The following is a 72,089-nucleotide window of genomic DNA, read 5'->3' on the forward strand; positions in this document are numbered from 1 at the left end:
TGTCACACACTGAGAACCAGCACAGAGGCAGTGATTTGAAAGCCCAGGACAGACTCACTTGCTGATTTTGGAGAGACTCCATGAGAAGTAGCAGGGAACAGGGACTTCCCTTGAAGACCTCGATGCTGGCAGCAGCCATCTGGGGGACACTGGTGCTGCCAAAGGCCATTCTGGAGTCTTCTCTCTAGCTTATTAGCACTGGGGACCTCCTCATTCCTGAGCCAGTTGGTGCCAGTGTCAGGATTCCCCAGGACAAGCAACCAGCTGTGTGGGGACACAGCCCTGCCCACCGGTGGGGTGACACCAGCCCTGGGACTCTCTCAGGCTTGGCAGCCAATCAAACAAGGGTCCAGCCCCACCTACCTGCATGCATACACTAGTTGGCCCTGCCACAACAAAAGGGCCCACGCAGCCCCCGTGGGTGGCACCCCCGGAGGATACAGCTCTGGTGACCAGCGGGGAGTGTGCTGCCGGGCCCCATGCCTAGGGCCACTTCTCCAAGATCTGGAAATGTAACCAACCCAATACACAGAAACAAAAACAGAATTAGACAGAAAGTGGTGACAGACCAGTATGTTCCAAATGAAGGGATAAGATAAAACTCTGGAAGAAAAACTAACAAAGTGGAGACAAGCATTATCTACCTGATAACGAGTTCAGGGCAGTCAACATAAAGATGCTCAGTGAACTCACGAGAAGAATGGGTGAACACTGGGCGAAGTTTAATGATTAGAAAAAGGGGAACCAAACAACTGAAGAATACAATAACTGAAATAAAAAATACACTATAAGGAATCAACAGAACAGATGACATAGAGGAATGGATCAGGAGTAGTGGGAATCATACAAGCTAAGGAGAAGAAAAAATTTTAAAAACTGAGGTCAGTTTAGGAGACCTCTGGGACAACATGGAGTGTACTAACATTCACATTACAGGGATCCCACAAGAACAGTAAGAGAAAGGGGTAGAGAACTTATCTGAGGACACAATCACTGAAAACCTCCCTAACCTGAGAAAGGAAACATATCCTGGTCCAGGAAGCACAGAGAGTCCCCAAAAAGATCAAGCCAAAGCAACACCAAAGACAAAATTAAAATGTCAAAAATATAGGAATATTACTCAGCCTTAAAAAAGAATGAAATCTTGCCTTTTGTAACAACATGGATAGACCTAGAGGGTATTTTACTGTGTGAAGTAAGTCAGAGAGACAAATACTATGATTTGACTTATATGTAAGACTTAAAAAAATACGAACAAACATAATAAAATACAGATTCCTAGCTACAGGAAACAGGTCATTCCCACAGTGTGTGGGTGGTGGACGAGTGAAATAAATGAGGAAGGTTAAGTGGTACAAACTTCCAGTTACAAAATAAGCTGAGTCAAGGGGATGGAATGGACGTATGGGGAATATAACCAGTAATACTGTAGCATCTGTGTATGGTGACAGATAGTAACTAGACTTACTGTGCTTATCATTTTGTAATACACAGAAATACCCAACCACTGTGTTGCACACCTAGAAAAAAAAACATTTTGGTATTCCACTTTATTGCCTCTATTGACTTTATAGCTACGCTTCAGAAATTCTTTTAGTTGTGAGGATATACATTTACTGCAGTCTACTTTAAATAACATTCCACTTCCCATGTAATGTATACATCTTATAAGTGTGTACTTCCACTCAGCCCACTGTCTGTAGTTACCATACATTTTACTTCTGTCTGCCTGAAACCTTAGTTTCAATTTCTGCTTTTAAATTTTTCTGGTTAAACAATTTTCTTTCCAACAGTCAACTAGGGGAAAAAAAGATCAGTTGGATTTTAAGTAATTTAAGGAATTAGAAAATAATTTTAAAATTGCCCTTCTTTCCTTCATCAGATACATGTTTCACTAGGTATCAAGTACCTACAATGTGAAGAACTTTAACATTTCTTACAGTGCGTATCTCCTGGGGTCAAATTTCCTCAGCTTTCATTATAGGATGTTTTCACTGGATATAGAATTTTAGCTTGACAGGTTTGTTTTTTTATTTCGCACTTTAAAGACATCATTCCACTGTCTTCATTACATTTGTTTCTAAGTTTTTCATTCTTATCATTATTCACTGTGTCTGTCAAACTGACTACTTTTTAACATTTCTCACCTTTTTTTCAGCAATTGGATTATGATATGCCTACGTGTGGTTTCCTTTGTATTTATGCTGTTTGCAGTTTGAGTTTCTTGGATCTGTGGGTTGCTTTTTATTTTTTAAATCCAACTTGTAAATTTTTCAACTTTTATTTCTCCACGTTTATCTTCTCCAGTTTCTCTTCAGGGTGCCGGCTGTACCTGTTAGCCCTTTTGTTATTTACCCTATGTCCGTCTTTTAAATTCTTTTGCCTGTGCTTTAGTTTGAATAGTTCCAGTAAACCTGTCCTCTACTTCACTGCGGTTTCTCCTGCAGTGTCTTGTACATTCTTATGCCCATCTGGTGAGTTTTTCATTTCAGAATGTATTTTTTTTTATTTTTCTTCTGAGAGCCATCACCTATTCACTCATTGTAAGTCTTTTCCTTTCATATTTTGAACATATTTATAGAGTAACTTTTAAAGGGCCCTCCTATTTGTAATGTGTCAACTGTATCTTTTTTGAAAACTTTTCTCTCCTAGGTCACATTTTCTTGTCTTCACACTTAGTGATTTTTTTATTGCACGTGGCATATCGTGGCTGCTGTGATGTTGCTGAAGTCTGGATTTTGTTGTCTTCCTTAAGTGCAAAGTTCTGTGGTGGCAGGCAGTTAAGTTACCAGCAAATCAGCAGGACCCTGTTAAGGGCTGGTTTTATGGTAATGTGCATTTATAGTAACTGTACTCCCAAGGCTTGGCCTATTTCAGGTCTCAGTTGAATGCCTGGCTTTTTTTTTTACTTTAAAAAAAAAAGTGAAGTTGAACAAAGTTCACATATTCAGACTGCCTAAAACACAGAGCTGTGATTAAGTCTTGTTTGTATTACTTCCAAAAACCCCCAAGATTCTGGTTTTTCATCATTTTCAAGAGCTAGACTTTTGAGGGATGAAGGAGACCACGTCATGGTATGACTAGTCAAAATATTTAGTGCTTTCCTCCCTCCCCAAATACGTAGTTGATACTGATGAATAATGAGGGATTTGGAATTATGGGACATAAGCTGATGAACTTAAGAGTACAAGAGTGTATTACAAAAGGCTTTAATGTTGCATGCAACACAGGGCAGCTTAGGTTTGAGGGAGAATTGAGAAATGGGAGGTTTTACTAGAAATGAAATTATTCACCAGCTTTACGTAGGGCCCTAGTGAAGCTTTATTTCCCATGAAGTCTTTTTTTCCTTTCTTCTTTTTCTTTTCTTTTTTTGGCAAATGCTTTCATCACAAAAATGCTATTGGTTGGGTAAAAACAAGCCTTTGAGAAACAAGAGTATGTCTACATTTCTTATCCTTCCATAGAAACCATTGTTATAAGTATCATTTTCAATTTAGAAGTGATATTAAGAAATACATCCACTCCAACTCATTCAGAGCTCAAAAGAACAGGCAAACAAGGAAGTGCTCAATGCAGTCACAGGATATTACACTATTTCAGTAGGTGTGAAATTAATTTGAAAAGTTATCATCATAAAAACAGCATGTCATTTCTCCAATCAAGGTAATCAGAACATGACAAGAGTTATCAAGAGTAGAAGAATTCATCTGCAACAGCTAGTTGTACAAGTCTATTCCAAATAATTATATTTTAAAGTGAATTACGATTCAGTGTAAGCATTAACACTGCAAACATGGACAGAAAAATACTGACGTTTTTTAGTCCATTCTTTTTAATACTAAGAAAAAATATAGAGACTTTCACTAAACACATTCCAGATGAAGTAAATTTTGCCGAGAGAAAAAGACTAAGAAATTCAATCTGCCATGGAGAACTTCAGAAGCAGCTTTTTCTTTTTTTTTTTTTTTTTCCTGTCTAACAGTAAATTTCTGGGGTTTTGTATGAAAAATACAGACATTGAGCATACGTCAATAAAAACCACAATAGAGCATATACTTCAATAAATAACCATAGGATTAAATGCTATGTCATCTCAAATGAACAAATTTCAAAGTAATCATCTTGGGAATGGAAAAGACAGGTTTAAACCTTTTCACAATTTTAAGCTTTAATAATTCTGGTAGTACTCAAATAGTATTCCAATATTGTAAGTACTTTTACCCAAATAGCTTAAGTTTCAGTGACAGACATTAACTCAGTGTTCACACAGAAATAAGTAGTTCGATTCAAAATTTATTGAACTGCAAATTAGTTGAAGTGTTATGCTAGTTAAATAGAGAATGCATCTCCAAGAAGTATCGTGGCAGGTTCCTGGATATCTAAGGATATGCCAACATTATTGGACTGTTTAAATTAGAAGCTGAGAATATGTTGAGGCTTCAACAATAAAAAAATCTTCAAAGGCCATCATATTTGCTAATAAATTAGATTTATATAATTGATAATTTCAAAATAAATAAAACCTGAGTTGTATACGCCTCCTGTTCCCACCCCACTCTCAGCATACATACCTTCACATCCCATTTGCTTCAGACCAGTGTGTCTCAAACTTTAATAAGCATACATATTCCTTGAGGATGTTAGTAAGATGCAGTTTCTGATTCAGTACATCTGTTGTGGGGCCTGAGGGTCTACCTTTCTAACAGCTATAAATGGGCCATCTTCTGAGCAGCAAGGTGGCCCAGCATATAATGGGGACAATTTCTGGCCTGATGACTGTGGTTTTATAGATTCAATGCTGTAATATTTTGGAATCAAGCATAAATAACCAAAAAATGATTACAAAAAATAAGTTAGAAGAAAACAATGTTTTAGTTAAGTGAGACATTAAGGTACACCAAATTGGCAGTGTTTCTGTTTGTCTGACAGCGACACCTTTGATACATTACAAATGTAAATCAGGACACCAAGTTCTGGTAACTTTAAAAAATAGTCACTATACCTTGAGGCTCTCTCCCAGTTAATTCAAGTTCGGAAAATTCAAGCCAGTGCACTGTAAAACCACTATTAAAAATTTTTAATGGTAAAGTGTCCATATAAATCATTTGTAAACTTGCTTTAAGCTATCCCATCTCCTCCTCCTCTTTCAACAAACAAATGCTGCTTTTTCTTCTGTCTTGTAGCTAAACAGCGTGTAACACCCAATGCTCCTCCCTTTAAAAATCGAACAAAATTGTCTCCAACCAAAGGACCCAATGCAAAAAGGTTGGCTTCTTTAACGCACTCGTAGGTATATGCATCTATTTCCACAGGATTACCCTTACATGTGATTGGCTGGCTTGAGTTGTGGCCCAGGTAACACCCTTGCTCCTTCAGAAAAGAAAGATTGGGATGAGAACCTATCAACACTACTGCTGCAGAGAGCTTAAATATTTTCTTCAATCCAGAGATGCTTTGAAGAATGCATTTCAGGTCCGACTTAAAGGAAAGCACATGGTGCTCAGGAAAACTGGTATAATCAGGTAACAGACGTGAGTGTAAGGAATACGACTGAGTACACATCATATGATAGACTTTATGGTACTCTGGATAAAGCTTTTTGGGAAGCTGTTTGAAAATTAAGCTTGGATCAGTTACTCTTCTACGAAATACATGAATCACAGGGACATTATTATTGTAAGCACAGAGCACTGCATCAGCTGCAGTCAGCCCAGAACCCACAATCAGCACTGGGTCCACTTTCCCACGCAACTTTCCTTTGCTTATAGCAGCTCCAAATTCAGGCATTGAATGAAACACAAAAGGAAAATCTTCCCCTTCAATTTCCAGACGGCCAGGAGAATCCAACGATCCAGTTGCCAGCGCTACGTTTTCAGCAAAGAGACAGAAGGGAACAGGGGAACCATCGGCTGCTCGCTGATAACCCCTGATTTCCCAGTTTCTCTTGATAAATTTTGACTTCTCTATCTGTAAAGGCTGTGTTGAAATATCTCTGTCTTGACCATCATTATCAATCTGATCTCTGTAGAGTCTTGATACAGATGTAATGTAAGTATTCTCTCTGAAATTCTTCTGAAGACCCATGACTTTACGTAGTGTTTATAGTAGTGAGCGATTTCCTCTGGCATAACTCGATCCCCTTTTATGTTCCTATAAAAGGAAAAGGAAAAATGTTCTGAGGATAATTATTTATTTTACTGACATCTAGTTGGTTTACAGTGTTGTGTTAATTTCTGGTGTACAGCGTAATGATTCAGTTATACATACAGATACTCCTTTTCATATTCTTTTTCTTATAGGCCATTACAAGGTACTGAATGTAGTTTCCTGTGCTATATGGTAGGACCTTGTTGTTTATCTATTTAGCAGTTAGTATCTACAAATCCAGAACTTCCACTTTATCTCTCTATCCCCTCCCCGACTTTTTCCTCCTGGTAACCTTAAGTTTGTTTTCTATGTCTGTGAGTCTGTTTCTGTTTTGTAAATAAGTTCATTTTTTTTTTTTTTTAGATTCCACATATAAGTGGTATCATATGGTATCTTTCTCTTTCTGGATTACTTCACTTAGTATGACAATCTCTAGGTCCTTCCATTCTTTAATCATTACAGATATAACAGATATTACAGATATAACTGTAACATGTAATTCTTAAAGACAACATCTAGGCACTAGTTTTAGTAAGTTGCTTTGTATTTTCCTAATGACTAAAAATAACTCAGATCAGTCTTCTGAACAAAATCCTCTTACACTTAAGTAACATTCCTCTCTCTCTTTTCCTACTCATAGAGATCTGTAAATGTATTCTTTATGAAAAAAGTACATTAATACAACTTTTGTTTTCCACTTGAACTTTAAAGCAATGGGCATTAGTATGCTTAAGCACTGCCCCAATTAGAGGTAAGTTGCAGTAAAAACCCCAAATCATTTCACATAATTCACTGTAATTTGTAACTAAAAAAAGTTCATAAAAATTTTCCTTTTAAGGCTTAATGACTATAATAATGAAGATATAGAATGCACTCTCAATTTTTACAGAAACCCTACATAAATAGTTACTATTAATTATTTCCATTTTGTAAACTAGGAAATCATTAGTTTAAGTTATTTGACCATGGTCACAGCATTAGAAGTTAGAGTCAGGATTCAAACCCTGCCAATCTTGGATCTGTTTCCTAAAGCAAAGGAAATAAAAGCAAAAATAAACAAATGGGACCTAATTAACCTTAAAAGCTTCTGCAAAGCAAAGGAAACCATCAACAAACAGAAAGACAACCTAATGAACAGAAGAAAATATCTGCAAATGATATAACTGACGAGGGGTTAACATCCTAAATATATAAACAGAGCATACAACTCAACATTAAAGTAAAAAAAAGCCTGATTAAAAAGTGGGCAGGAAAATCTGAATAGACATTTTTCCAAAGAGGACATGCAATAGGCCAAAAAGGCACATAAAAAGATGCTCAACGTTGATAATCAGGGAAACACAAATCAAAACCATAATGAGATACCGCCTCACACCTGTAGTAATGGCCATCATCAAGAAGAACACAAATAACAAATGTTGGCAAGGATGTGGAGAAAAGAGAACTTGTGTACACTGTTGGTGGGAATGTAAACTGGTGCAGCCACTGCTGAAAACAATGGAGGTTTCTCAAAAAACTGAAAGTAGGACTACCATATGACCCAGCAATTCCACTCTTGGGTATATATCCCCAAAAACCAAAAACACTAATTCAAAAAGATACATGGACCCCAATGTTCACAGCAGCATTATTTACAATTGCCAAAAAGATATGGAAGCAGTCCAAGTGTCCATCAACAGATGAATGTATAAAGATATGTATAAATATTTTTATATATCTATATAATGGAATACTACTCAGCCATAAAGAATGAAAAATTTGCCTTTTTCAACAACATAGATTGACTTGGAGAATACCATACTAAATGAAATAATTCAAACAGAAAAAGACAACTAATGCATGCTATCACTTACATGTGGAATCTAAAAAACACAACAAATTAGTAAATATAATGACAACAAAAAAAGTAGATTCACAGATACAGAGAATAAACTAGTGGTTCCCAGTGGGGAGAGGGGTGGGAGAGGAACAATACAGAGGAAGGAGATTAAGAGATAGAAACTGTTATGTGTAAAATAAGCTACAAGGATATATGGTAAAACAGGAAACACAGCCAATATTTCAGAATAAGTATAAATGGAATATAACCTTTGAAAATTGTGAGTCACTATATTCTACGGTATATCAACACTTCAATTAAAAAAAAATTAAAAACAAACCAAAAAAACCCTGCTAATGTATAGAGTTTTCTCTTAACACTATACAAAGACAGGAACTAAAGCTAATACTTATCATAAGATTCATTTTCACATATTATGTAAATACATAATGTGCTCAGCTTAGTAGGATGCACACTTGTGTGTAAACACAAAGCTTTCCCTCACCCACATCACAGACGGAAGTATGTTGAGCAATTTCACTTTCTCACAAAAATCAAGAACTTACACAAATTCCCTGATTTTGCAACTTTACATTTCAAACCCCCAGAAAATTCCTTTTTAAAAAAAAACCCCAAAAGTAATATTTGAAAGGTTTAATCTCAGTTACCCATGCTGGCCTAAATTTGCTTTCCTTAAATCTTTCAAGTTAAGGATAATTACTGTAGATTAACTTGGTTTCTATCTAGCAGGAACTGAAGCACCCAAATGTTACAGCCCTGATCTAACAAAGGCTGAGTCACTTCCTGCTTTAATGTATTGTTTCTGTGAGTAAATTACAGCAGACTCTCTGTTAGTAATTCCTATCTAATTTAATATTTACTAGTCTTGAAAAATGATAGCTTTTCATATTTCTTTTTTAATTTTTCTTTCTCCCAGATAAATAAAAATGAAAAATAAACTTACTCTTTAAAGTTGAGATTTTCATAGTATCTAGTCTCATATTTTCATATTCCTATTAAATATTTACCTCTACAGTCAAGTAGCCAGTCACATCAGATTCTATTTCATTCTATCATTCCAAATTATTCATCATATACACTTTTCTGCTCTGAAAAGCCAAATATTTTTAAGTATGTATACATGAGATATGCATGCATGAAGTTATATATCCATAAAAATCAGTAAATAATTGTGAAAGGATATGTGGGTGTATAAGAAAGTAATTAAACAAAGAGTGGTTTAACAGGGAATGAGGTAAAACTATGATTAACAATCTGCAGACAAGCCCTTACCTCTGTGTGCTTTAGCTTTATAACATCTCTTAATAGAAACTAGCTCATAATCAGTATAGCAGAGAGGTTTTATTTGAAAGACACATACATCGATATTCATCTAAAAATATTTTGAGATTTGTCAACAGACTCTTTCCCACTGAATACCAAAATTTTTAATAGTTTGATCTTTACCTTCGTTTGCTAGACACCCAATCTTTAAATTTAAGTCCAGGGAGCTCCATCCAGTTTCCAAAGCTGATTGTCAACATGGAGCCTTCCATATTCTATTTGAATAAAAAAAATGTACAATCAAAAAACACAATTAATCAGTAACATGGATTTTTTTTTTAACCAAACCCATCTCATTTCCTATAATTAAGTCTGGATAAGGAGAGCTTAAAGAAGTCCTAAATGGTTGTGTGAATTACCTCTGGAACTTTATTCCAATGAACGTTCAAATATTTCAATAACGTAGTACCTGTATTCCTTCTTTCATATAATTATACATTTATAAATCAGATTTACAATGTTACCTGACGCCTAAACAATGTTGATAGCTTTGGCCTGTAATCAGCATAATCGGATGCAGAATATTATGTCAGAGGAACCAATCAGTATTTTCACATTATAAACAAAAGGGGAAAAATTCATTAATTTCTAACACCTTAAATGTCTTTCCACTTTAACATTAACAGAAGTTTTTTAATGGGCAGCAAAATAGCTTTCCCCCACCTCCATCAATTATAACTGTGAGCTTGGCTGAATACAGCAGGCGTCTCTTTTTAAAGCTAGAGAAATGAGCACTGGTTGCTTAAGAACATACTCACTCACTGCTGAGGCTAAAGCTGCCTTTAAGAAAGTGACTCCTTCAAGCCTGTCCTGCTTCTGCTTTGCTCAGCAAGAAAAATGAGGGAAGCTCATGGGCTAAATGCACCTTTCCCACTGACCTCAGTTGTTCCTTTCAACCAACTCATTAAGGCTATGTTTTTTTTTTTTAATAGACTTTTTTTAAGAGCAGGTTTCAGGTTCACAGCAGAATTGAGCAAAAAATACAGAGTTCGCACATAGCCCTCCCCACCCACACATATATACTCCCCTACCCTCAGCATCCCTCATCAGTGGGGCGTATTTGGTACAAATGATGAACCAACATGGGCACATTATTATCAACCAAAGTCCAAAGTTTACATTAGGGTTCACTCTTGATGTTGTGCCTTTTATGGGCTTTGACAAATGCATAATGACATGTAGCCACCAGTACAGTATCATACAGAATAATTTCATTGCCCTAAAATTCCCTTGTGCTCCATCTATTCATCTCTCTCCTCCCACCCTCTTCCCAACCCCCTGGAAACCACGATCTTTTTATTGTTTCTGTTGCTAGGCTACAGCTTTTTAAAATCTGAACTCTTCCTGTCCTGTTTTTATACAACCCAGTATTGGGGATGGTATTATTATTATAATTATTATTATTATCATCATCTAACAGAGCACTTACTATGTGCTACAGCTTATAACATCTATTAGTAATTTGTGACAGCAGAGGATCACCACAGGAAGAAAACGCAGCAAGCTGCCACCCGAGGCAGGCTGGGCCTGGTACTGGGCTCAGAGCCAGGTTTTAGGTATATTTCAGCTTTACCTGAAGGCTGGGGAATCTAAGATCAAATATAATTTTATAGTTATATATTTTATAATTTTGTATTTGATCTTGGATTCAAATATATTTTAATACATTCAAAATACATATTCAAATATATTATGAACATATTTGATTCAAATATATTGTTAGTAATCAAGGCTTATTCATACTTTAACTTTACTATATATAAGTGAAAGAAATAAAGTAATGCAGAGAGCAATCATTGCCTGCACAGTTTTCTAAGCAGAAAATATATTAAGTACCTCAGGAATTTAGAAGACGTAATCTAAAACCTTAAAACATATATTACGGCTTTTTCAAGAAACGCAGTTTTATTAAGAATGCTACTCATAAATAGAGCAAATACAAACACTAGGCTAAAAGGCAAGATAATCTGGTAGCTGCTACCCAGTACCACAAAAGTAATTAAGATTAACGAAAGAGTCAATGATGTATTTAATCTTTGAAGTCCCCAAATACTCTGAAAGTCATCTGATAAATTAAATGTAAACAATTTTTAGCCATATAACATTGCTCTAATATAGGACTATATAAATGAAGCTGACACTAAAGATTTGATATTTAATGTTAAAATTCCCAGGAAGTCTGTACTTTGTAACAGAGCAAAAATTATTTAACATTTATTTTACAACAAATGAGCACCCACTACACACTAGACACTGTACTAACAGCTAAGAATAATTATTAGCCACTGTCCCCTAATGAAATACACTGAATCTTGATGCTATCAGTTCTATGGTTCAACCTCTGCTGTGGACTAGATTTTGTCACCTCCAAAATCCGTGTGCTGAAGCCTAACCTGACTGCGATGTATCTGGAGATGGGCCTGTGGAATGCAATTAGGGCTGGACGAGGACATCAGGGTGGTGCCCTCACAGCAGGACCAGTGGCTTTATAAGAAGAGAGTTCACACTCCCTCTGCCACATGAGGACATGCCAGAAAGCAGCTACCTACAAACCAGAAAAAGCTGTCACCACACAATGAACTGGCTGGCACCCTGACCTCGGATTCCACGGCCTTCAAACAATGAATCTCCTGTGTAAGCCACTCGGTCTATGGTATTTTGTTACAGCAGCCCAAGCAGACTAATACAGTTTATTTCTTTCACAATACATTTTTCATTTAAGATTTGAAAATGGAGGGAAATGATGGATATTGATATGAAATACTGTGTGAAATTTTGTAAGCTCTAAAATCAAATGGATTAAAACATTTCTACTATGCAAAACATTCTCGAAATATTTTCTATATAATTCCTAGAGAAACACTTCTTCTAAGACTGTATCAGTAATAAAATGTGGCTGGCTTAATTTCTACTAGTAATTAACCCATATTTAACTGAACATATTAAGTTATCAGATAAAAATGTGGTAATCATCATATACAATATTATATCTTAATATTTAAGAACCAAAATGGTCTTATCAAGATGACATATAATTCACATCCACTAAAATGATAAGAAAAATGTACTCACGTGCCACGCTCCACCAGGTGGGCCTTTACCGAGGACTAAGTGGGGGATATAATGATGTTGTTCTAATTTCCAATGCAAAACGGATGGATAATCATATCCAAAGTCAGCATCTGGATGAAGAAGTGTGTCAAAAAGCACAGCAACGGGATTGGAGGATCGACCCTCAAGGCCCTCAGACAAATATTCCAAGTCCTGAATGAATTAAAAACAAAAAACAGGATTTGGAAAAAACAAACAAAAAAACCCAGCTAACACAGTAACAGTGAAGGCTATTAGTCTAATCCAGTATTTCCCAGATAGTGTGCTATGCAACACTGAAGTTCCTTTAGGTCTTAACAGATTCTTGGGTCAAATAAACAGGAAGAAGATTGGATTTCAACAAAGCTAATCAAATCATTTTACTACAAAATTTGATGCCTTTCATATGCTAATATACCATGACACTTTAATGATAAAAAGCATCACTTTCCAAATTTATTTGAGCATACAGCACCTATTAAACTACACAAGGAAATAATTTAGGAAATTTTGCTCTGATTAATTCAGAAAAAGAAGTAACTCAGCAGAATATATTTATAAATCTAAAATTAAAATGTTATAAAGTGTTATTTAGAAGAAAGGATTTTCAGCTAAGAAACACAATGCTTATATAGTAAACTAGTCTTGTCTCAGGATTAAAAAAAAAAAAAATGGACTAGCACGTAAAAAATAATACCTGATCAACAATGGAAAGATGTCTTGCTTCTTCTAATTTACCATGTAAGATTGCATTTGGATGTATTGCTTCTGATGATAAATATGGTCTGTAACCCGAAAGCATGTAAGAAAGGCAGATTCCTGAGGGTCCATTTCCTATTTAAAAAAGGGGGGAGAGAGGTGTATTGCTGTGTCTTAATGCTCGTTTTTCTGTTTCACAGATGGCTTTTCTACATAAACTGTTCCTTCTCTAAACTCTTAAAACCAAGTATTCATAAGAGAAAATTTTTGTCTGCTCTCCTGTTTTCTTTTGAAGCTTCAAGTCTCTATGTGACTAACCCTCAAAATTAGATTTCTAGGCTGACCTCTTACCCCAAAAATATATCCCACATTTTCAGATGCTGCTTCTTCACTCTACCTGACTGACCCACTAATAACGGAATCACAATGTGTTCACAGCAACTTTACAAACTCCTCTGTTTTGGTGCCCTCTCCTTTAAACCTCACTCCTCACAGTACAATACATACTAGCAAAATCCTAAGTTTGTTAGTTTTTGGTTCTAACCCTGTTTTGGTCACCTACATCCATTCAGTGGTCTCTGCTATTCTCACTCATATTTTCTGATTCAGAGGATAAAAATCTCTTCCTGTTCCTCTTCAAGTTTCACCTACTCAAAGATCATTTCACATTCTACGTTCAAATGAGTTTTGGTAACAAAGTCCTCCCACTCTATTTCAAAGCCCTTAATTGCTGTTTCTGACTATCCAGTGTTCTCCATGTTTGGTCTCAACCATATTTCAAGTCCCATCTTCTAGTAACTATCTTCCTATATTTCTGTATGTTCTACCTAAAGCCAGACTGGATTTTATTTTTTATTGAACCTTCTTGAACTACTTTTGATTTCCATAGCTCCTTTAGTCTGGACTGCCACTTCTCTATTGCCATGTACCAAAAATTTAATCCACCTGGGACAATTCCTAGCCATCAGGAAAAAAAACCCTGTTGCTTGCCTAATATTTTGCCCCAAATAAAATAAGCTTAAAGATGTAAATATGAGTTAAAATCATAAGAATATTAGGAAAGAGGGTAATATTTCTACTTATAACGCTGGAGTAGGAAGCCTTAAAATATAACACAAAACTCAAAAGGCAGAATGGAAAAGAAACCATTTAACATAATATTTTTTTTTAAATGGCAAACAGTGGGAGTTAAGATCTGAGACAAAGAGCTAATTTCCTTGAATAAAAAAGCAAGAGACAAACTAAAGAAAAATTGTAATACCAACAGACACAGAAAAAGCATTTGACAAAATCTAACACCTATTCATGTAAAATTCTCAGCAAACAACAAGCAGAGGGGAACTTTCTCAACTTGATAAAGAGTATCTACAAAAACCTTACAGCTAACATCACACTTAGTGAGAAAATAGGTTTCTTCCCTACATGATCAAGAACCAGATAAGGATGTCTCATCTCACCATTCCTACTCAACACACACCATGATAAAAGTCCTAACTAATGCAGGAAGACCAGAAAAGGAAACAAAATGTATACAACTTGGGAAAGAAGAAATAAAACTGTCTTTGTAAATGCCATGCCTATCTACATAGAAAATCCCAAAGAAGTGACCAAAAAGCTCCTAGAATTAACAAGCAAGTATAGTAGCAAGGTTGAAGGATGCAACACTAATATATACAAGTCAATTACTTTCCGATATACCAGCAGTGAAATTTGAAATTACACAACACTGATTATATTTGTGAAACAAAAGAAATACCTGGGTATAAATTTAGCAAAATACATATAAGATATACACAAGGAAAACCAGAAAACTCTGATGAAAGAAATCAAAGAATATCTAATTGATGGAAAGATATTCCATATTCATGGACAAAATGACTCAATATTGTTAAGATGTCGGTTTTTCCCAACTTGACCTACAGATGTGATGCACTCAAAATCCCAGCAAGTTATTTTGTGGATAATATACTGACAAACTGATTCCAAAGTTTCAATGGAAAGGTGAACGATCCAGAACTGTCAACATAATATTGAAGAACAAAGTCAGAACTGCTATCACCCAACTTCACTGCTTACTATAAAACTACAGTCAACAAGACAGGGTGGAAACGAAGAAAGAATAGACTAGTCAGTGGAACAGAACAGAGGGCCAAGAGACAGATCCTCAACACACACAGTCAATTTACTTTTGACATGAGGGCAAAGGCAATGCAATGGAGAAAGGATAATCTTCTCAACAAATTGTACCAGAACAACTGGACATCCACGTGCAAAAAACATGAATCAAGACATGGGCCTAATTATCTTTACAAACATTAACTAAAAACAGGTCACAGACCTAAATATAAGACGGTAAATTATAAAACTTCTAGAAGATAACACAGGAGAAAATCTAGGTGATACTGGGTTTGATAAGGAGTTTTTAGATAAAACACCAAAAGCAGGATACATTAAAGAAAAAACTAACGTGCAGGACTTTATTAAAATTTAAATTTCTGCTCTGCAAAAGACACTGTTAAGAAAATGAAAAGAGAAGTCACAGACTGGGAGGAAATATTTGCAAAAATAAGTAGTTGATAAAGTACTTGTCTCTAACATATACACAGAACTCTTAAAATCTCAACCATAAGAAAACCACCAACACCATCAATTAAAAAGTAGGCAAAAGATCTGTACCTCAAGGTACAGAGATGGGAGGTAAGCATATAAATTCTCAACACTGTGTATCATTACAGAACTGCAAATTAAAACAATGAGATACCATTACACACCTAGCAGAATGGCTACAATTCAAAAGACAATACCAAGTGCTTCCAAGGATGTGGAGCAACAGGAACTTTCATTCATGGCTGCCGGGAATGCAAAATGATACAGCTACTGTGGAAGGCAATTTGACAGTTTCTTACAAAGCTGAACATAGTCTTGCCACAGGATCCAGCAATCACACTCCTAGGTTATTTACCCAAATGGGCTGAAAACTTAACAGCCAGCCATGCAAAAATCTGCAAGTGAATGTTTACAGCAACTTTACTCACAATTATCAAAGCAACCAAGATGTGCTTCTGTAAGCAGATGGATAAACTGTGAAACATTCATACAATGCAATAGGGTTCAGTGATTAAAAAATAAAATGAGCTATCAAGCCATGAAATATCTTAAATGCAGATTGCTAAGCCAAAGAAGCCAGTCTGAAAAGGCTACATACTGGGATTCCACATATATGACATTCTAGAAAAGGTGAAACTAGAGAGACAGTAAAAAAAAAAAAGATCAGTGGTTACGAAGAGTTGATGGTTGAGGGAAAGGATGAACAGGTGGAACACAGGAGGTTTTTAAGCAGTGAAATTACTCTACATGATGTTGTAATACGTGACATTACACAGACAGCAAAGCCCACAGAACTGTGCAACCTAAAGAGTGAAGCCTCAACTACAGATTTTAGTTAGCAGTAATGTAAAAGCAGTGGTTCACCAATTGTAAAAAATGTACCATATTAATGCAAGTGTTCATAAAAGGGGTAAATGGGAGATGGGAGGGAGAAGAAAGGGAATATATGAGAACTCTTTGCACTTTCCACTTAATTTTCCTATAGACTTAAACTGCCTAAAAAAAAATAAAGACTATTAAAATAAATATGAAATATAAGAAAAACAGTGGGAGTTAAGAACTGAGACAAAGGATCAAAAAGAAATAGCACTCAATAGACAATTGTGGAATAAAAACAAGCAGTTCATACAGAAATACATACAAAGACAGAATGCTCCCCAGCTCCCAAAGATTTCCCCATCCTAAGCCCAAGGACCTGAAGGTGTTACCTTACACAGAAAAAGGACTCAGCAGATGTGATGGAGGACCCTGAGATGGGCAGAGTGCCCCGGATTACCTACGTGGGCCCAATCTAATCTGTTAAGACCTTAAAAACAGAGAACCTTTCCCACCTGTGCTGAGGAGGAAACTTAACTATGGAAGAAGGTTAAAAGAGAAACAATACTGCTAGCTTTGCAGCCACAGATGGGGTCCAGGAGCCCAGGAGTGATAGTGGCCTCTAGGAACCGGAAAAGCAAGGGAGTATCCTACCCTGGAGCCTCCAAAAGGAATGCAGCCCTGCTGGTACCTTGACTTTAGCCCTGCAGGACCGTGTTGCACTTCTGTCCCATAGAACAGAAATAGATAATAAATTTATGTTGTTAAAGCCACCGGTTTGTGGTGATTTGTTAAGGAAAAACACACACGTTAAGGAAGTCAGCCCTTTATGTAAGCTCAAGCCAGCAGGCATGGCCCTAGATGCCTGAGGTCAAGCTACTCACTGGCGAGCTGAGGCAAAACAGAAAAAGATTGCTTTGGGGGAAGTGAGGTGGGGAGGCTCCGATGAAGGTAGCTTTTCCTTTTCTGATCCTCTCAAAGCTCAACTAGAACAATCAGACAGGCTTCCTTTACTTACTGCACGACACCCAGGGTGGAAACCCAGGGTTGGACATAGTGGGACACGGAACACGAGGTGCGGTCTCAGATGTCCTGGGTGAGAACTACCACAAAAGCCACCAGCTCCCCTCGAGGGGAGTCTGGCATAGAAGTACCCTGCTTCCCTTCTTTCCCTTCTTGACTGGGTCTCCCACATGTCAAGACAGAGCACAGGACCTTCCTCTCCTTCCTGGTAACGCTGAAACAGGCTGTCAGAGAACCAAAGGCAGCTGTATGCCATCGCGGGACATTATGTCCCGTAATTCCTTCCCTGGGTTTTGGTTTCACACGTAGCACTTGTCCAACTTTATGAGTTTGAATATTACAGGGGAGATATTCATGACAGGTAATTAAGCACATGCGATAGAACAAAATCATAACAAATATATAATTCTGAAGTAATTAGGTTTTTAATAACTTAATTTTTAATATCTTCCATGCCTATCTATTGAGGTGGTATGAAGATATATAATAGTACTATGATGGCTAAATTATTATAAACACAACTACAGGTTACTATAATCATTACAATGGAGCACTGACTATCAACTTGCACAAGCCACTCCACTTCTGAGCGTCCCTGTCTGCCCGTATCCTACACCACCAGGGCTGTAAGGCATAATTCAATAATGTACACAGAATGCTCTGTACAGGTCTCTATAATATTAGTCATGTCATTATCATGACAGTTTCATACAATTAACACAACAGATACACCATATTTTAAAATAATACAGTAATATCAGTCTTCCAATGAAAACCTGTTGCATTCTAACACAGAATCTAGTATCAGATAAACCAATTACTCCCTCCAAAAATTTGGTTATTAGTTATTTTAACATATCAAGCAACCTAAGAATATTTTTCAACACAATCCTAAGAATGTGTGCTATGTAACTGTACAATCATAAAAGTAGTGAGAATCATAAAAGGAATTTTAAGAGACAAAATGCAGTAACTTACCTATTACTACCACAGGCAAAGTCACTGATGAATCTCCAAGTAAAGAAGTTTCTTCAACCAATGGCATAGCTGTAACTTTTCGCCCCAAATTATCACCCAAATATTGCACCAAGGAATTAAAAATCTCTCCTTCAGTTTCAGTGTCACTATAGTTTCTTAAAAAAAAAAAAAAAAAGGAACAAAAACAACACAAGAGATATACAGTCAAAATAAAATCTTTATAAAACTCTGTCTTAGGACACCACAAATTTTCTAGAAAGAGAACATAAGCAAAACATTCCCTGACGTAAATCGTAGCAATGTTTTCTTAGGTCAGTCTCCCAAGGCAACAGAAATAAAAGCAAAAATAAACAAATGGAAGGTAATTAAACTTATAAGCTCTCGCACAGCAAAGGAAATCATAAACAAAACGAAAAGACAACCTACAGAATGGGAGAAAATATTTGCAAATGATGCGACTGACAAGGGCTTACCTTTCAGAATATATAAAGTTCATACAACTCAGTTAACACACAAAAAAAACAACAACCCAATCAAAAATTGGGCAGAAGACCTAAACAGGCATTTCTCCAATGAAGACACACCAATGGCCAACAGGCACGTGAAAAGACGCCCACGGCTGCTAAGTATCAGAGAAACGCACACTGAAACTGCAGTGAGGTATCACCTCACACTGGTCGGAATGGTCATCACTAAAAAGTCCACAAATGATAAATGCTGGAGAGGCTATGGACAAAAGGGAACCCTCCTACAGTACTGGTGGGAATGTAGTTTGGTGCACCCACTATGGAAAACAAAATAGAGATTAAAAAACTAAAACCAGACTTACCATATGATCTAGCAATCCCACTCCTAGGCACATATCTGGGGAAAATTAATTCGAATAGATCTATGCACCCCAATGTTCACAGCAGTACTATTTACAATATAGCCAAGACATGGAAGCAACCTAAATGTCCAGTGACAGATGACTGGGTGAAGAAGTTAGGGTGTATGTAAGCATATACAATGGAATACTACTCAGCTATAAAAAAAACAATGAAATAATGCCACTGTAGCAGCATGGATGGACCCAGAGATTATCATATTAAGTGAAGTAAGTCAGGCAGAGAAAGACAAATATATGATATCACTTATATGTGGAACCTAAAAAACGGATACAAACGAACTTAGATTTACAAAACAGAAATAGATTCACAGACATAGAAAACAAACTTACAGTTACCAAAGGGGAAAGGGGGACAATAAATTAGGAGTCTGGGGTTAGCAGATGCAAACTACTATATATAAAATACAAACAATAAGATCCTACTGTATAGCACAGGGAACTATATTCAATAGCTTATAATAACCCATAATGAAAAAGAATGTGAAAAAGAATATATACATATAAAACTGAATCACTATGCTGTACACCAGAAACTAACATTGTAAATCAACTATATGTCAATAATAAATAAATAAATAAAACAAACAAACAAAAATCCCCATATAACTCAATAAGCTGATCCTAAAAAAAAAAAAAAAAAAAGTCTTTAATCAGATTTTATTTAGGTCATAAAATATTCAATAATTCCATAAAAGGAGAAAAGGAAATCTTTCTGTTTAATGCTTTCAAATAAGCAGCTTAGCTACATGTCAACGTACACCACTTTGTTGGAAATCCTAAATACAGCTGTCCCTCGGTATCCAAGGGGGATTTGTTCCAGGACCTCACTCCCCCTCCCCAAATACTAAAATGCACACTCAAGTCCCTTATATAAAACGGCTTATTATTTGCATATAACATACCTACATCCTCCCATATACTTTAAGTCATCTGTAGGTTACTTGTAATGCCTAATACAATGTAAATACTATGTAAATAGTTGTGAACACAATGTAAATACTATGTGTGTAGTTACCAGCATGCAGCAAATTCAAGTTTTGATTTTTGGAACTTTCTGGAATTTCTTCCTTCCTGAATATATCTGATCCACAGTTGGCTGAGTCCATGGATGCAGAACCCATGGATATGGAGAGCCGACTGCAGCTGCTAATGTCTCTTTAGTATATTGAAGGCAAGTCTTAAATAAGAAGTTATTTTTAATACACAGCATTATATTAGGGACATTTGTGATTCTCTGAGATCTAGGAATACCAAGTTTCTCTTTCACTTTTTTTCTCATTAATAAAAAAGTATATTAGAGGAAGCATATTTGGAACAAAATAGTCACATATATTTTAAGGAAAATTTACTGTACTTATAAATTAGAAAATCTTGCACTTGGGTAAAAGAAATAAGGTTTATACACCTTTTCTCAAAGAGATACTGAAAAATGGAAAAAATCTTAATACTGATTTCCAATCTACCATTTTTTCTAGCTGCCTCCCCAGAAGCTGGTTTCGGCATTCTGAAGTGCTCGTGCTCGTGCAGGATAGGGAGTCCCCTCCCAACAGCTGATGAGCTGCATTACACTAGGGGTTACTTCAGAATAGAACTCCTGAGTTAGTCTTCATTCTCATCAAGTCAGAAACAGGCCAGTGTCTGAAAATATTAAACTGAGTACTGACTACTGGGTGACTGCTTATCACTGTTTCCGAAATGATAATTCGGGGTATGGATCTGTTATTTCATAGGACTCACTGATCCTGGAAGAGGATTAGAAATGGAATTAGGCACAGACCAAGACTTCTGCTTCCCTATACCCTTCAAAGTTCCCAAACTACCCTAGGATGGGGCAGCATTCCCCAGAATACACTTGACAGCTTTCCTACCCCCAATATTTGGACTCCCCTAATGATACATGGAGCCTTTTGGCCAGAAGAGCTAACCTTTGGATATGGCCACTAAGGAAAGCCCCTCCTCACACTGCAAGCCCGACCCTGGAAGTGTCTTATGCTCAATCTACCGCTCTCAGGTCATTCCACCTACTGCCTCTGATCAAATCCAGGTGGACTAGCTATCTTGCCTTCTCCTGCTTCTTGGCAACTGAACTCAGCATGACTGTATTATACCTGGGCCTGCCCCTGACACTGCCCCTAAGTGTGTGCCAAGGACGGTTTCCCCAGCCTCATTTGGATGCTTCTGATGAAAGTCCTTTTGGACACCAAGGACTCAATACTGTGGTTGCTGTAAAGGCCACAGTTCTTTCTCAGTAGAGGGAGACCTCACGGTCAGTTCCCTAGTGACACCCCTACTTCAGACACCGCTGCTTCCATATATACAACCTCGGGTGTAGTTAATAAAAATGATCATCACTCTTACAAAGTTTCTGGTGATTAAAAAGATGTCTCCTCAAAGCTTAACAAATGTTTCATATTATTAAAATGGGGGATATTATAGGGGTTAGGGTCAACTTGAGATGACACAAATATTAAGCTAGACTACGTGAATACTATCTGATGTCCCCTACATGCTAAGAACTAATAACCCTTTGAATGACTGAAGGAAGGCATTTTAGCAGTTTCCACCATATTTGATTTTATAAGCAAAACTCAATGATCTAAAATGCCTTGGCTGGTTTAAGTTTACAAATAAATGCTGTGAAATGAATACTTAATATTTAAACTCCTTAAGAACAAACCAACCATGGAGAGAAGAGAAGTTCTGGCTAAACTCCAAATCATTTTTTGCTTAAAGGTACAGGAGAATTCAATTTTTCTATAACTTATCAAGAGCCATTTAATACTCTAAGTCAAGGAGTCTCAAGCAACCATCTCCCCCCCTTTTTTTTCTGGCAGGCCTCAGAATTTTAATACAGCTATCAATGCTATAAACAGACTATCCATTTTACAAGGACCTTTCATTACACTGGACTTAACCTCTCAAATAATAGATATTAAGAAAACATTTAAGAGGTTAAGACAAATAAAATGCCTCCTCTGTTGGACTTCCATTAATCAAGAAAGACAAAGTTTTCAACAGCTCAAAAACATCAGAAAAACAACAGATCATTTGATCAGGGAGATTGGAAAATGCTTTTAAAAAAACAAACAAAAAAGACCTTCAGTGAGATATAATATGCATACCATAAAACTGACCCTTCTCAAGTGTACAATTCAGGGCTTTTAGTACAGTCACAAGGTTTTGCAATCACCACCACTAATTCCAGAAAAATTCTACCACCCCAGAAGTATACTTTGCACCCATTAGCATTCATTCCCCATTTTCCCCTTCCCCCAGCTCCTGGCAGCCACTAATCTATTGTCTTACTAGATGTGCCTACTCTGGAAATTTCAAATAAATGGAATCCCTCGTACATTATGTGGCCTTTTGTGTCTGGCTTCTTCCACTTAGCATGTTTTCAAGGTTCACCCATGTTGTAAAATGTATTGGTACTTCATTCTTTTTTATGCCAGAATACCATCCCACTGTACACCTGTTAATACTTTTGTTTACCTACTCATGAGTTAACGAGCCAAATGGTTTCCACTTTCTGGCTATTACAAACAATGCTGCTATGAACATTCGTGTAAACATTTTTGTGTGGCCAAATGATTTCATTTCCCTGAGGTATGTTCTCAGAAGTGCACGCAATGGCCGGGCCATAAGCGCTACATGTGACAGCTCGAGGAATTAGTGAACTAGTTTCCCACGTTTGCACCATCCTGCATTCACACCAGGGATATGATGTTCCAATGTTTCCACATCCTCACCAACACTTGTTATTGTCTTTTTTTAGCCACTCTAGCAGGTATAAAATAGTATCTCACTGCAGCTGTGACAAGCATTTCCCTAATGACTAATAAATAAGGGTAAGCAGCTCTTCACGTGCTTATTGAGCATCTGCAATCTTCTTTGGAGAAATATTCAAATTACATACCCAATTTCCAACTAAGCTGTGTTTTGCATTGTTAAGTTTTCAAAACTCTTTATATGTCCTGGATACAAGTCCCTTTTCGGATATATGATTTGCAAATACTTTCTCCCGTCTTGCGGGCTGTCTTTTCACTTTCTTTATATTATCTTTAGAATCACAAAAGTTTTAATTTTTGATCAGGTGCAATTTATGTTTTTTTCTTTTATTGCTGTACTTTTGGTGCCATATCTAAAAAAAAAGCACTGCCTAATCTAAGATCACAAACCTGTTTTCTTCTATCGGTTTTACAGTTCTGGTTCTTACATGCAGGTCTTTCGTCCATGCTGAGTTAATGTTTGCATATGGTGTGAGGGAGCGGTCCAACTCGATTCTTTTGCTTGTGGATATCCACTTCTCCTGGCACCATTTGCTGAAGAGACTGTTATTTCCCTGGGATCCCACGGAAAGGAACCGACCATAAACAGAGGGACTCATCTGTGGACTCTCACTACTGTCCCACTGATCTACATTTATCTTTATTCCAGTAAGTTCTGGAATATTGTAGGAAGTTCTGAAATCAGGAAGTGTGAATCCTCCAACTCTGTTCTTTTTTCAAGATTGCCTTTGCTATTCGGGGTTCCTTGCAATTCCATGTGAATTTTAGGATCTGCTCATCAGTTTCTAGAGAAAAAAGGCAGCCGGGATTTTGATAGGAGTGTATTTTTATAGATCGATTCAAGGAATACTGCCATCTTAAGAATACTAAGCCTTTCAATCCAAGAACATGAGGTTCCTTTTCAATTATTTTGGCCTTCTTTCATTCTTCTCAGCAATGTTCTCTCATTTGCCATGTACAATTCTCACCTTCCTTTTGTTAAATTATTCCTAAATATTTCCTTCTTTTTGGTGCTAGTATAAATGGAATTGTTTTGTTAATTCCCTTGCCAGATTGTTCACTGTTAGTGTACAGAAATATAATGAATTTTTGTATGTTGATCTTGTATTGTGCAGTATCACTGAATTGATTTACTAGGTCTAGTAGGTTTTTGTGTGTCTGTGGGCATCAAGCAATTTGACTCAAGTCTCTCCCAAGACTCAAGTAAAGTACAGACAAAGTTTTAGCTTATCTTAATTCTCTACACAGTATAAGTAGTATCTGTTGATTTTCTACTAACTGGTATAATCTTTGGGTATATAATCCATATTAATGGTATAAATTATTTGTAATAAACTTGTATGGTATTTGATAAATACTGGTTTAAGAGAGGCATGAAAAACTGAATTAAGAGAAGCAAAAAATGAAAATAAGGTCCACTGGATTTACATAAAGCATCAATGAAACAAAGGCCTGCTAGTAAGTATTCTTTCTAAAAATTTCAGAGCCTAAATTTTAAATTTAATATTGCTGTATATATTCTACAGTATCTGCATACTATTTCACAGGTCAGTGAGCAGTGTAAATACCCACTTAGGAATCCAATTTGCTGAATGTTCAGTTCTACTTATAAGAAGTATTATACTGAGTAATTTAAAAAAATCTACTTTTATTTGGGGAACTAATTAAATTGGAAAACACATATAATTAAATTTTAGGAAAACAGTAAAGAACAAAACTACACATATGCAAAAAGTTACCCTATGGTTAGGCATCAAGTTAAGAAAGATTATTTTTCAGATGATTTTAGACACCTTCCAGGTTTGTTTCTGAAACATGGTCCAAAGATTCAAAACAAATTTAAAAGGAGCACAGATATAATATGTGAGTAACAGAGACTTCTCTCGCATCCAGCAATACTTCTTTAAATGACCATTCAAACTAAAACAAAATGCTTTACTCCCTGGGTTCTTAGTCATTGGAAGCATGACCCTGGACTGTTACCCAAGTGAGACTACCATAGGAAAAGAAGGTTCTAAAGTCACATGCTTCATCTTCCACAACAGAAAGTATGGGAGTTTCCTCCCTTGAAAAGTTAAGTAGACAGTGCTCTCACAATACTTAGCCTTTCAGATATTAGACAAGATCTGAAATGTAACTGCTGTCACAACTGGTTTTAAAATGTGTTTTCCTAATGAAATTGCTCAGAAAAACAGTTTTAGTAAATTATAAATCTCTTTATAAGGAACTGTTTTAAATAATAAGTAAATGTTGTCTTTTCAAAATTTTAAATAAGATAGAGCTATTCTTACAATGGAAATACAGTCTATCAATTACAATTTTTATCCATTGGCCAGCAGACTTGTTTTCCTTTATCCTTCAAGATCAAAACACGGCAAATATCTTGTTTTCATCCCCTCCTCCAAATTTCTGTACAAAGAGGTAAGCATATGGTATTCAATATCTAGGGTCAGTTGAATGGATATGAATACCAATGTGTCCTCAGAATTCAACTGTACCTAAAGGTGTCAAAAAGCTTTTGAACAGTATTTTTTTTGAAAGGCGTGTTATTTTCTCTGGGGCTTCAGTTTAGCAAGTTTTCACTAGGGGAACTTGTTTTCTAAAGCTCGCCAACGTGGATCTGCTACTCTCAAATCACTGTCTGCCAAGTAGGTAACAAACAAATTTGCTTGGAACTTAAAACCCCACTGTTTATTACATAAAACAATTTTTAATATTCAGAATTTAGAGACTCCAACAAAACTCACTGAGAAGGTGGGCAGCCAAGAGTGCTGCTCTGTTACATCAGGAATACTGAGTCTTCTCTGTGCCTTACACCTCTTTTGAGATTTGCTGAAGCCTCTGGACCTCTTCTTTGAATATCATTAAACACAATAGGATTTACAAGGAAACTAGTAACAGTTATAAAAAGTAAACTTGTGACACGTTTTTATGTACTTCTCTACTGTACTTAGTAACAAGTTCAGTGATGTATAATAATTACTGTAATCTTGAAGAAATAAGCAAAAACTATTTCTAGGTATCTGCAACAACTAATGTGATGTGAAAATAATTGTGATTTCTACAATGACAAAGTCACAAACACTACTGTGATTTACTACTTATATTCATAACTGAAGAAGACAGATTTTGGTTCAAGTTGAGTGAAAATTCCTGGTACCTTTCTTTACATCCAAGTTCACGGGTCACCTAAAGCCTATACATGCAGCCCAATTTTAGAACCCTTGGTCAGAATTTCATATTTTACAAAAGACGTTTTGCATACCATTATTTTAGCACATTCATGTATGTAAAGCAAGGCGCTTTCTAAAGTCTTCACTAAGCTTAACATTTCTTCAGCCCAGCATGAAAACCAGTTTCAAGTTGTTTTTGGTCTTTCCATAACTGAAGTGGCCAACTGCGCTAAATATAATACATTCACTTCTATTTTAAAACGTTTTATCCGTATCACCCCTAAAAACTTTCTCAAAATGTTAGTCCTGAATCGCCACACTTTTCAAATTTCATACAATATATATGACTTACAGTGACTTAACACCTTACTAGGTCAGAACCTATTTGGAACTAGATGCACACTTAAAACATAATTCCCTATTTCCCTTCAACCTAGTAACTTCGGTTATCAGATATTTTTAAAGAAAAAAAAAAAGGTTCAAGGTGTGCGTGGATGGCTGGGAGGCCATTCACAAGCCTTCACTCAAACTTTGCACTACTGAGAAGTCTCAGTTCGCAGTAACCGACTCTATCCCGGCCTAGCCGGTCCCGCAGTCCCGTGACCGGCGTGGTCCAGCGAGAGGAACAGGGGACAACGGAGGAGAGTCCCCCAGAGCCAGGAGCCGAGGTGGGGAGCCTGGACTAGGCAGGGGCCCGGGGGAAGCCGCGGCCGAGGCGGGAGGCGGCCGCAGTCCGGGCGCCAGCCTTCCGCCCCCGGCTCGCCCCAGTTTCAGACCCCACGCGGCCTCTGCCCCGTGCGGCCCCGGCCCTGCCGCGGGGCCCGGCGGCCCTGCACCCCCGCGCGCTGCCCTTCCTCCCCCGGAGCAGAAGTCACCTGAAATGAGCGGCCAGGGAGCAGCGGCAGCACCACACAGGCATGGAGCGCGGCGCACCGGGAAGCCGAGCGCCTCCGTCCGCGGGGTCGCCCGAGGGGGGCGCCCGCCGGGTCGCGGGGTCGCGCCCCGAGCCTCGCCGTGGCGCGGCTGCCCGGAAGCTGCAGCTCGGCGGCCGGCCGGGCTCCGGAGCGGCGGAGTCCGCCTCGGGCCGGCGGCTTCCGCTCCTCGCCTGCAGGGAGCCAGACGCGGGCGGCGGACGCTCTCCGGGAGCCGCGATGGGGGCGGAGCGTGGCGGGGACGCTGCGACGGCTGCGGCGGAGGCGCGCGGGCTCCTCCTCGCAGGTGCGGAGGCGGCGGCGGCGGCGGGCCAGGCCCCGGATTGGTGGAGCCGCGGCCGGGGCGCGGGGCTGGGCCTGACCGGGGGCTGGGGCCGAGGTCCGCCCGCCCGCGGCCGACCCGCTGCGTCGCGGGTGCTGGGTGCTGGGTGCTGGGTCCTGAGTCCTGGGTCCCGGGCCCCGGGCCCCGGGCCCCGGCCTGCGCCGCGCCGCCCCTCCGCGTGCGCCCGGCCCGCGGCCTGGGGGGTGAGCGGAGCGGGGCGGATGCGCTTCGAGAGGGCCCGCTGACGAGGCGAGGAGGAAGAGCTGCTAACCGCGGTGGCGGGACGGCGCGGGGGGAGTCCTCGCGCGCCGCACGGCCTCCGCGACCCGAGCACCTGGGTGTCTCCGGGGTGGGTGTGCGCCAGCCCCACGCCGAGGACGCCCGGGAAGGACCGAGATCACCGCCCCAGGAAACTCACTTCAGCGCGTCTCCCCCCGGTGGCCTGGGCTCCGACGCCCTGAGCTTCCGTGTGCTTTCCGCTCCTGACGCTGCATCACAGTCTCCTGGGGGGACTCACCGAACCGCAGGTGCCCAGGCCCCACCCCAGTGGGTCTGATGCGGGAAGTCCGGCCTCCCGACTGCGGTCCCCCTTCCTTAAGTCAGTGGCATCACTGATTAAAATCTAGGTGCTCAGCCCCGCCCAAGATTCACGAGTACTTTTCAAGGAGCAGCAAGGGCAGAAATGTGTATTTTTTATTCTCCCTCCAGGTGACTGTGATGCAAGGAAAGTTAGAAAAGAAGGGAGTAATGCGTGTCCCTATTCGGTATTATCAAGAAATTAAAAACAAACAAACAAACAAACAAACACAAGAAGTGATTGGTTGCATAAACTATTATACAGAGCTGTCTTTCTGTCTGCCCTCCCCCCAAAGCCTTAATTATTTTTGCAGTTAAAATCTGAAATACATCAGTTTCTGTTTTCAAATAGTTTTTAAGTTCTCAAGTTTTGCTAAATGTTGTCATTGAACAAACTTAATACCTGCCCTTGGCAGATATTTCAATCTGCAGAGCCTAGAAGAAAATTATAGGACTCAGACTTCCTCCAGGATTACACAATCTAAGAGAAAAAATAGATGTATGTAAATTTATTTTTTTTTGTTTTTCTCTGAATTATTGACAGCTTAATGTTCATTGTACGTTAATGTTGTTTCAGAAAGTGAAGCATAAGTTAATTTTCTGTTATTCATAATATTATCCCTTTAAAGGAACTAAGTTTGTGAAAGCTATGCCAATTCAGAGAACTGAAATATTTAAAACTGTAAGAAGGTTTATAAGTACTTTATATAACTTTTCTTTTATGGATTGTTTTCACTTTGAGTTTTCCTGTGGTATTTTCAGATCAAATAAAATGGGCATATCAAATCTTGGGCTTAATCTGGATTGTATTTTTTAAAATATTTTTACATTTTCTAAAATAAAAATTCTAGGAAGTTTGTGCCATGAATTGAATTATGCTCCCCACCCACCAATTTGTATGCTGAAGCCCTAACCCAATATGACTGTATTTGGAGATAGGGTCTGTAAAGAGGTAATAGAGGTTAAATGAGGGCTGTAATCCAGTAGAGCTGGTACTTTAGAAGAAGAGGAGCCCTCTCTTCCTGCCAGGTGAGGATGCAGGAGAAGGCAGCAAACTATGAAGAAAGTGCTCACCAGGAGCCGAGCCAGAATGCACCTTGATTTCAGACTTTCCAGCCTCCAGAACTGTGAGAAGACAAGTGTCTGAGTTTGAGCCACCCAATCTGTGGCATTTTGTTATGGCAACTTGAGCTGACCAAGATAGTATATTTTTGCATTTTCTAGAGACAAACAAACAAAAATTAATGTAAATTACTCAAAATAAACTGTTGTATTTCACAAATTAGGTAACTCTGTCAGTGGACCATGTTCCATGTGGTAGTTGGGTAGACTAAGACTCAGTTATAGAAGGTTCTAGAAACCATTCTAGGAAAACAGTTTCTCCTTTATTGAAACTCTGAGAAGCTCAAATACTTTTCAGATTTCTTGTCCTCAAGCCCTTTGATACTTTTTGGTACAGTGAATACCTCTGTTTAGCTGTCAGTTTGGAATTCTCATCAGTTCCATTCTCCACCTAGATGGCAAATTTTAAAAAATGCTTCCATGACTACACAGAAAACTGGGGACAGAAGTTGGTCCTGGCTACTTAAAATGAAGTTTGCTCCTGCAAGTTTGAACTCAGGGAAGAGAAAGAAAAATATCAAGGGGGCTGCTTGGTAAAAATACAGTTTATTTTTGTGATTATTATAGCAGTCAGGTACAGTCACAGAGAACAGAACTCATCAAATTCACTCTAGATAAATTAAGGATAAAAATAATTTTTATGGGGTATTGAAGAATCGTAGGAGGGCTGCAGAAACATAGGTAGAACTCTGAGAAAAGTACCCAAAGTCACAGAGCATGAGCAGTCCACTGTCTGGGAGGCGGAATTTCCCCTTGTAACTGTTTAGAGTTTTTATCCTGAGGCTAATACGATTGACATAAGGGGGATTAACAAGAGAAAAGAAACAAATTTAATTCAGGCACATGGAGATCTCATAGAAATAGGACCTAAGAAGTGGCTAAAAACAAGCAGCTTTTATCATTTTTAGGCAAAGACAGTAAATTTGTAAGCATTTGATAGGACAAAGGATTAGGTTTTGGGTGCCCAATTAGTGAAGAATCTAAACAGTTTGGGCTTCGGATATTAAAGTAGCAAGGTTTGTTGATATAGTCTTCTCGGCCCAAAATTCCCTATCTTTGGTGAAAGGGTGTCCGTCTAGTTCCAGATGCAGGGAGTGCATCTTTCGCATGAGAGATTTATTTCCTGCTTTCAGGAACATAGAAAGGAGAGTCAGAGTCCCCTCTTGTGCTGGCCATTTCTTCAGTAACTGTAATTCAAAACAATCAACATGCCATTGAGGCATATTTTGGGGGTGCCTACTCTGGGCCCCCAAACCACAAAGATTGCTGCTGCCCATCGGTGGCCAAGATGCTGCCTGCCTCCTTGAAAGCTTCCACTACAGCTGCTTGCTCTAGAACTACACCTGACGTGCAACACTTTATTTATTGTCTGTCTCTCTCTACTACAATGTAAGTCCATACCGTCAGAAACTTTGTTTCTCTGCTCACACCACCATAGGTAACATTCACTCACCCAACCAGCAGGGCTGATGTTGGGTAAGCCTTTAACTAAATGGAAGGAAGAAACATGAGTTATGACTCATTTCTCTGCCCCATTGCCTGTGAGGTCAGCTTGTAGGCTCAATTTGCATTAGTACAAGATTAGAGAAGAGAAGGAAAGTAGAGAACAGTAGTCAGAGACAGAAAGTATGACAAAATAATTTATACAGAATTAACTGACGTTTCCAACATCAGAATAGAACTGAGAAAATGGTTGGATGAAACTTACAAGAAAAAAAAAATACAGAACTAAAGGGAGACATGAGTCTGCAAATGTGTAAGATCTGCTGAGCACTAAGCAGGAGAAAAGAAACAAACAAACAAAAAACCCTGCATGTAGGCGTGTACCATTCAGGATTGCAAGAATAAATAGAAGATCCTAAAAGATTCCAGAGAGCAAAGAGAGGTCTTCCATAAGGGAATGAGAATCGGGCTGCTAATAGACTTCTCATCAACAGGACTGGGTATTAGGAGCTAAATAATTCCCTAAGAGTTCCACTTTCCCAAGTCAGGGAAATGACTTTGAACTTGGAATTCTATATCCAGCCAAACTATGGACAACATATGGGGGCAGAATAAAAAAGAAAATTAAACACTAACTGAGAAAGTTTTATCTCCCAAATACTCTTTTTTTTTTAGGATGTTTACTTGAGAATGCTAGCTGGTAGAACAAGGGAGTTGCCCGAGAAATTGGAGCAGAGTGGATGTATGAACAATGGAACTAACTCAGCAAAGCAGTAAGGGCAAGTTCCAGGATGACAACTGTGCAGCAGAACTGAGAGCCACCCATCCTAATTGAAAGGAGGCTACGGAGATGTAGGAGAACTTCCTGCAGAAACAAAAGTGTTCCCAGATGTGCGAGTATCCTGAAAGTGTTGGAGAAACGTATACTAATGATGTCATAAAAATAGACAATTCAAGACAAAAAGGAAAAGGCAGGAGGCTAGTAGGGGTGAAGGTGTATAGCACAAAGTATACAAAAACATATATATATATATAGTCATAGACTACAACTTGCCTGGGCAGATACAACATGTACATTGTTTACCGATTTTCAGATTTACAGTTCACTTGTAGACAAAGCAAGAATCCTTTAACTGTGGCTACAAAACAGGTTATGAATGTTAACTGTGATCATGTAAAAGAGAAAAAGAGAGATGAAGAGAATGGTATGGGATACAATATTCTTATTTGACAAAGTGAAGGGATACTGCCTGAAACAAGAAATACACATTTAATTATATTATTTAATATCACAAATGTAGCCAATAGAGAAGCTAGCAATAGTGATGTAATTTATTAGGTGCTATAAGTAGGGAAAATTTGGAGTAGTTAATTTTACTAAATTCAATGGTCAAAAGGCCCCCTACACACACACACACACACACACACACACACACGCACACCAGTTTACAGTTCTGATCTTGCATTTACCCTCAGTGTCCCCATGCTGTTCTTCAAACATAAGAGGCAAGTTCCCCTTGTCTATCTCAGCAGGAAGTGAGTAGGCCAGTGATACTTCCAGTATGAGCAGCATAAACATATTATTCAGGGCTAGTACGTTAAAGAGGTAAACTTGACTGCTTCTGGGGAGCAGGATTGGAGGGCTTGGGAAAGGATGGGTTGGGGCTTGTTGTTTGTGTGTTCAGCCCACTTGAATTCATTCATTCATTTGTATAACAAACAATTTGTTTTGTGCCAAAAATGTGCCAGGCACACAAAAATGAAACAGATGATTTGGGGAGACAAGATATTTCCTACCATGACCATGCCAAAATTTGAAATTGAATATTAGACAGCCTTGTTCTTAAAATTTCTTTTATTAGGTGATTGATGCCAACATGTTCCCCCACTCTTGCCCTTGCTCTTCTGCTATCATTCTCCAGCACAAACTTTTTGGTCATCTGGGACCCACACTCAGTCTTGTTGATTGGTGTTGTGGGGAACTCATGAATGGGGTGGCAAAGGAGAACTGCTCCCTGCCCTACCTTCCCTCTCCAGTGGCGTGGCTGGAGAGGTCCCAGATTTCTGTGGAGGGGATTTGTGGTTTTGGAGTCCTAGACAGTGATGTGAAACTGAAGTGAGCTAAAGCAGCAAGGAGGAAGCTCAGTATGGGAGCAGGAATGAGAAAAGCCTTTTCTCTCTCTCTCATTTTTTTTTTTTTAACTTGTACAGGTACCAGAGTAGTGCTTCTCAACCATGGCTGCATATTAGAGTCACCTGGGGGCATTTAAAAAACCCAGTGCCCAGGCGTAAACTCCTCCCTTCCCACCCTCACCACTACCAATTAAATTAAATCTCTGCTAAAGGAACCTCAGGCATATTATTCAAATCATAAACACAGAAGTTATAAGCAATTTCTGCACAATTGATTGAGTTGAATAATTAGAGCTTCAAACCACTTTTCATTCTGATATTCATAACAGAGTCAGAAAGAACAACACCTACTTCTTCGACCTTATAATACAGTTATAATAGTGTGAATAGACAATGTATAGTTTTCATTTCATTGATAAGGTTAATTCAATGGTCAAAAGGCCCCCCCCCCACACACATACACCAGTTTACAGTTCTAATCTCGCCTTTCCCTCCAGTGTCCCCATGCTGTCCTTCAAACGTAAGAGGCAAGTTTTCCTCCTGAGAATTTTTCATTGGCTGATCCTTGTGCCTGGGACCCTGTCCCCACCATACCCAAGCAGCTAAATCCCTTGCCACCTTGAAGCCTACCTCCCGGATGAGGCTGTTGATGAAACAAAATTATTTTAAGGCACAAGAAAAATTTAACAAAATCTGCTCTGCTGTTTGAGCCACTACCCCCTAAAAAGACACAGGAATGCCTTTGCATGCACACACGCACACACACACACACACACACACACACACACACACACACACACACACAATCAATCAATCAATCAATCAATCAATCAATCAATTTCCTACTGGTACCAGCAAGGTAACACCTTAGGAGATGACAGTTGCCTCCTTAGTGACGTAAAGAATCATGACCATCCACTACTTGCCAATATGTTACTTTGCTATATAACCCTTTAACTCAAAGGCTTATCTAACTGTGCTTTGACCTCCTATGGGCAGAGCAGTCCTCAGAGCTATCTGAAAGACTGTCTCCTGGGTTATAATCCTCAGGTTGCCTCTAATAAAAATTTCCATTTCTTTCTTAGATTGACTATTCATTAATTTTTTGGGCAGGAGTTCAATGGAAACATAGGTGGCTTTTTTTTGTAAATTTAACTTAAACTGAAAAAAAAAAAAAAACCAAAACAAGTAGATATATGGTCTGAATGAACTGTTTGCTACTGAAATGAGAGACTAAATTACTCAGCTCTGAAGAATGAGGGACATCTGCTTCTTTCAGCCACAGAGTGTTCTCACCTAGCAGAAGTGTCAGGATCAGTCCTTGTGACAGGCAGTGGTCCCATAGAGAAACTCATTACAAGCATTAGGTAAAGACTGCTTTTTCAGAGGATACACAAGTTAAGGACTGATCATCTGGTGCTCTGAGCACCCACGGTGGTTTTGGACTGTCAGACGGAGAGACTATGACACTTAAAAGAGTTGAACCAACCCAAAGCAACTCTTCGGAGAGCTAGACCCAGAAGCAGCACACATCTCATCCACCACACTGTCCTCAGAAAGTTGTTCAGATCGTATCATATATCTGAACTAAGCTACTAAATTAATAATGGGAAATTTTGTCCCAAAGGCCAAGCAGTTCCCTAATGGACAGCCACCTATGGGGACACCAGCTGGCTTTATGTGTCACACTTAGGGAGCTGATATGTGCAAGTACTTATGTAGTTGGGAACAGAGGGAGGTCTTGCCCTGAAAATGGCCAAGATGGAACTCTTCTGACATTCCAAAACTGACTTCGGCACACAGTTAGAGAAAGCCAGCTTGATTAAACAAAACATCTTTTCCGAATTCTGACCCTAAGGGAACAGAACTTGCTTTTCTCTCCCTGTGCCTTGAGATGTAAATATTCTGTCAGGACTCTCAGCAACTTTTATCTTACTCTTATCTAGACCATCTCCAATCTGAGACTGAAAAAAAAAAGGAGAAAGAAAGAAAGAAAGAAAAAGAAAGGAAGGAAGGAAGGAAGGAAGGAAGAAAAACCAGGGTGGAGGGGTGAGGGATGGGAAGGAGGCCTTTGTAAACTCAAACAGAAAATCTATGTGGTCTCAGTCTGTGTCTATATGGATGTATGGATGTCTGTGTGTACATTACAGATAGGATATAATTTACCTCTGGATGGTATAACCAAAATTAATCTGTAAAAGAGATCTATTTAATTGGTTTAAAGAAAATTAAGCACTTATATAAATACTCAGAAATATAAAAGAAACCAACCCAAATGAATTTCAGGTTTATGCGACCTGGGAAATATTCAGTATTGAAGTAAAATTTGATATTAAATTAAGTTTAAATGTATTGGTTTAATGAATCTAGACATGTTTAGAGTCATCAATATTAAGTATAATAGCTTCATTGTGCCTAGATTTACTAGAAATCAAATAACATCTTGTTATAACTATTGCAAAATCATCAACAAGAAAAATAACTTAGAATGATGAAACTTTTAAATACGTTAGCTAAGAGTCTTTAGGCGAACCCTTTAAGAATAACTATGTTTTAGATATGTCTATCTAAAGCAGTTCCTCCCAAATCCTGGTAACTTGAAACTTTAGAGTTTTGCTAAATTAAGTTAAGTGATGTGAATTAATTGAATATCCAGATAATTTCTTACTGAGATAAAATCCTGGACAAATCTAAATTACCTACTTTTGTCTTCTTATTAGAGAAAAACTAAAGACGTATGAGTTTCTCGGACACCCATCTTGTGCCACATTGAGGAAAGAAATTATGCTGTGAGAAATATGTATATTTCTAGAAGTTATAGAATATATTCATTGGTTTGACAATCAGGAAATGCTGGTATGACAAACAGTTCACAATTACTTCTTGGTTTTGCTAGAGATTAGAGTTTTTAAAGTTAAAGATTGTAGTATATATGTAATTAAAGTTACTAGAAACATTAAGGGAAACATTTCAGGATTCAAGGAAAGTTAAGATTTGTGTTTTCAGTAAAAGAAGGTATGAGGAATAGAAATGCCATTTGTTAAAGGAAAATAAAGTAATTTTATCCTAAAGTTGGTTATTTCTAAATGGGAAAGAAAATAAGGGACAAACTAATATGGATCTAGAAAGCTGTGGGAGGTTTGTGGAAAAGGAAACCTGAGAAAAGAGATTTGTGCCTGATCAGAACTGGCTAAAATTAGATTTAATTTAATTAAGTAAATAACTTTTGTTATTGAAAGTAAGTTGGTGCAAGACTAGAGTTTGGTTTTCTTCCTCTGCTAAGAGAATAAAGTTTTCCTGGAATACAGACCTACTTTTGATAACAGATTGTAAGTTTCTTTACCTTTTAAGTTGTAAATTTTTGTGTTTGCCTTCAAAATCTTATTGTTACTTTGATTAAGTGAATAAATATTGTTTCACAGTGATCTTTGATCTATTTGACCAAGTGTTAAAAACTTTTTGATATTTTTGACAAAATTCCTCAAATTCTAAATGAAGTTCTTTTGACCTCTGTGTAACTTTAGAATGTTTCAGAGGGTCCCTGAAGCATCTCAAAGAGAGCTATTAAAAAAGTAGGATTATTTGATATGTTAAGTTACATAGGCAGCATTGTCAAATGAGTGATGATAAACTGTCTTAGATTATATTGTATGGGTAAATGTCACTAATATAAATGTTCTAGAAAGTACATGAAATTTCTAAAATTGGATATGTCTTAGTATATACTATGAGTCATAATTCAAGTTATTATCTTAAAAAGTTGTATGCCATAGCAAAAATCAAGTTTTTTGTCAATTGAATTGATATTAAATCTTTGTCATTCACAAGTAGTTGTTTTACTCCGATCCTTCTGCAAACATGCTTCATCTTCAAGACAATTCATAGAAAGGACTTTTTGCTGAGTACAGGTCTCTGATAAATTTCAGATCATACTGATGAAATGGGTAAGAAATTCTAAGTTCTACCGGAAACACTGATGGCTTCTAAACACTTAAAAGATTATTAAGATCAAGGAATAGTTACATAGGAGTGAGTGAACTGTTGAATATGGTTGTAATTTTTATGGTTTTTGTCTGAAGCATTACTGAAATATTGCTTTTATCTTTGTTTTCTACATATAAGGAAATCTTTCCCCTTAGGCTAATTATGACTTCCAATAATTTGGTAAATTACACTTTTATAAGCAGAATTAAAACATTTATCTTTTATCTCAACCTGATCCCTCCAGAATTTGGAAACTCTTAATGGGTATTCTTATTTTATGGTAATATAGTTATTTACATAGGTTCAATAGGAAACTGTTCCCCGTATAACAGGACATAATTGGAAACACTGTTTATATTACCATGGCTCTGACTGGATGGTCATTATTTTGAAGATGTACGTAGAATTGGATATGACCAGATAGCTTTTAAGAACTAAGGTGAACTTTATGAAGCCATAAAGCCCCTTGGGGAAATGATCTGGTGCCCTGCTGACAGAGTTCCCAGCAGCCTTACCAAGGTAAATGAGGAAGGCCACCTCCTGGAAGGTACAAAAGTCTCAAGATATTTTGGAGATCTTGAGAAGACAGAACTTCACCCAAATCTGTAGATACTGAAGGCAGAATCTGATAACATGCCCTTGGTGTGGCTTTCCTGGCCTTGAGAGGCCTTTTAAAAGTTCAATCTGAGATTCCTAATGAAAAGTTCCAGCAAAGCCAAATTTAAAACAGCCTATATGATCAATTACACTTATGTAAATAATCAGGCCAAGTTTATTGAAACCAGACTTCTTTTGCTAAAGAAATTAGACTTAATTGGCTTTATTTGGCCAAAATTAGAACAATTTTAGAGAGAAAAATATGTTTTAGCAATATAACTTTGCGGATATTAAATTCTAGCAATGTATAATTGTCTTTGAAGTTCTATATTTACTGCCCAAGACTCACTTCATGGATGACTCCTCACTACTATGTTACATTATTATAAAGTTTAATTGAATTATTAAAAGGACATTCTAAGTTTGTTTTTGAAGCTTATCACAGTAATCTATCTCTGGATGAAGATCAGATGCCCCATGACCTGAAACCAGGATATTATGCATTTTGGAAAAGACATCAAATAAAGAACACTTTATAGCCACTTTGGAAGGGGCCAATATCAAGCCTTTTCTGAATGGACTGCAACTTCTGTTTCTGACACCCAGCCTTGACTAATTGAGACCAGTACTACCAGACCAGGACAAGAAGAAGGCAACATCTGAAGTAGACAGCTGAACCAAGACACTGAACCAGACCTGTATACTAATTACCTTGATGGTGGCTCACACTTTTGCTTATGAACCAAATACATTTCTTTCTTGGGCTCAATCATATGAAAATTTCAAAAATCAGTCCAGTTGCTGGGTTTGTGGCCAATTACCGTGTGTGTAGTACTCCTGGGTTACCATGATGGATTTCTCCTCTTAGAGTTTCTAACTATATGACCCTTAGGAAGTTTATTTTAGAAGAAAAGAATTATAGTTCTGTTTGGGCCACTATTGATGATACTAGATAGGACCCCTCACTTGGCCAATTAATCACCCTTGTTCTGATCATGGCCATAAATATGAATTTTATTTAAAGTTACTTAGGCTCAATCAGAGCAATGAGCTAAATTCCAGTCAAAGAATGTAACTTCACAATTATGAGGGACCCTCCTTCAATTATGGGATGGATTTATATGGCTAACACCAGGCCTTGGTCATTTAAGTTTGAAGGCTTTCATATTGGGAACAGTTAAATCATACTGAGGATAGTTAGCCTAATAACACTAGGAAATTGGGCTGAGTTCCTTATGAACAATGCCAATAAATCATTACCTTTGAGAACCAGTGACTGCTTTGGAACCAATTGGCTAAGATGACCAGGAAAATATTGAGTTGCTCCTAACAAGACCCAGTGGATTTATGGAGCAACTTTATGGCCTTGGTTCTCCCAGGTTGGTTAGAAAGATGCACAGTTTCCCTTGGGCTAAACGTCATCAACCAGCAACCTTGAAAACAGCCCCTGCCAATCTACCTTTAATGCAGGTAACTGGTTTCAATTAGTCTTCCAACGGTATGATCAATTGGCCATGATATTTGTTCCTTCATTGGGAATAGAAGATACTGTCACTCGCACAGCATCTTTAACAAAATTTACTCAGCAAGCTTTGAATTATAGTAGTAAAGTATAGTAACCAAACCATTAGTTTGCTCACTTCAGAAGATTCCATTATGAAAAAAATGGTCCCATGGAATCACATGGCCCTCGATAGTCTAACTGCTCCCCAAGGGGGAACTCGTGCTATGATGTGTACTAAATGTTGTGTTTTTGTACCTGATGTGTCTTCTAACATAACCCACCTCATGACATATATGAAAAATCAAATTTCCACTCTGAATGATCCTCTTGCCAGTTTAGGGGAAAAATGGGTTGTTTCTGTTTTTCAAAATAGGTCAAAATTGATTTATTAGATTTAAATATTGATGCTTTGTTGGTACAAACCTATCCAGTCAGTATCTTGCAAAATGCATTACCTTCCCTTAATCTATTTTATTCATAAGCAGGCTTCCACAGTTCACTCCAGAGACTTCAGAGTTTCTACTTATGCCACCATAGATGATAATTTCATAAGAACACTGACATTATTTTTTCTCTTTAAAATGTAATTTTATTATTTTGCTCCCAACTTTATTCTCTTTTAGTTTTAAAAGACTATTTGGTCTCCCCAGTTAATAAAATGTTTATAACATAGCAGTTCTTTTGTATGTATATTCATTGTTAAATTGTTTCTTGAAATGGATCTCAGATTCTTAACAGGTACTTAACTGACAGTGACTTACTCAGAGATTCTTGCTTTTATTGAATTTACAGGCTATTTTGTAATTATTCCCCATAGATTTGAAAGAAAGAACTGTAAAGTGAAATACATCACGGATGAGATTATTTGGAAAGAAAACTTGAAGTTCCATCATTATATAATTTATTCTTGATGTTTCATCATTTAAAAAAGGGATTGTTAATCTGGCATTTTAAGGCATTTAGAATTATAAAATTATTAAAAAAAAAAAAAGACAAATGACCTGCATTTATGCAATAGTGATGTTAGCAGATATATAGTATTATTAAAACAACTCTATATTTATCCTTGTTCTCAATCTTAAAACAATTATAAAATCCCAGATATAACAGCATTAATCATAAATGTGAACATGTTGCTATTTATTAAATATTTTTAAGAATATGTACCAGTAATGATAGTTACAATAATCATTTGATTGACTGTCTTAATTGCCTGTTGTGTTGCTATAACTAGAATGTTTGATAGGGTGGTTCTTTTGGGGGATTGCCAAGGAATGTGCTTTTTTTGTGTGCATTTTTATGTTAATTTATGACCTGTAATAGTAATCAAAACTAATGCTAAGTATGTTAGAAATTTAGTGTGGCATCCAGAGCTCAGAATTAGAGTTTGGAATCACTTTCCATCAAAGCATGTAAAACACATCGAGTTTCCTTGTGCAATTCCTGGGGGAAAATTAACTTTATTTCCTGTTTAAAAGTATATGTATGCAAGAGTTAATCTCCAGAGTTAACTAACAAAAGGCACCAGAGTTTTGGATAAACTAAATAAAAGAGATCTGAAATCTATCCACTCAGTTTTTTTTTTTTTTTCCTTATGAGTATATATTTTATTTGCAGAAAGAGTCTATTTGGCTTTTTTGCAAATCAGTCTGCTCTTATTTAAAATACTTTCTTGTTCTTTCAGTATGATTTATATTCCTTCCTTCCTTATAAATATTTATTTCAAAGTATCCTTCAGACTGGATTGTAACCTTGCTGTGCGTTTTCTTCTATTTATTGTGCCTGCTAGTACTTCCTCAGCGATTCATTTCCTCAAGTAGACTGTGATCTCTAGTGTAAATTCATCTCCAGCAGGGATTGATTTGCTGGTTTATGCTGCATACTCAAGATGTAGAATCCTAACCACAGCCCATTTCAAATTTACCTCTACCTAGACTGGATGGGTTTCACCATATCTAGATCAGTTTTAACAAACATATTTCAGTTTAGGGATCATTTGAGTCAAGCATACAGAATGAATTTTGGCTCCACAGCTACCCACAGGCTGAGGGACTGGCTTCTTTTCCACCCAAACCTCCTTGCAGTTTCCTAAGCAGGGTTAGTGGCTGAAGTTTTTCCATTTCATGGAAAAGTCAGCTCCTCATAACTCTTAGTCATATGCAGAAAGTTTATAGTTAGGTCTTTTGGCCAGAACTGTACTCTCAAGCATAACACCTGGTTTCAGCCTGTTAATTAATTAGGAGAACCTTATAATTCATCTTCTAAGTCAGGACACTTGGAAAATTGGAAGGGGACTTATTATTAATTATTCTGAGAAGGTGGGGGGTATAGCTCAGTGGTAGAGTGGCCTGCTTGGCATGCAGGAGGTCCTGGATTCAATTCCCAGTGCCTCCGTTAAGGGAAAAAATAAATTAAAATGCTAAGAAAAAAAAAAAAAAAAAGACAGGAAAAGGAGCCTTTGTGCCAGAAGAACTGGTAACAATTTAAATAGTAAATCAGCCAAATGGAACACACAGGGTCTTTAGTTCCTCCCTGAACTACAGAGATAACAGTATTTGAAACACACTGCTAAGTTCTTTTACAGATGCTAGAGCCCCACCACATGGAAGTTAAATACATGATGACCATGAGCAGGTAGCCCCACCCTCCAAAACAGGCTGAAGACTAAGGATCAATCATCTTAATCCCTGTAACACCGCCCTTTTATCTTGCCACCATCAACCAATCAGAGAATTGTGCACAACTGTGCCCAAGACCTGATCACACACCCTGCAACTCCCGTCCTCACCTTGCCTTTGAAAATGCTTTTCTGAAACCCTTCGAGGATTTTAGAGCATGAGCTGCCTGGACTCCTTGTATGGTGCCTACAATAAATTCTGAGCTTCCCTTCACCACAACCCGGTGTCCATAGGTTGGTTTTATAGCCCGAAGGTGAGTGGACTCAAGTTTGGTTTGGTAACAAAACCAGTAATGTGTGAGGTAACCCTGCCATCACCCTAGTGTGTAAGCTATTTTGGCTTCTGCTCCTGCTCACCCATCACTGCCCTACATTTTCCATTCCTTTATTTCTATAGTCTGTAGATTTTCTCATTAATTTATAGCTTGACAGTACATCCAAAACTTCCATTGTTATATCTGATCCATGTGTTTTGTGTCGGGAGGAAGAGGTCCTTCTAGTATTAACTTGTTCTGATATGTTAACCTAAAATTTATTAATTTCTTTAATATATACAAGTCTTCCTAATCTCTCATTGTTTCACTGCTTCTTTTGAGTTCCAATTGACTTTATTAGTTATTTCCTTACTATTATAATCACATTTATTTGGCATCCAATTATGGCCAGTAAAACTACTTTGGCAGTATAATTTATATCTAATTACTCATTACTCAGAGTCATTCAATGAGACTAGGACCTAACAAAAGCTAAGAAAGTTCTGAATAGACTGAAGTACCAAAAAAAAACCCCCAAAAAACAAACAAACAAAAAAACTAACAGAAAATGACATGGAACAAAGCAGGCCTGTTTTTCAATCTGAATTAATTCTAAATGGGCATTAGGATTTTGGCTTGCAATAGAAGCCAGCTTACCGGATTGGGGCACAAGGTGGTAGAGCTGAACACATCAGTAGAGTCCACACATGTGCTGAGTTTAGCTATACATGACACAGCCAGAAAGAAATTCAAGGAAGCCAAGTGATCATGAGCTCTTAGAGAAGATGTTATAACCTGCTGGAGCTGATCCATTGTGTTACACTTACACTTCAGTTCCCTACTTGTTGTGCATCCCCTCAGACATACGTCCTTTCCTGGTTATCTCTTTAAGACTGTGTACGTCGAGGCAGAGCACTCAGGACTGTCAAGGAGAAACCTGGTCAAAGGTAGCAGCTGCCAATAAGCGTCCATTAATGTAATCTGGCTTTATTCCAACTCCAGCAACTGCCTCCTCTATCTCTTTCATGTCTTTAGTTCCGACTTTTCCCTCATGACCACAATGCAGCTTTTCCTCCAATATTGTATTTCCATCCGGGCACTCCTAACTGCCAGCCCCTCCTGATGGACTTTGTTTGACAAAGCTTTTTATTTTCTTACATGGAGGAGTGGCCTGTAAACCCTATGTAATTTATTGATATGCTAACTTCTTGGTTTCATCTTTTGAAGGTATATTTTAGAGCCAAAACCTGGAGTGAAATAGACTTAAAACTTTATTCACTTTAATGACAGAAGGAAATATTATGTTCTTTTTCCCTCTATAAATAGTCTTTTGATTACTTGAAAAGTATCATATTTTGGTTTGTATCAACACAGTAACTACTTCTCTGACTTTAATAATGTGTTAACCTGAACATTGAAAGAGAAACTTTACATCTAATGCAAGCACAAGGAAATGACATAGAAACACATTTATGGACCTCATCTATCCTACGTATTTAAATCACACACTCAGGAAAATCCTAACAAGTGCCACCATTCTCATCTCTGTCTTTGAATCTGTAGCCGACCTGCACAGGTTAGGATTCCTTGGCAATACGTCAATCCATGGTCTGTTGAACACATATTTTCTTTTCTATTTATTTTATCTCAAAATCTATCTGTGTGCCTTACACTGCTTAAATTGAACTGTAGACATTATCCCTTCCCAAAAATATAAATCTTAATCTTAACATGGCAAGCAAGGTATGTGGTTTATTTCAACTGCTGTTTAGCTCCTCACACTTAACCTTCCACTGGCCTCCAAATCCTAGTAGCTATAAGAATACATCAGCTATTTCTTGTCTTGAGCCTTTGTGCCAGCTTTCTTCTCTTTCTGGAATGCCCCCTTTTTATGACTGAGTAGTATTCCATTATATGGAATACTACTACCACAACTTATTTACCAATTGATGGACATTGGAGTTATTTCCAGTTTGGAGCTATCATGAATAAACATTTAAAATAAAAAATGCTATAAACATTTTCATTCATGTCTTGGTGCAGAAGTTTTCATTTCATTGTGGGAAATACCTAGGAGTGGGATTGCTGACTCATATGGTAAGAGGACCCTCATATTTAGAAGAAATTCCTGTTTTCTAAAAGTGGCTGGATTACTTTGATTCCTCAACAGTAGTGTATGAGAATTTCAGCTGCTATGTATCCTCAACAACACTGAGTATTGTCAGTCTTTTTAATTTTGGATATTCTGGTGGTATATAGTAGCATCTCATTTTGGTTTGAATTTGCTTTTCATGAGTGATTAATACTGTTGAGTTTCTTTTTATGTGTGCATTTAGATTCTGAATACAAATTCTTAATCAGAGAAAGCATCTCTCTGTAAAAGTCCACTCAATTAATTCCTCTCAGTATCTGCAGGTGCAGTAAAGGTAATACAGTAGTTTGTGAAGCCATACTACCAATCCTGGATGACTTATCTCCACATTTCTTGTGACAGAATCACTTAAGCCATGGTTGTTTTGGGTTTCTCTCCCTAGTAGGTGAACCCAATCCAGACAGGTAAATTATACTATCCTGCTGATTTCTTCTTAAACTTCCGAAGAATTTGGTTAATTAATTTCCTTCTAAAAGCATATATTAAAGTCAAAGGAGTTGGAATGGAAACATTCATGGAGTTCTTGGTTGCTGGTGGAGTGACTTGAATTTACATTCGTAGGAGAATGTTACAAAGAAGCAATTTTGGGTCAACACAAAACTTTCTAACAAAAAGCAGCATAACTATTGTAGAAGAAAGAGACTGAGGAATTTAACTCAGTTATGGACTGGCATTTGCTAACCGTGTGGTAACAGACAAGTTACCTAAACTCTCAGATGCTGTCTCCTCATTTATAAAATGGGAATAATTTTTGGTCTCTCTACCTCAAAAGATTATTGTAAAGATTAAATGAGATATAGCCAAGTCATGGAAACAGCCTAAATGTCCATTGACAGATGACTGGATAAAGATGTTGTGGTATATTTACACAATGGAATACTATTCAACCATAAAAAATGATAGCATAATGCCATTTGCAGCAACATGGATGTCCCTGGAGAATGTCATTCTAAGTGAAGTAAGCCAGAAAGAGAAAGAAAAATACCATATGATATCACTCATGTGGAATCTTAAAAAAAAGAAGAAGAAGAAGAAAAAGAAGACAAATGAACTTAAACATAAAACAGAAACAGACTCACAGACATAGATGGCAAACTTGTGGTTGCCAGTGGGAAGAGGGGTGGGAAGGGACAGACTGGGAGCTCGAAATTGGTAGATACTGACAGGTATATATAGAATAGATAGACAAGTTTATACTGTATAGCACAGGGAAATATATACAAGATCTTGTGGTAGCTCATGGTGGAAAAGAATGTGAAAATGAATATATGTGTATTCATGTATGACTGAAAAGTTGTGCTGTATGCCAGAAATTGACACAACATTGTAAACTGACTATAATGCAATAAAATAAAGAAAAAAGATTAAATGAGATAATATACATGAAAGTTCTGTGCAAATGTAGCAGAATTAGTGGTAGTGACAGTAATAGCAGAAGCAGTTGTAATAGAAGTAAAAATTGGAGTGCAATTAGCATTGGTTGGCATTCAAAGGCACTGCCTCAGGCAGGACTGAGCTTCCTGCCTCCTGAGGAAGGAATAATGTAGAGCCTAGGCAGCACTTTAGCATGTGGCAGGAGGGAATCTGTTGGATGAAAATTCAACCATCTTGCCTCTAATGTTCTTTCCAAGCCTAAGCCTCTGTATCTTCATTACTGTCACCACACTGCATGCCTTTTCTGGTCTCTTGGCAATGCACGACACTCAGTACCATAGAAAGCAGGGACACAGTGTGAAATAAAAGGTAGTGAGATATTTTAAGTACTGTCATTATAAAAGCTGTTCATTTTAATCCCTGCCACCTCCTTCAAAACAGCATTAGTGAAAAGCAAGCAAGGATTCAGCATTAGTCACTTTCAGGAAAACTAAGCTGAAGTTGATCTTTGTTTAAAAATAAGGAAAGGGTTTAAGTTGTAGACACAGAGCTCACATTCTGGAATTCTTGAGAGCAAAGATGGTCAGGGTCACTGATAACTGTCATGACATTTTTATGCTGGGAGACTGCTGTATCGGAGTAAACAGCAACCAAGCAGCCAATACAAAGCATAAGGTAAAATGAATACATGTGTATACGTATGCTTTTTATAATATCTGAAGGCATGGACAAATATTAAGAGGGAAAACAGGATATTTCAGATAGATGCATTTAGTAATTATTTTTCTAAAAAAAATGTCATTGGGAACAAGGTGTTTTGGGTTTATCAGATATGTGGAATATTTTAAAAACATTTATATTTAAATGCTTTTCAAACATGTTTAAGCTAATAACCCTCTCCCTTTAAAAAATATTTGAAATATATAAATTTTTTTTTGAAAATAATACCTGGTCATTACAGAAAGTTAAGAAAAAGGGTATACTTCTCTATAAAAAGAAGAAAATGAGAATCATGTCAATAAATGTAATTACTGTCAATTTTTTTGTGTATTCTGTTCTATAATATACATACATGTACTCATATAAATACATAATAAAATTATACATATGTAGATGAACACTCTTTTAAAATCTTGCTTTCATTAAATATTCTTTAAAAATATGACTTTAATAGTTTCCTAGTAGTATATCCTATATTTTCTGTTAACCTACGTAATCATATTCCCTCCTGTTAAGCATTTAGACATAAACATGAGACTTACTGACTTAAACATCTAAACCAGGTAAATTCCACTCCAAACATTTTTATGTGTTTTTTTATCCCCTAGTGCAGTGTAAAGGTGGGTTGCTTCAGAGAGTCGAGGTCTTTCTGTATCAAATCCAATTGTCTGCAGACAGCTAGCTCATCATGTGCCTATCTCTATGACAGTCTTCTTCCTCCTCTCCAAATATGGCCACGGTCTGACAAAGAATTCTTCCAAAGAAAGAGGGAAAAATAAATCTTTTTGTGTTCTAGTGGATGCCACATGTTCACAGATTATATTAAAAATCAAGCTGGTCACTGCATTAAGAGTTCATTTAAGGTAAATAGTTCCTTACTAGAAAAAACAAGTTCATTGTCTGGAATTAAACAATCTTAAACTAAATTAAAGAACTTGAAGATGCAACATGCTACTTTCTGCAGAGAATGTTAAAACTAGTTTTTAATTTTTTTTTATTGAGTTATAGTCAGTTTACAATGTTGTGTCCATCTCTGGTGTACAGCAAAATGCTTCAGTCATACATGAATATGCATATATTCATTTTCATATTCTTTTTCACCATGAGCTACCACAAGATCTTGTATATATTTCCCTGTGGTATACAGTATAGTCTTGTTTATCTATTCTATATATACCTGGCAGTATCTACAAACCTTGAACTCCCAGTCTGTCCCTTCCCACTGGCCTCCCCCTGGCAACCACAAGTCTGTATTCAATGTCTGTGAGTCTGTTTCTGTTTTATATTTAAGTTCATTTGTCTTCTTTTTAAGAAAAAAACTAATTTGATTTGAAAATGTAGACACAGAAACACCATCTGGAAAAAAATTGAAAAGGCAAGACTTTAAGAATTATATTTCCCTTGTATTTTTGGAAAAATCAGCCTGATAATTATGCAAATAAGACAGATCTTAATGGCTAGTTAAGTTAGGTCAGAAACAAAGCAATCCAACTGAAAACTTAGAAATGGGAATGTGGAGTGCTAGGTGGGAGGGCAGGGGGATGAGGAAGGAGGATCAGAGCACTCTGATCCAGAGCCCACGGCATGAGTCTCCTCACTCCTCACAGAATCCAGAGAAAGCCTCCACCTCTGGAACAAGGTTTATACCAAGAACACATAGGCATCTCCAAATAACTCAAATGGCCTACACCCAGGCTCAGAGACTGCAGATCTAAAGTTCTCTGCAAGACGTCTCCCTAGGATGATCCTTCAGTGAGACCTGGGACAGTTTGGGAACAAGACCAATGAAACTGCATCTTTAGATGCTGCTGTCCCTTGGATATCATGTTAATTTGTCAAAAACAGTTGTAAGCAAGGATGCAGAGTGAGTGACTGGCATGATTCTAAGGGACCAGTAAACGAGACTAAGGAAGGGACACAGTGATTAATACTTATAGAATACTTGTTGGCACTTCTAAGAGCATTATATATAGTAATCCATTTAAGCCTCATAACAACACCAAGGAAAACATTTTTTCATTATAAAATACATTTTATTTCTAATTACATTATAATAAATCATCTTTGCATATCAGCCATTGGACATAAATCAAGCAGAGGAGGACTTAATTCTTGACTTACATCCAGGCAATGGAGGAGAGTGCAAAAATAGCTTAAAAAGGGCAAGTAGATAGTTTCTTAAGGGGACTGGGTGGGTGTGATCTAAACAGCTCAGAAAGTCACTAGGCTGCTCATTTACATTCTGAGAGCAGGTGGCTTTTTGGCTTCGGACAGGTTATCATTGGTGAGTGATTACCTTTTTTACCCTCTATGTTTAGTGCCTTCCTAGGATAGTGGCTTTTCCCAGGTTATTCCCCTATTTTAGAATGTTACTGGCTGTTAGCTTAAAGGTTAGTTAAGCAGTGTCAACTAGAAGCAAAAATGTTGACTTTTCTGTTTACTTAAACATAAATCTGGAGATTAGAAAATGCTATTAACATGAGGAGCAAATAGGAGCAAAAATTTAGAGCCTGATTGCTGTCCCAGAGTGCTTTACATAGATCAGCATGTTTAATCTCTAATACAGCCTTGTGAAAATCCTCAGGTGTGGCAAGGGAGGTTAAGTCATTTACTCAAGATCACACAGCTCAGATATGGTGAAGTCACAATTTCAACCTCTGAAATCTGGATCCCCAATCCACGCTCTCAACCGCTGTCGTCTGAGAACATCAAGGCTACTCCCACCCAGGTACGCATGCTTGGACAAGTCACTGCATTTCTCAGTTTCTCTACTCTCCTTTCCTTGATTCACCTGCCTCAGAAAGCTGTTGAAAGTGAGAAATGAGATGACATATATGAATGTATAACTAACACTACGGGGTATTGGTTTTCATTGCTTTTATGCATAAAGCTCTAGCAGTTGTGAGACCTGCCTTTAAAGATAATGCTAAAGATAATCAGTGCTTCCTGTTAGTGTGGACGGAACTCCTAGTGCTGACTGTCTTTGCATAGAGCCCAGTGCTCCTGTGTTTTCGGACAAGCCCGGGGAGATGAGCACTGGGCTGGATATCCCTTACAGCCTGAGTCTACTGAAGCTGGGACTGAAAGAAAGGTGACTGGTGGTGCCACAAGACTCAGAAGACCAGTTGGTTTATGCCTCATACTTTTGTTTGGTACTATTCCTCTCTCTCCTCCCCCCAATTCTTTTTAAATCAGTGGCTGCTACTGCATCTGCCCTGGCACTCCTGGCTGCTGGGGACCATTCCTTTACGCTGCTCTGCACTGCTTCAGGTTAGGGCTAAGTGTGGGGGAGAGATTACTCAGCTGCGAGGTTGGGTGAGGTGTGGAGTAGGGCTGGAGGCAGGCTAGATGTAACATTTGTGCTTGACAACAGTTAACCCACCCCAGTAAAAGCTAAATCACAACAGTAAGTATGCGAATCATGGGGGAAAAACACTTCAAAATTGTTTAACAATTAGTATAACACTAGAAATAAACAAAAATTAGAGAATAAGTTTAAACCAGAATATTAGGTGAGAGAAAAAGAGGGAAAAAATATCTTTCCTTCTTCCTAGTCCAGTGCCTTTTCAGTTAGTGCAGAACTTTTCAGAGAGGAAATTAATTGTAATAAAACAACAATCAAATTTCCTGCTGGCCAAGGGAAAAGACAAAACCTTGTAGGTTTACAGTTTTTCATTTCATTCTCTTTCACTTAAAAGTTTTGATTAACATTCTGATGGTGAGATTGTCTAAATTTTAGGTAGCTTGGTAAATAAAACTCTATAATTTATGTAGTTTTTATTAAGGCCTACAGTTGATTTTTAAACGTCTGAGAGAAAACATAAACTGAATATTTTAAATAATTATTCTTTAATTTTTGTTATTTTTAGTGTCACACTAATTTTTAAATCATAAATAATTCTATTATTCACATGCTTACTGCTATGACTTTGACATTTGACATTCACTTTGCTTTTGGTCCTTGTGGACTGCTAGAGATTATATTGGACAATTGGGACTTGTTTGAATAGTGTAAATAGAACATTTGCAACAGTCAAAATGTGAGGAAGATATATTGTTTCTATTTTGGAAAATTCTTTGTAGAAGTGGTCCTTTTTTTTTTTTTTTCCTAAAAGACAAAATGTTTCATTTTTCACTTGAGCTGTAAACATCCCATTTATACTAGCTGGGGCAGAGGCTGGGGAGCTTGGGGAGTGTAAGGGATATGAAATTAGAGAGAGTTTGGAGAGTAAGTCAAATGATTAAATTCCTAGTGTGTAGTTATTTCATCAATAAGTTGTCATTTCCAGACATAAATGTCTCTGATAATACATGCAAGCTTTTAGCATTTGATCCTGTTTTGGAGAAAACTAGCTTAATTTCAAAAGAAAAATCTTGTCATGTGTTAGCTGAGTTCTATTTAAAGTTCCTGGTACTTAAATTATAATCAGCTCTCTCTGCCTCTTTGGTCCTCAGCCATGTGAATTTGTTGTGTTTATTTGCTTTATAGTGTATTTCATTTTATTAACTCAACAGAGAGAGACCACCAACTGCAAAGTAAGCTATGCAATAAATGAATTAAAAATACGGTATGTAAATTTTCTGTGGCTAAATCAAATAAAAAATATCATACAGGTCCACAACCCCACATCTGAAACTCTTGGGGTCAAAGGTGTTTCAGACTTTTTTTTTTTTAAAGCATATGCCTTTTATCATGAAACATGATAATCTCATCAGGGTTTGAGGCAACACCCTGTAATCAAACATATTAATATGTTCACAGCAAAATATATGAATATTCACACGAAGTGGAGTAAAGACCATAAATAATTTTACATCATTTCAGACAGGTTTTGCTGCCCAAGGATTACTCCAAAGTTATGAAAAAGACATTTATTTTCAGAACCTTTGCATTTTTGAACTGAAAAGAAAGGATGACAGATCTATAATGATGCCACAAAGCTTCTTTAGTTGCAAGATACTGTATTCCTCTTTAGTCAGGATCTATGTATTTTACTATGTCCAGAATAAAATACGTATTTTAAAAGTAGTGTTTTTTTAGAGCAAAACCATTTTAAAAAGAAAAAAAAAGTCAAATTAATGTTTTTTATCCCAATTTCAGATATGTTGAAATGTCTATCTTAGAATATAAAAATACAGTGATTTCTGCTGTATGGTAGATGTTGACATTTAAAAACACAGCTTTCATACTACTCTTTTCTCATGTCTTTAACTCCAGGTATAATATTAAATTGGTATCTACAATCACTCACTTTACAACTTTATGATTTACTGTGAAATGATACCATGTCTGAAATTTGCCTCAAAGAAGTAGGGGCTAAATAAAATAAGGTTGGAAAAATGTTAGTAATTGTTGAAGCCGAGTGATGGGTGTTCACTATATCATTTTCTCTATTTTGGGGTATGTTTGAAAATTTCCATAATAAAATGTGTGTGTGTGTTTTTAATAGGGAGGAACAAGTTCCCCTTTAATAGTCTTAAATATTATGTAATTACTTTTTCTCTTTGGATTTGGATTTCCACTCCACGCTTCTAACATACTTTTACCTTAGTGTAATATTAAAGCTTAAAAATCTTTTCTTAATCACTGTGATGCAGGAAAATGGATGTGGGGCACAAGAAGGGCCGTGTCCCATGTCTTGGTTGAGCCCCTGGGATGTGCCCTGCCAGGTGTGGGTCCTTGGCTTCACACAGGAAAGAGTTCAAGAGCGAGCCACAGTTGAGTAAAGTAGATTTATTTAGAGAGATACATACTGCATAGAGTGTAGGCTGTCTCAGAAGGCAAGAGAAAGGCCACAAGGTGTGGGGGTTGGGTGATCAGGTTAAAATAAAGTAGGTACACATTCCATAGACAGAGTGTGGGCCATCCCCAAAAAGGAGGGAGTGAAAGAAGCAGCCATGAGGTGTGGTGTTGCCAGCCTTTGTGGGTCAGTAGGTTCATGCCTAAAAGTGGGAGGACTATTCCAGCTCCCCTGGGGAAGGGGTTGGGATTCCCAGGAATTGGGCCACTGCCCACTTTTTGGCCTCTTATGACTAGCCTTGGGACTGTCATGGCCCCTGTGGGCATGTTACTTATCATGCTAATATGTTACAATGAAAATATAATAAAGCTCAAGGTCTACTAGAAGTCAAACCTCCTGCCATCTTGATCCTCCTCAAGGCCTCCTGGGATTTGAATCTCCCCTGCCGTCTTGGTGCTAATTGCTGTCATTCCTTGAATGGCTGTGCCCTGCACCCTTCCCTCCTGTCTCAATACAAAAGTAAAAAATTTGTTGTAGCAGTGTCTTTTTGAAGTCTTTCCAAGTTACACACACACAAAAATCCCATATTGATTTATTATTAAAATAGATCTGTTATTAAAAGTTATTTTAACATGTATCAGCTGATCAGTTGAATTAAGTCTTCCTTCAATTCTGATGAAAGCAAAGAATTGGAAAACACCTCTCTTGCAAAAATGATTGTTACTCAGTCATTATAGTAATTCACTTTCTCAACACCAACTTCAATACTTCAGATTTTTCCTTTGTTTTGTGCCCTGTAGGCGTTTATACCTGAAGTTATGTTACAGCAAATTTGGGGATGACTGGCATATACTTTTCTTTCATAAAGAGGGAGATAAGCCATTATAAAGGTCTCTTGGGAAAGAGTTCATGTAAAGATGATGATTCTTTTAAAATAGCCACATCTTTGTATCTTACTCTTGTGAATGAAAAATATCTCAAACCATGCCAATAAACAGAGAACAGCTGAAGCCATCAAGCCATCAGCGGCTGCTGCCACCCAGCAGTGAGGACAGGCCTGCAGCCCGGCCTCTGCAGCCACTCACAGTGGTGCACCCTGAGGGGAATCAGAACAAGAAAGGACAGGACACTGGCCCTGGATAGCCAGGTGCTTGTCAAAGGAATGAGCTCAATGAGCCTAAATGTTTGCTTCCTCCCATACACAGCAAAGTGCTAAATTTTTTAACTTGAGATGCCTGTTTTTTTTTTTTTTTTAGATAACAAGTAATCTTTTATTGTTCCAACTACCTGGTCTTTGTTGTAAAGCTCGAATATATCCTAGCTCCTCCCCTACCTCTTGGGAGCAGTTCCTCAGGGAGATCTGAGAGGCTGTCATCCTGGCTTGAGTCCTGTGTAATAAAACATAACTCTCAAATTCTGAGCTGTGCATTTATTTCAGTTGATACTCTTTTTGGCTGAAAATAATATGCATATTTTTAAAGTTGCAAAAGTAATATATAGGCTGGCTGGGAAAAAAAAAAAAGTCAAGTGAAATAGTTGTTTATTATGTTATTTAAATGCTCGATTAAAATTTGAGTGAAAGGCCTAGTTGAAATTAAGAGACAAAGACCAAGGACAAAGGAGAAGAGTGCTCTTTACAGTATCATGTGAATTGACAGGGAAAAGTTTCCCAATGTTTTTCCTCTTTTAAATGTCTACTGAATTCCAAGCTTCTGCATAGAGTTAAGACAGTTTATTCCAAGAGGCTGGGTTGGAGTAGAAGACTCAAAGGCTAATGATGTGAGCAAAGCTTGACACTTAGAGCTGTGCCTAGGTGAAAACAGCAAACAGGTGGAGAGTTCAGAGGTCAACCAAAACCAAAGGGAGCCTATAGTGAGTAATCAACCCCGGGCTACTGAATCAAAGATCTGGGGGCATAGTGAAGGGGTGGGTGAAATTGACTTGGGAACAGATAGGGAGGGAATGAATGGGATCCAGGAAGTTACTTATTGTCTAGAACCTGAGTGCTTCTGTAGGCTCTAGAAACCTCAGAGGTAATTATTTGTATCTTTCTTTCATCAGTGGCTGGGGCATGGTCACGGGCAATTTGTCCTGACTTAAAGGGCTTTGATAGACATAGAATTCTAACAATTTAGAGTTTTATCTCCTTGAATGAAAGCATCTTGAACAGCCTTCTGTTAAGTTGTAAATGTGCCTGGAAAGGATGTATTATCAGGTCCTTAGACAGAGTGAAATAATCAGACTTTAAACAATGTATAGTGCTCCAACATTTGTTAACATTCATTGTGTACTTAAAACTTGTTCAATTTTACTAAATGTAAATTACACTTCAATAATTCTAATTAAAAATTCAAGCAAACAAAAACTTTGCACCTTTCAGATTTTAGGGTTGGAAGAAAGAATTTTCATTTGAGAAACAGTTGGTCTCATTGGTCTCCAGAGAACACTATTTCCTTGAATTTCCTTCTCGAGATTTTCTCAAGTCAGTTTCTATCCATGCAACACTTTTTTTTTTTTTTTTTTTTAGGAATATGCTTTTCTGACTTCTTAAAATGTTTACTCCTTTTAGACTAAAATATTTTCATTTAAAAATGTGGAAAATTAACAAATCTTATGAAATTTATGTTTCTTCCTTATCTACTTTTCCCTACAACTTTCACTTCTGAGATGTGTCTATTTTTAATAATTCAGTTTTTATTCTGTCGTACCTTGACTTTTGAACATTCAGATACACATTATTTTTTATAGTCAAAATGTGTCATGCCTCAGCACACTACTCTGTAACCTGCTTTTTTAATTCAATGTCATATCATGGGTAGATTTCACTGCTTATATATCTACTTCTTTATTTTAAATGTCTGAATTTTATTCTGTTGAAAGAATGTAGCATGATTTATTTAACTAGTCCCCAAGTGATTTACTTCAGATTTGTTCTAATTCTGTATGTTTCCAAAATGCTATTAAGAATATTCTTGAACATGCATCCTTGTCCATTTATGTAAATAGTTCTGAGAGATACTAAAAAATGGACCTGCTGAATCAAAGAGTATGTATATTTTTTATAGGTACTATCTTATACTCCTAAAAATAGTATATAAAAGCATCCTTTTATCCATTGTGATGTTTTGAATCTTTGCCTATTAGATAAATAAAAGTTGTATCATACTTTAATTTTTATTTCCCCACTAATTAGTAAGGTTAAGTATTTCATGTTCATTGGCTGTTTGTATTTGTGACCCTAGCACTGACCTACTAAAGGAAACTGGGACATATTGGGCACATTGATTATTTTGAAGTAAAGGGGCTTAAGATACAGCAGGTGTAAAAGGCTAGTCTGACCCTTCATTTTCTTCCTGAAAGCAGGAGATAAAACTCTCATGCAGAAATACCCTCCCTGTACCAGGAGGAGGGAAAATCTTCACTCCAGGGACAGAGAACTTGGGGCCAAGAAACCCATACAAAGTCTTGTTAAACTAACCCTTATCTTCCTAATTACTTCTTCACCATTTATCACTCCTAGCCAGACCCCTCTGTCTTACCAGTTCTTTACAAATTTATTGTTTCTTTGTCTATAAAAGGTATAAAGCCTCCCAGTTCTGACCACTTCTTTGGGTCTTCATTCTCTTGGGAAGGCTCCCATGTACATGTAAAAAGTTAATAGAATTTGTATGCTTTTTAATCTGCCTTATGTCAGTTTAATTCTTAGGCTCAGCTGGAGACCCTTAGAAAGTAGTGAAGAAATTCTTTCCTCCCCTGCAGGGGTTATATCTCTGACTATTTTTTTCCATTGTTTGTAGGAGCGATTTGTTTATAAGGGATATAAGTCATTTGTCTTACAGGCTGCAAATATTTTCTTTATGTATCTGTAAAGTCAGAGTTTGGAATTCTGCTTGGGTTGAGAGGAGATTTAACATTTTATTACAAACTGAAAATATAAGGGTTAAAATCAGGGACCTCCTCAAAGTGCTTCTACTGACCATCAGTGATTTCACACTAAAATTTGCCTGAGGCTCAGTTTCCACCTCTGTTAACAAGAGATAATTCCTACTGCATGAGATTTCTGTTTAATATGGAGTATGTTCTTGACCTGATTCTCTGCAGATGCTTCATAATTTTTTTGTTGTGTATTTTTATAATTATGTCCTCCAAATCCTGCTTCACCTTGATTTGAACTTCATTGTTATTGTTCTGACAATTAAAGAGACACAGTTTTAGAAAACTATGATATATTAGTTGTGAAGAGGACAAGATTGAATCTGTTACGAGCTTCTTTACTATAAATATCTTTTAAAAAGCAGAATGGGTTCATGTTAAAATATTTAATATTTAAATATTACCTGAATAATATTATATTTTAAAATAGCTACCAGAGAAATAAGAAGTAAATTATCATTAACAAATATTTATTGTGTACCTATTTTAGACAAGGTGAAAGATGTGAGAATATTTGTCTTTTAAGTAGTCTTTCATAAATATTAATGCTTTAGAGGAATTTTTATATTCTAAATTACTCTATATTTGAATATATTCTATATTCAATATAATTTTTAAAAAATTAAACAATTTAAAGTTATTTGGCAACAATTATACATTGCTGGCTTGTAAATTGATATAACATGTTTGAAAGGTAATTTGGCATTACAGGATGCTTTGTTGAATCAAAGATGTTCTTGACCTTAAGATGCAACTTTTAAATTTTATCTGTCATGAAGAAAGAAAGAAAACATGCCATATACTTAGAGTGTTTTCTTTCACTTATGGCATTTATTTTATGCTTACTGAGTTATTTTAGACTTCTCTAGATATGAAATGTAATTATTTATAATTCTAGTGCATGTGAAAAAAGGAAAATATGAGCAAACTTCTTTATATTTGAAATCCAACTCTTCCATGCCACTCTTTCTCTGGGAATTGTTTATGTCCATATCTTTCTACATAATTCTGTCCTCTGTGCTGTGAAAGGTAAAATATTAAGTTCTTTCTTCAGTGTGAGCTCCCAGTGGCTAAAATCCATTTTATAAATTTTGAGAAATGTGCTTTCTTCATCTAATGAGAAGGTGTCAATGAAACATTTTTGGAGAATAATCAGGACTCATTTCTTCTTCAAATGCTCCCTGACAGTTTTGTTAACTAAGCTGAGAAGGGTCACAGTGCTGCAGTTGTCACCAGGTATAACAGACAGGATGGTAGAGGGCAGGGCACAGCCATTCAAGGAATGACAGCAATTAACACCAAAATTGTGGAAGGTTCAACTCCCACGTTGCCTTGAGGATTAAGATGGTGGGAGGTTTGACTTCTAGCAGAACTTGAGGCTTCACTATATGCTCATTGTAACATTAGCATGATAAATAACATGCCCACAAGCGCCATGATAGTCCCTAGCAAAAGGCCAAAGAGTGGGGGGTGGTCCAATTCCTGGGAATCCCAGCCTCTTCCTCAGGGTAGTTGGAATGATCCCACCTATAGGCGTGTGAAGCTACCAAGCCCATAAAAACTGGCAACACCATGTCTAAAGGCCCTTTTTCACTCCCTCCTCTCTGGAGATGGCCCGCACTCTGAGGAGTGTGTACCTACTTTACTTTAAACTGAGCACCCAACCCCACACCCCTCTCCTGCCTTACACTCTATGCAGTATGTGTCTCTGTAAATAAATCTACCTTTACTCAATGGTGGCTCACACTTGAATTCTTCCCTGCATGAAGCCAAGGACCCACACTTAGCAGGGCACATCCCAGGGGCTCAACTGAGGCCTGGGACATGGCCCTCCTCATGCCCCACATCTGCGTTTCCCGCATCATAACCACCAAGTTCACACATACACAAACAGTGACAATCAGGTCAGTGACTGATGTCTGGCAGGCAGTGATATTTGACACTGTGGATTTTATGTTGCCTCCTAATTTCAGAGATATTAAAATGTGAAAAATGTGCACCATAAAACAAACAAAATATTTTTTGCAATGATGACAACATTTTAACTGATTATATCTTTTGATCCTCTTGCTAGCAACAATTCAGTTGCTAGCAATCTACCTTGAATAAATGATAACAAATGCAGGAAATTCTGTGTACAAAGTTGTTCACAACAATGTTATTTATATTCATAAAAATTAAAATATTCTCTATTTCTGGCTAGAGAGGAATAGTTAAATAAAATGTACAGTAGGATTTCAATTCTGTATGTATATATAAATGCCCAAAACTTATGCTTGGATAAAACACAGGAAGAAAATACATCCAAATGCAAAATGTTATCATTAAAATAAAATTTTTAAAAAGTTATCAATTTTTTTTTTGTGGTAGAGTGGTTTTAGATTATTTTGCTGTTTACTTTTAGTATATTGAATCTTACATTTTCTTTTTTAGAATTACATATACATTTTCTAAAAGTATATATTACTCATTATTTAGTATTTGATATTTTATTTTTATTCAATGAAAATCATAATCCTTTATAATATAAAATAGTTTAAACTGTTAGATTTTCCTTGTTATCACATTTTAGTGATTTAAAAACCCTGTAAGAAGGAAAATATGTGTCAGAATGTTTAATATGTCTATTTTGTTCCAAGATCTTTAGCTGATCACAAAGTGTAATTCTTTCAGAAACTCAGAATAGTAACATTTTGGTGCTGAAAGCACCACTGCAAATTAATTAGTTCAGCTGCCTTTTTAGTTCCAAGCATTTTTCTGTCTCCTCGGTGATCCAGAAATAGCAAGAAATGTTGTCACTATAGTATCAGCTGCCTGGTCCTATGAATGCATGAACTATGCAGATTTATCCCAAATAAATCTCGCCTTTGACTTTCTCGTGACATTTTCATCTGCTCCTCTGTTAATATTATCACCTTTCCTGTTTATACCCCTAAACTATGTTTTTTTTCAAAAACAGGGACCAGTTATTTCAGACAATCTGGATTTCAAATATGATCTTTTATCTCCATGAGTACATTCACCCCATTTTGTGGTTTGGCAGTTCCAGACCCAAAAGTCACTGAGAATGAAAGAGGTACAGTGTTTGCTTCAAAGTCAAGATAGCTAATTTCCTAGCCTGACTTTGGAGACTAAGGCAGTTTTCAGAACTGTTAGCCACCCACATCCAAACGTAGGTGTGGAAACACGTTCCAAAGTTTAAGAACATTTCCCTTTATCCACATTTTGTCTTATTCACACCAATGCCGTTACCAAATCCAAGCTTATTCTGCTTGCCACACAGCAGGCCAATAAATTGGGAGACAAGGTGCTGGGGCAAGGAGTAAAGACTTTATTTGGAAAACCAGCAGACCAAGAAGATGGCAGATTAATGTCCTGAAGAACCGTCTTGTCCAAGTCAGAATTCAGACTCCTTTTATACTAAAAAGGGGAGGGGACATGGTTGTCTGTTGCAAACTTCTTGGTCTTGGAATCCTTTTTTCTTGCAGAGCCGTCCACATAGGTCAGGTCATGATGCTCCTGTAAACCTCCAACAAGACAAATGGTATCCTCTGTTCTGCAGCTTTTATCTCTATATGAATGGAAAAGTGCTAGACTCTTAAAGGTCAGGGCCTTGAGAATGGGCTCTCCTCTATATTTCAGACTATAGACAACATTCTTTTACAAAAGGTGCAGAACCAGCAGGACTAAGCACAGGAAACAGAGAACAAGGTTAGGGCTAAGGGAGAGGTCTAATGTGGAGTCAGACATTGTTCTTCCCTAGTACAATTTGCTTCCTACAGTATCTGAATTAGCTACACAACAGTATTTTTCACATACATTCAGTTAAGGAAAGGAAGTTGGAGTCAGTGTGGAATTCAAATCTGGAGTCATATGGCAGTTCGTTTTCTCATCCCTGTTAAGCTGATATGGGGAAGGTTATTTACATTCTCCAAAGCGTGGTTTGCCTGGTTGTGAAACTGATAAAATGATAATATTTATCAGAGGAAACAGCAGGCCTTTGGGTGGGTCACTGCAATTTGCCTCAAAGACAGCTTGATAAAACCTCTTTACAATCTTTATAATCAGTTGATGGTCCTTTGTTATTCCACCTCTGATCTAGAAATACCACACAAATTATAATCCTTCCTGGTCTTGTGAATCTGCACAGGGTGCAGTATTACGAAAGAGAAACATGCCTCATGAGTAAGATAAAAGTTTCCCAACTGGTTTTGCCAGGAAAGTGCTTGAGGGAACTCTGTGTGTGCTACTGTAGTCATAGGGATTGTGAAGTCAAAGACACTTGTAAATGTGATGTTCAGGGCATTGTCTTGACACTAGAAGCAGTTGGAGAGAGGCTCTGCTTATTCCATAATTCAACGTGTATTATTGCCTTTAAATGTATGAGATTACAAACCTTGATAATTACCATTTTATATTGAGTCTCAGGTGTGAAATCTATGACAGCCTGTGTCATGGAAATAAAGGTATATTATGTGGCTTTCTTTGCAAAACTGCCATTACGCAAATTTCCATGCCAAATTTCTTTCCAGTTTAACCTGTGTTTATCTTTGGTGGGAATACAAGCTTTCTCCAAATGTTCCACTGCCAACAATAGAAAGAAAAGAATAGCCATGAACAGACTGCTGCTGAATAAGCTATGTTTTGGGTCATAATGAGTTTCAAAAATCATACCGTTGTCTCTCAGTTTATTAAATAAGCCACTTACAGCCATGCCTTACCCAAGTCAAATCATTCCCAGTAGAAAATATTTTGTAAGGGAGAAAATCATATATTTTGGGTTTTGCAAAATTGTTTTAAAAACCTTATTTCAGATGTCACTACATTGGCTTCGGGGGTTGTATGAATCCCCTTCTATTTCAAAGGGTTTCATGACTACCCTTCCCCCACCCTCCCAAAAGAAGGTTAAGAAACTGGTCCCATCTGAATAGGGGCCCTGTGTGACTCTGGGAGGTGACTTTCTGAGTCAGCAGAACCAAGGTCAGCTATCTGGAAGCGATGCTGCCAGTGTTGGCAGCCTGAACCGAGAGGCCTGAAAGAACTTCAGAGTCTGATTATATCAAAGACAAAGGATTGCTGGCATCATCAGTTCCCTGAACAAGCCACAAGTGGGCATTCCATTCCAGGGTGGGACTGGGTGACCTCATGATCCTTCCCCAACTGTGAGAAAGTTACTTTTAGCTCAGCTATTAGGAAACAAAGAAAGGTTTATATTTTGTGAAAACCGTAGCCTGCGTTTTTTGTTTTGTTTTTTGTTTTGTTCTGCAAGACTTTTGTTGATGGAGAGATGTTAAAACTGTTTCAAAGTATGCTTTGTTTGAAATATGAGATACGTCTGTATATTCAACAAATTCAAAAATTAGGTTTTTGTATTAAACATTGATTGAGGTGCATTGTCACGTAGCAGAGATACGAACATGATTAAGACTTGCTGTCCTCAAGGAATATATAGTTTAGTGGACTGTATGAACATATACATATTTCAGGTGTATGAGAAATTCAATCCCTCCACCTGTAGAGATGATCTTGCCATCATCATCTTTAAAGTCTCGGTTTCTTCATCTGTAAAATGAAGGCAATGCTAGTCCTAACTTTCTTTAAAAGTTACCAAGGGGATAAAATTGCTTTATATATATACCTATGCAAGTATTTTTAAAAAACATCTTTTACTAATATTTCTCAACTTGTGGTCTACCTGAATTTATATCACCTTGGGTGGAGTTCTCATTTAAAGAACAGATTCCTGGGCTCCGCCCCAGTCCTGCTATATTAGAATGTTTGAAAGTGGATCCCAAGGGATCTGTTGAAGGGGCAAAACCCACAAAGGGACTAGCAGGACCTCCCAGGCAGGGCCATTGCCTCCCCACTTTTGCACTTCTGTAAAACGGCTTGCTTCTAGGAAAATGAAACTTACCCCTAAAATTCCATTGGTTCCCAAAAGCTCACTCCTGACTGATCCATTTCTAACACCTCATTTGCATATGACAAGAACTTAATTGAAACCTAAAACCCTATAAAAGCCTGTGTAAACCTACAGGTGGGGTCCAGAGCTTGGAGTGTTAACTCTTCTGGGCCCGCCAGCTTAATAAACCTGAGTTCTCCAATCCTCTGAGTGTTGCTTTGTCTCTCAATGGGATTCAGGTTGCTGTAACACTGTATTTTTAATAATGGCCCTCAAGGGATTCTCATGCACATTGAGTCCGAGAAACTTTGCTTTATTCAAATGTGTTCTATAGCTATTATTAAAATACTACATTGCATGTGGCAGGAATTATCTCTAGAACTGAAGTTTGGAAATAGTGAGTAATCTGCCCAAGGTTATTATGTGGTAGAGACAGGGCCTCAGTCCAATTATCTATAAATCTAGTTTTCTTTCCACAACATCAAGCTGTGTCTTATATAAAAGGATTATATGAATGAAAAATCTATGGCTTTTCTTAGAGGGAGCTGCAAACTACATTTCAAAATAGGCAAGTTAATGACAGACAGTGGAAAGGGGTGGTGTTTCTGTTCTGAGAGGTTGACAGGGAAGATACTGGGAAGCAGTGAATTCCTTAAGGAGCAGGTCAGAAGAACAACACAGGTGCATCTTAGCATTTGGGTAATATTTCCTTTTCTAGTCTTACCTCTACAACTGGTCTCACAGGGCCAACTGACGAATATTGAGAAAATGGAGGAGTTCCACTTGCCTTAATTTTCTGGGAATTCAACTCCCATAGCTTAACCTCAGGACCATCACAGTTCCCAAACTATGTGCTTCAGTCCCTCAACCTCACAGGGCTTCAGTGGAACACTTTAATTTTTCAAGAAGATCATGGTGATATCTGTGTAAAATTCTAGTTTGAGACAGTTGACAGTTTCAACATTAGAAATTACTATGTCCTTTTCTATTATGTAATAACTTTACAAAATTGGGTTTTCAGCCATTGCTGTGATAAAAAGACTATTGCCCCCAAGAAAATCAATTACGTAACTAGGTAACAAGAGAAGTGGTATCCAATTTGGCTCCAAGTTTTGAGAAGTTGTCTGGTGTCCAACTAACATACATCTACCATTAGTAAGTAATTGTAGTCCTTTTGGAGAAAATTTATTATTTATTTTTTAATCTATGTGTGTTATTTTTTCCCAATGGCTATTACATTGATAGAACATACATATGTATCAAATTGTTTGGCCCTAACTACTTAACAAACCTAACCATTAAGGGTTTCTTTTGGCCTGGGCACTGTGAAGGAATTAATAATACTAAGGGTGCCACGAAGCCATAAAGTTTGGAAAATTCTGCTTTGGGATTAGAGAGAGAAAAAAATTTGATTGCAAACTTAAATTTAATTAAAAAAACTTATTCATAGAGAAGGCACTCATTTCTCTAAGCATCAGAAGGCAGTGGTAAATAAGCTGATGGCCCAGACATTCTGGACCCTCTTAGACATGACAAGATGACTGGGGACAAGGGTGCCCACTTGTGCACAGCTATTTCTTCCTGGAAATAGTAAAATCTTTTTTGGCATGCCCTCTGCAGTCCACCCCAAGCCTGTCTGGATTTCCCATTTCCTGGGATTATGTACCTCAAAGCACTGCCTGCTCTAGACTTTTCTGGTTAAAGGAGGGAGATGGAAGAGGAAATGTTACTGAGTCCAAACTCTATCTGTTCAACACATGACAGGCCAATTGGGAGATGAAGTCTTGGGGCAAGGAATAATGAGTTTGTTCAGAAAATCAGCAGACCAAAAAGATGGGGGACTAATGTCCTAGAGAACCATCTTCCCTAAATCAGAATTTAGCCTTTTATACTAAAAAGGGGAGGGGGTGTGGTTGGTTGTTGCAAGCTTCTTAGTGTCAGGGTTCTTTGTTCTTGTAGCTGTCCATGTGGGTCAGGTCATGGTGAGCCTGTAAACCTCAGCAAGACAAACTTTATTCTCTGTTCTGCAACTTTGTATCTTTATATGAATGGGAAAGTGTTAAACCCTTAAAGGTCAGAGCCTTGAGAATAGGCTTTCCTGTATATTTCAGGCTATAAGTAATATTCTTTTACAAAAAAGTGCAGAACCAGCATGACTAAGCACAGGAAACAAAGCACAGGAACAGATCTTATAGGAGTCAGATTTGCTCTTCCCTGTTACAGAAAGGCCCCTCCCCCTCCCCATTCTTCACCAACTTCTCACTTATTGAAGTAAAGGGGTTTAGTTTCATGGTTTGAGATCACTCAACATAGAGATTATTCTCAACATAGAGCAAATATTACTATTTCATTTCTGCCTTTTCCAGGACTTTCAGTCAGTTCACAGAAATATCTTGCAGTATTTTTTAAGAAACAAAACCGGGAATTGGAAAGGATTTGCTTCATTTTGCCAGTATCTCCCACTGACTGGTGAGAGGCTGCTATGGATGGAAAATGTGTGGGCTCAGGGCAGCTATGTAGACTACGGGCACTAAATTCTTGGCTCTCTTTTTGGGCTTCTCATTTTGTGAAAGGGCATGTATTAAAAGGACTTAAAACATGTAAAGCAAGTGATAGCACAGGACTTGGAACATTCGAAATGTTCAGTAACTGTCGCACTTCCCATAGACACCTCCCAAACACTAGCCATCGAACTTCCGAGGCTTACCTGTCATGCTGAGCTGCGTGTTACAGACATTGACATTTGTAATACCAGGGAGCAGAACCCACGTGATGTCTCAAGGTTTTTGAGAAAGACAGTTCTGTCTCTACTCTCTTCTCAAATGAGCTATTTTAGCCGGGACGTGCTTGGCTTCTTCCTACTGTAGTCAGGAGTGGCTTGGATCGTGGGACATCAGTGCGCTTCACCCTGCTCTGTGGACTGGCCCCTAGAGTTCTTCCCAACACCTGTCCTGTCATGCAGGCTCACATGAGAAGCTATTTGCTCTCCAGGACAAGTAAATACTCGGGGCAAACATTCTACGGCACAGGTCTGGGATATTTCACTCAGTCTTTGCTCACACTCAGAATTACCCTTTCTTTCCTATCTATTTACTCCCTTTGTCCAAAATTTGCACATTCCTTTAACTATGCCTTTTCTGATCAGCCCTTCTTATAAGAGTTCTCCCCAGTTCAAAGTCCCTGAGCACTTGTACCCAGGACTACTCAGTACACGTGATACTGCATAGCAGTGTATTACTTTTCCATTCCACCCCCCTGTTTATGTTTCATGCCCTGAGCTATATTCTCAGCTCCAGTTCTGGCTATGTGACACTTTGCAAGTTGGCCTCTATGAGACTCCCTTATTCCAGCTGTAAAAATACAAGATTACCTGCTATTGGATTTTTAAAAATCCCCATTACACTAGGCCTCACATACAGTAAATTTCCCCCAAATTCTTGGTAAATACTTTGAATTGATTGCAAAGATTGACTATGTTATGTACTTGCAGAAGCACAAATAAAGAAGGCTATATACAATGTTAGTATCCTAAATTAAATTTATCTATCTGATGAATGTGTTTTTTTTCTCCTTAAACCAATCTTGTCAGTGTGTTTTGATAAAGTAAAAGCCTCTCTTCTGTATCCTCAGCATGTTAGGTCTAAAGAAAGAGATAAGAGATCATTATGTGATAGAGAAGAACAAATCTGACTCTGTATTAGAACTGTGCCTTTGGCTCTAACCCTGGGTCCTGTTTCCTATGCTCAGTCATGCTGGTTCTGCACCTTTTTGTAAAAGAGTATTGCCTAGAGCCTGAAATAGACAGGACAGCCCATTCTCAAGGCTCTGACCTTTAATGGAGTAACACTTTTCCATTTACACAGAGATAAAAAGTTACAGAACAGAGGATAATATTTGTCTTGTTTGAGGTTTACAGGGACACCATGACCTGACCTTCATGGACAGCTCCAAGAACAAAGGATTCCGACATCAAGAAGTTTGCAGCAACCAACCACTCCCTCCCCTTGTCAGCATAAAATGAGCCTGAATTCTGACTTGGGGAAGGTGGTTCTCCAGGACGTTAGTCTGCCAGCTTCTTGGTCTGCTGGCTTTCCAAATAAAGTCGTTATTCCTTGCCCTAAGACTTCATCTCCCAATTTATTGACACGTTGTGTGGCAAGCAGAATGAGTTTGGATTCGGCAAAAATCAGTCCTCTTGGTGAAAGGCTCCAATATACCATACAAACAGAGGTCAGTAAAACAACAATAACAACCACATGTTTTACATAACAAGATGTTATATACAACATATTTCCAGAGCTTATAATGTGTCAAGCGGTGTTCCATACTCTTCAAATGTATGAATTGATATAATCCATGCAATAGCCAGACAAAACAGGTCATGTTATTATTCCTATTTTACAGATGGAGAAACTGAGACAGACAGCATGTTTAGGAGACTGGACTCAAATTTAGTTTCCAGTCTTTTGCTGTTACAAAGCTTCAATGCATATCTTGTTACATGTTACTTCCTATGTGTTCCAATATGTCAGTAGGATAAATATATGAAATTTCTGGGTGATAGTATATATTGATTAAAAATTTGATAAACATTAATTATACTCCCAAGAGATGTATTCTAGCTATCTATTGCTATATATCAAACCACTCCAAACCTAGTGACTTAAAACAACCTTTTAAGATTATCTCTCACTGTTCTGGGGTTGATGGGCTTAGCAGGGTAGTTTCTGCTTGGGGTTTCCCATATATTTATAGTCACATGGCTGCTGAGGGCAGAGTCATCTGAAGATCTCTTCACTTACAGGTATGACACTTGGGCTAGGAGGAGTGGGGACTGGGGACAAAGAATTTTCAGACAGCTTTTATTTACTCTAAAGTAGGGTCAATCTATTTCTCCCCCTCATCCCCAGCAATAAATTCTCTTGCATAAAAGAATGGCAGAGTTCATTCTAATAAGTGGAAAGTTGGTGTCTCATAATTTTTATTTATTTTTTAATCTTATTTGAATGAGGTTTAACATTGCTTCATAGGTTTAAGAATTATTTGTATTTACCTTTATGTGTATGTTCTCTTAACTGTTCTTATGACATTTGCCCATTTTTCTATTGACTTTTTAGCTAGGCAAGGAAAAAGTTTGGTGATTCCATGGAATAGATTCTACAGGCTGGTGGGGAAGAGAGAGGAAAGAGAGGACTGTGGGCCAGCGCTGTGCAGAAGAAATCCACTGTTCCTTGCACTGTCTGTGGAAGGGCAAATGGTGAAAGAGAAATGGCTGAGTGTTTGGATTTGTGGATGCAGACCTTTGTGCAGGCAGCCTTGTGAGAAGATTCACATGTCCTGTGACAGACATGTCATAGTGGCTAGGAAGAGCCACAGACCTAAAGAGGCCATGCAGAAAGGAACAGTGGACAGGTGATGGCCAGACACATGACCACTTCCTCCCTCAATGCTTGGCCCTTGTAGGATCCACTATGGCTCAGCAGGCAGCGAGGTGAGTAAGGTGTGGAAATGCCTCTCTACGACTGAGGTTCAGTTTTCTGCCAGCCCTGTAGAATAGGGGCTCAGAATATAGAAAATTAAACCATGCTTCTTGCCCACCTGAAATGGTGGACTTCATTGGTTCACAGTCACTTAAAATTGACAAATCTTTTCATTTATTCAAGAAGTGTTTTGAATACACATTTTTTGGGGGAAGCACTGTGTTACAGTGTTACTGTAGACACTGCTGAATTAGACAGGTTTTCCATTCTTGTGACTCTAACAGGCCAGTGGAATTAAACAAATCATGATACAATGAGCTATATATTTATAATATTGAAAAATTCCATGAGGGTCAAGTGAAAGGTGTGATGAGACATTATAACAGAGACCTAATCTAGACAAGGGGCTCATGAAATTGCCTAGACATGAGCAACTCTGAGGGAAGGGGTGGCTTCTCAGAATAAATGTTCAGAGAGAAGTAAATTTCTTGAATTTAAGTCTGGTGGGAGTGATGATGGATTTGGACAATGTTTCATAAGAAGTCACTGAAGACATAAGATCATATTTTACTTTTTAAGTAATAATTTTTAAAAAGATAAAAATATCTTAATTTCTAAAAAAAAAAAGAAATTAAAATGTAAAAAAAAAAATACAAATGTGTTACAAGAAATGGATCTGCAAGAATTTTTTTAGCAATTGTTCTAAAAGCCAAAATACAAAAACTACATTAACGATTCAAATGTTTTGAACTATTTAAATAAATATGGTACAGACACACATTGGAGTACTATATAACTTTTAAAATGTTGATGTAGGTGATTTATTAGTTGGTTACATGAAGAAAAAGATTTATAAACAAAATGAATGATGTCTCATTTTTTGTGAAAATATTTAATACAGAAGTATATGCTGACATAGAAAAATAGATTATTTTTGAGTGGTAAGGTAATTTTCTTCATTTGACATTTCAGAATTTTCTAATTTTTTAGAAAGTTTTATGTCAAGAAAAGAATAATAAAGGTACCTTTATTAAAAGTAAACAATTAAAATTTAAAATGTTGTTAACAAGCTGGTAATGTTTTGGCCGGATATAAAAATCCTTGGTGGGAGGGGCATGCGGCTGGGAAGAAGGAAGCAGCCTTGGAGGATGTCAGTCCATGTTCAGATTGAGTTCCATCCCGGAGAACAAGATGAGAGACTTTTTACCGTCAGCAAACCAGTAGAATCAGAATAAAAGTACGATTTTATACAGCAGAAAGTTGAAGTTCTGAAGATAGAAGAGTTTCTTTTGCATAGTTAGAGCCATGAAATAAGAGATGAGGCAGCTTTAACACGCAGTGCAGTCTCCTCGCCCTAGCTCAGCTCCACGAATGACTAAAGGCAGAAAAAGGATTTCCGTGTTGGTGAGGGGTAGATTTAAATACGGAGCACCGTCTGAGGCCCAGATCTTGCTCCTGTGGTTACTGGGCTGACCCCCCTGCATAGGCTCCCCTCCATAGATTCCGTGCTGAGGCACATTTCATGCATCGTGCTCCGATCTTTACTCATCAGTTCCAAGTTCCATTTTAGGGCACTGCAAAGAGCATGAGCCATTTCGCGGGGGCATTCAAAGAAGTGTGTTTCTTATTCTGATAGTGGCATCACGGAGACGAAGGCATTTATACTTGCTCCACAGTGAAAAGCATGAGAGTGAATAGTTTCAGGCACTTTCACTTTCTAGGAAGAATAAGGGTGTTGGTTTGTTTGGAAGCTCCCTCAGGCACCGCGCAAAAAGATGCAAGCGCCCTTGTGATGTGCTTGCTGGAGGGCTGGACCCTTTTAGAATACAAACTAAGCCCTGAGCTCCCTCTAGTGGCGATAATGCGGATGCATACGAGAATGTGATACTCGAACATATTTTGCAATTCAATTATTTTAATTTCATTAATTCAATTACTTCTCGTCCTACTTAATTTACAAAACAACATATCTTTTTTTTAAGTCAGAAAATTTGTTAAGAAAATTTGAAAAGTTCACTAAGAACAGAAATTATAATAACTGAAAATGTTTCCTGTGACTAGCATAGTTTGAAAAAGACAGTATTTCAGCTCGGTTTGTTTGTGTGACACCCCGCAAGCCACACACACACACACACACACACACACACACACACCCCTGCTCTGTTTCAACATAGTTCTCATCTTGAGGCCTGCCCCTTCTCCATTTGTTGGTAGAAGTCTTTATTTGCGTGCTGAAATTAAGATGAGGGTTGCTCCATCGATATGGAGGGAATAACCTGTTACTACTACTAGAAAAATTGAGCAACATGTGAGTGTCTTATTGATGAACCGTTGAGACTGCATTCATGCCGTTTTAATGTGATTTAAAAATTTTTTAAAATTAAAATATCGTTGATTTATAATGTTTCAGGTGTACAGCTAAGTGATTCAGTTATATATGTATTTATATACTTTTTTCAGACTCTTTTCCATCACAGTTATTACAAGATATTGAGTATAGTCCCTTGTGCTATACAGTAGACCCTTGTTGGTTGTCTAATTTATATATGTTAGTCTCAAATTCCTAATTTATCACTCACCCCTTTCCCTTTGATAGCCGTAATTTTGTTTTCCAAGTCTGTGAGACTATTTCTGTTTTGTAAATACGTTCATTTGCATCATTTTTAAAGATTCTATATATAAATGATGTCATTATTTGTCTTTCTCTGTGTGACTTACTTCACTTAGTGTGATAATCTCTAGGTCCATCGTGTTGCAGAAAAAGGCATTATTTCTTTCCTTTTACTAATGTTCCATTGTGTATATATAACACACTTTCTCTATCCAGTCATCTGTTGGTGGACATTCGGGTTGTTTCCATGTCTTGGCTATTGTAAACAGTGCTGCTGTGAACATTGGGTTCATGTATCCTTTCAAATTAGACTTTTCTGTGGATATATGCCCAGGAGTGGGATTGCTGGATCATATGGTAACTCTATTTTTAGTTTTATAAGGAAGCTCCATACTGTTTTCCAAAGTGGCTACATCATTTATAGTCCCACCAACAGTGTAGGAGTGGTCCTTGTTCTCCACAGCCTCTCCAGCATTTATTATTTGTAGAGTTTTTGATGATGGCCATTCTGACTGGTGTGAGGTGATATCTCATTGTAGTTTTGATTTGCATTTCTTTGATAATTAATGACATTGAACATATTTTCATGTGCATATTGGTCATCTGTAGATCTTCTTTTTAGATTTTCTATTTAGATTTTCTGCCCATCTTTGACTGGGTTTTTTTTTTTTTTTTGAATTTTTGATATTGAGCTATAAGAGCTGTTTGTATAATTTGGAAATTAATCTCTTGTTGGTTGCATTGTTTGCAAATATTTTCTTGCAGGCCTGTGGGTTGTCTTTTCATTTTGTTTATGGTTTTTGTTGCTGTGCAGAACCTTCTAAGTTTAATTAGGTTGCATTTGTTTATTCTTGGTTTTATTTATGTTCCTCTAGGAGAGGGATCCAAAAAAAATTGCTGTAATTCTTGTCAGAGAGTGTTCTACCTATGTTTTCCTCTAGGAGTTTTATAGTATCTAGTCTTACATTTAGGTCTTCAATCCATTTTGAGTTTATTTTTGAATACAGTGTTAGAGAACGTTCCAATTTCATTCTTTTACATGTAGCTGTCCAGTTTTCCCAGCACCGTTTATTGAAGACTGTCTTTTCTCCATTGTATATTTTGGGTTCCTTTGTCATAGATTAATTGACCATAAGTATGTGGGCTTTCTATACTGTTCCATTGATCTGCGTGTCTGTTTTTGTGCCAGTACCATACAGTTTTGATTTCTGTACTTTTGTAGTATAGTCCATAGTCAGGGAACCTTATTCCCCAAACTCCATTCTGCTTACGATTATTTTGGCTGTTCAGGGTCGTTTATGTTCCCATACAAATTAAAAAATTTTTTTATTCTAGTCCTGTGAAAAATGCCATTGGTAATTTAATAGGAATTGCTTTGAATCTGTATATTGCCTTGGGTAGTATGGCCATTTAAACAATATTTTCTTCCAATCCGAGAAAACAGTATCTTTTCATCTGTTTTTGTCACCTTCGATTTCTTTAATCAGCATCTTATAGTTTTTTTTTTTAATAGGAGTGTAGGTCTTTTGCCTCCCTAAGTAGGTTTATTCCCAGGTATTTTATTCTTTTTGATGTGCTAGTAAAAGGATTGTTTCCTTGACTTATTTTTCTGATATTTTGTTACTAGTGTATAGAAATGCAACTGATTTCTGTGTATTAGTTTTGTATCCTGCAACTGTACCAGATTCCTTGATAAACTCTAGTAGTTTTCTGGTGGTATCTTTAGGATTTTCTATGTATAGTATCCTGTCATATACAAACAGTGGCGGTTTTCTTCATTTCCATTTTGGATTTCTTTTATTTCTTTTTCCTCTCTGACTACTATGGCTAGGACTTCCCAAACTATGCTGAATAAAAGTGGTGAGAGTGGGTATCCTTGTCTTGTTCCTGGTCTCAGAGGAAATCTTTTCACTTTTCACCTTTGTGTATGCTGTTAGCTATGGATTTGTCATATATGATCTTTATTATGTTGAGGTGTGTTCCATCTATGCCCAATTTCTGGAGAGTTTTTTTTTTTAATCATAAATGGATGTTGCATTTTATCAAAAGCTTTTTTGCATCTATTGAGATGATCATATGATTTTTATTATTCAGTTTGTTAATGTGGTGTATCACATTCATTGATTTGCAAATACTGAAAAATCCTTGCATCACTGGGATAAATCCCACTTGATTATGGTTTATGATCCTTTTAATGTATTATTGGAGTCAGTTTGCTACTATTTTACTGAGGATTTTTGAATCTTTGTTCATCATTGC

The 72,089-nt window shown here is 37.5% G+C and overlaps 1 protein-coding gene and 1 non-coding gene across 2 annotated transcripts; one reads left to right on the plus strand and one right to left on the minus strand.

Moving 5' to 3' along the window:
• Positions 1 to 1,535: 1,535 nt before the first annotated feature.
• Positions 1,536 to 27,292, minus strand: OSGIN2 (oxidative stress induced growth inhibitor family member 2). Its single transcript, XM_032469892.1, is given in 7 exon segments — positions 1,536 to 6,092; positions 6,095 to 6,150; positions 9,434 to 9,525; positions 12,383 to 12,574; positions 13,098 to 13,234; positions 18,524 to 18,678; positions 27,249 to 27,292. Coding segments are annotated over 7 exon segments (1,650 nt in total). The 3' UTR covers positions 1,536 to 5,118.
• Positions 27,293 to 41,307: 14,015 nt separating this feature from the next.
• TRNAA-GGC lies at positions 41,308 to 41,380 on the plus strand. The gene has a single exon. It is a non-coding gene; the product is annotated as a tRNA-Ala (tRNA).
• The last annotated feature ends 30,709 nt before the right edge of the window (positions 41,381 to 72,089 follow it).

Source organism: Camelus ferus, chromosome 29 (assembly GCF_009834535.1).
Source record: "Camelus ferus isolate YT-003-E chromosome 29, BCGSAC_Cfer_1.0, whole genome shotgun sequence".
In the NCBI taxonomy this organism is placed as follows: domain Eukaryota; kingdom Metazoa; phylum Chordata; class Mammalia; order Artiodactyla; family Camelidae; genus Camelus; species Camelus ferus.